Source organism: Cryptomeria japonica, chromosome 4, assembly GCF_030272615.1.
Source record: "Cryptomeria japonica chromosome 4, Sugi_1.0, whole genome shotgun sequence".
Taxonomy (NCBI): Eukaryota; Viridiplantae; Streptophyta; class Pinopsida; order Cupressales; family Cupressaceae; genus Cryptomeria; species Cryptomeria japonica.
In genome coordinates, this window is record NC_081408.1 from 458,171,066 (window position 1) to 458,243,154 (window position 72,089).

General features: G+C 37.4%; 1 protein-coding gene across 2 annotated transcripts; it reads left to right on the forward strand.

The window, feature by feature from the left end:
- The first annotated feature begins 5,312 nt into the window (after positions 1-5,312).
- On the forward strand, positions 5,313-56,131 carry LOC131077368 (iron-sulfur cluster co-chaperone protein HscB homolog). 2 transcript variants are annotated; one of them, XM_058014855.2, is made up of 6 exons: positions 5,332-5,985; positions 6,191-6,287; positions 9,699-9,788; positions 55,051-55,116; positions 55,227-55,295; positions 55,399-56,131. In XM_058014855.2, exons 1-6 carry the CDS (start codon positions 5,609-5,611, stop codon positions 55,534-55,536), a joined length of 837 nt encoding a protein of 278 aa, XP_057870838.1. In that variant the 5' UTR covers positions 5,332-5,608; the 3' UTR covers positions 55,537-56,131. The 2 variants fall into 2 exon arrangements, with proteins under 2 accessions (XP_057870839.1, XP_057870838.1); XM_058014856.2 differs by lacking the exons at positions 55,051-55,116; positions 55,227-55,295; positions 55,399-56,131 and adding an exon at positions 14,691-15,749 and having other exon boundaries at positions 5,313-5,985.
- The last annotated feature ends 15,958 nt before the right edge of the window (positions 56,132-72,089 follow it).

Consider the following 72,089-nt stretch of genomic DNA (forward strand, 5'->3'; position numbering starts at 1 on the left):
CTAGAGCCTCGGTACTCCAAGGTCTACGCCTACTTATTACGCGGAGTAGTAGAGTAGAGTGGGAGAAGGAAGCATTGATCCACCAATGGCTTGAGACTCTCCATCGGGGTTGATGCATTGTCATATGTCTCTTTCCATCCACTCCTCTGCCATCGTTATTCACATGCCTTCCCCTTTCCACTATAATTCTCTCGATCGATATTCACATACCTTGAAGAACCACCTTCCTCGACAGCCCAAACCATCTACTCGACTTTACCATCTGATCTGCCCGAACTATGGAATGACATCGATGGATCATATCTGCCCAATTCTTGTCCCCGAACTTACCATCTCCTCGACTTTTGGAAACCAGACTGATTAGCAAAAGCCTTAAAGCTGACCTTAAACAAACAACAAACTACAAATTAGGCCCGAAACTATTGCCTTAGAATAGTACGACAATTCCCGGGCTAGTTAGATTAATTGCAACGGAACTAACCCAGCCTCACCTATACTCCCTAGCCTAACAACAACCCACCTACGCACACATGCCTACCCATGTGCCCCTACACTTTCAACATTTTCCTTATAGAAGAAGAAGAATAAATTTTAACATCCACGAGACTAACAAAAGCCCATGGGACAAACCACCAGATCAAATCTGCTTTCGCAATTCCAATCTCTTCCTATGTAAGGTGATGATGAGCGCCCCCAACTTCTCCACTAACCCCTCATTAAATAAATTATACCAAGAGCTTGCTGTCAAGATATTCGCATAACTGTCCCTACTGTCCTTATATGCATCACATTCCAAAATGAAATGTTTTTCAGTTTCCACCTCTCCGGAGGTACAAAAAATACACACTCTTTCTTCCCACACTTCTTTTGGCCTTTTCCAACACCCAGTTTATGAACAAATTTGATGAGAGTTACTTCTAAGTTGAGCAATAAGAATTTTAGCTTTCCACGTAATATTAGCACCAATGTACACTTTTTGATGAAGGTCAAAAGTGGGATTGAACTCATTGATTTAATACTATTTCTTTCTCCCTAGTCCTTTACCCCAAATGCACTTACAAAACTTATCCATCACAAAAGTCTTAATCTCCTTGCTGGTCGTGGGACAAGCATTCAAGTATATATTCCATTTACTCATCCAAGTTTTGTTTTGCCGCATCCAAGTCTTCTTTCTTTTGCACAAAACATCGCTGAAAACAATATTAGGCCATCTGCTTTCTTTCATTTGTTGAATTCTTTTTAAGTACCTTACCAGATGAATCATAGCCATTGCTTCAATTAGGACAACCCCAGTTTCAACTAGCATGATATCATAAGGAACCATGCTTTTAATTTTGAACTTGCTTGTAATCAAACGTTTTTGAATTTGCTCAATTTGCCTCCATTGTAAATCTGAAGTACTATTGGCTCACAATTCACAACCATAAAGAACCATTGGAAGCACAAGAAGCCCAAAAAGAGTTTGGGTAGTGTTCCAATCCCACAACTCTGCTTCTCTGCATCTATTTTGAAGAGCATAGAATGCTTTCCAACCGCCCAAAGTCCTCTTCTTTCTACAACAATCCCAACTCAAGTATTTGCCAAAGTCAATTCCAAGATATTTGTAATCAGTGACTTCTTCAAAGTAAAACTTATATTGGTTTTGTTTTCTTCTATTAGAGAAAATCATGATTTTAGTTTTGTTGATATTGACTTGCATCCCAACCACTTTGTAGAATCTTTCAAGAACATAAAGGTGGTCTTGAAGGCCAACAACAAATTTAGCAATCAAAATGAGATCGTCCACATAGAGGAGAAGCCTAATCACATGCTCTCCCAAGTGAATACCATCACCATCTTGTGAATTCAGCCACTCTTCAAGCTTGTCAATGTATAAACCAAAGAGGGTAGGGGATAGGGGGCACCCTTGTTTGACCCCAATATCACTCCTAAAGCTCTCAGAGATGCCAACTGAGGTTCTAATTTTAACTTTGACCTCTTCATAAAGCTTATGAACAACTGCTCTAAGGTGGAAATGAATCCCAAGTTCCTCCATCCTGTGCCAAAGCTTATTTCTAAGGACTATGTCAAAAGACTTCTTGAAATCAACAAAGCAACAAAAGGCCTCTTCCTTTTTCTCCCAAACCTTCTGAATGATATGCCTCAAAGTAATTCAATGATCTACTGTGGAATGTTTAGGCCTAAAACCAACTTGTCCCCTTGCACGTTTATCTTCTACTTCTGCCCATTTGCTAATTATGTTTTCTATCATGCTACCAAAAAGTTTTGCAAATAGAGGATTAATCATAATGGTCCCGTAGTTGGATGGGTTGTTGACATCACCACTCCTGAAAAGAGGAATAGCAAGGCTAGTTATCTAATCTTTAGGGAAACCACACTGAATGATGCCATTGAATATTTTCATAACATGCGGAGCGAGAGTTTTCACAGCCCATTTTAGAAACTCAGCTTGAAGCTCAAACAAGTCTTTTGCTTTTCCAACACCCAATTTTTTAATTCATATCTCTATCTCTTGTATGGTGAACAAATTTGCCGCAGTATTGACCAAGGGGGGGAGGGGGTGTCAATCTTAGAAACATGCTCATAAAGTTGCCTTGCGTAGTCAAACCATTGAGTAGATGAGATATTATTTACCGTTTGCTTCTTTTGCGGTTGAAGCCCTTTCCAAAATAACTTGGGGTTATTTTTACCAAGGAAAATAAGCTCCTCTCTCCTTGTGATAATGTAATCAACTTTTTTTCTTTTTAAAATTTGCTTGTAACTTTTAATGCTTAATTTTGATTTTTTTTCTTTCAGAGATTCCCTTGCCATTTTACATTCTTCATCAAACCAAGCATTGACCGAAAAACAATTTGTATCTGATTTCTTATTTTTTGCTCTCTTGCACTCTGCTAGTGCACTATGAATTAAATTGGTTAACTCATGACTATGCAACCCATGACACGCAATTTTCTCCTTCTTAAAAAGCCTCTCGAGAGTTATCTTGAAGATATCACAGTTTTTTTGGGTCAAAAAAATTCTGCCCTTTGACTGAGATTGAGGAAGAAATTGAGAATTCATCCCCTGTTGCTGTTTTTCAGCCCTAGAAAAACTTAAGTAAATTGGTTTGTGGTCTGACTTTAAATCCCAGTGCTGCTCACTGATCAAAACTTCCTCCATTTTCTCACATAAACTGTGAGAGCCAATTGCATATTCCACAACACTTGCCCCATTGTAAGTATTACACGTGAAATTTCCAGACTTTTCCCATTTGCCGATACCATTGCAAATGATTAGATTGAAAGCGCTACACAAATTAAGCAATTCCTCTCCAAAGTGGTTGAAACCTTTGTTGTCTTCTGAAACTCTTGTCCATTGATGCTTTCTTAATTCAGTGAGCCAAATAGGATTGCAATCTTCTGAACAACAAAGAATGCTAGCTTGTTCACTTGTAGTCCTAGTGTTAAAATCACCTACCAAAAGGATTTCCCCTTGCTGGATAAAATCTGCAATGTCTTTCTTTAGGGCTGCAAAGGGGTCTTTGTGGTCTATTCCTTTTTTTTTGTAACTTTTTGAGACTTCCGGTGCAAAATAACATGCAACAATTCTAATGATGTTATCATTTTCACAAATTTTGAGCCAAAGGAACTGTTTATTTGAATCTTCTCTTTCAAGTTGAATGATACAACCTTCTTTTTCTCTTACTAAAACCATTATACCCCCGTGCCCCTTGCCATTTCCCACTGCCATTTTCGAATATCCCTCAAACATCGGAGTCTTGCAACCCTCATGCTCATGTGTCTCTATGACACAAATAATGTCTCTACCTTCTGCAATAGGTCCTAACCTAGGACCACACCTCCAAGGATAACCTCTACAATTCCAACAAACTACGCTTAAGAGACCATGGGTGGAGATTGATTGCTATTTGTTTTGGCCCACGAGACTCAATGCCGAGTCTTCATTCCTATTTGCCCATGTGGGTCTTGCTGCTCCGCTTCCTTCGGAAAGATTTTCTGCCATTTCTTTGCTCTGAATTTGTTGTGCTGAATTATAATAAGGACCAAAATGGGCAATAACGACTCTACCCTTGTATAACCATGCTCTTCTACCCTCATCTCTTGCTTCTCTAACCTTTGCCACTTCCGCTCTTCTTTCCTCTTGCTGCCTAATAGTTAAATCTTCATCTAAGAAGAAGCGAGAACCTCTCAAGTGTTGCTTCTTACTTAAAAGATTTTGCTTGTCACGAATGCTTGACATGATGACTTTAATCGGTCTAGTTCTCTCCTCACATATCTTTCCCACCCTCCACGCTTGGCAAATTTGTCCTTGCCAAACCCCCATGTCTCTAAGAAAATCACTTGCAAGAGCAAGGGTATGCTCATCTCTCCCAAATTCTTTCACACATTTAATAATAACATTTGCCGCTCTACCTTGCCTTTCTTTAAGCTCTTTGTCTTGTCCATTGCCAATTGACACATTTTCCTCTACCCCTTTATTGGCAGCCTTGTCACTGATTTGGGCCCATGTTTTGGAACCTTTTGGGAAACTGCTTTTTTCCACTTCTTTTCCTTTTACTTCATGTAAATCTGCTTGTGGGGACTTTTGTCCTATCACCTCGGGAGCAGTAGAAGTTAACACTTCTTTAACTTCACCTAATTGAACTTTCAAAGATTGCCAAGTCATCCTCATGTCTTCCCACTCCAATTTTCCTATTCTAAGTGCTTCATGTAATGCTGCCATCTGCTCCTTTAAAATTTTATTATCATCCACTAATGAATGATTTGCTGTTGTTAAAACAAAGAGCGAATGGTCTCTCTACTGCTCTTTGAATTCCAACGTCTCTAACCTCTGCCTGACATTTATCAATTCTTGCACATAAAGGTCAGAGCACCAGGTGAGAGGAGTTGTAGTGGGACTGTACATGACAGAATCCTTGAAGTCATTGTTGTCTTTGGACCTATAACAGTCACATTGTTGCATAAAAAACTTGCTTGAGTTAACCTTGTGCTTATTGTTACTTGCTTTTACATTAAGAGACTGTTTCCCTCTTGTTTGTTTCCATTTTAGACAAAGAAATCTGTGCTTTAAAATACCTCTATACTGTTTGGCATTGACCCATAACCACTTCCGCTTTTTGATTGAAGCAATTTTCCCTTGCCCTAGGTGGTTTGTTTCAATCGAGTTTGAGTTTTCTTGCCCATTTACCATGCATGTTGTTGGTATGTTATCCATTGAGGGAACCATGACAAAGGTGCAAGATTTTGCAGCAAAATAAAGAAAGCCTATTTTAAATATAAAACTCTTCAAACACACTGACGTGTGACTGTCCGACGTACAGCCAAACCCAATGTATAGAAGGTGATTATTTAGTTAAGCTGGATTGTTGTCATATTTCCTCAAAAACTTTTTGAGGGCAGCCTTGAAGATTTTCTGATTTTCTTAATCATGAGAAACGGAATGGAGGTAAAATTGGCTTAGTCCACTAAAACGTAAGCACGAGGCGGGACTTTAAGCGAGAGGTGTTCTACTGAGTTTTGAATTCTGTCCGGAATGGAATGAAAATATCTCACCTATTCGTATTCTTTACCAAAAGAGGATAAAAATCACCTGTACCGTGCAAACAACAATGGTGCGAAGAAGGCTCCTGAGCATTGCGAGTGCAACCTGTGTTCATGGCACCCAGGGTAGTCCATCTTCTTCCCAACATTCCTTCTCTGCCTCAACCAAATTTCCAATTGCGTTGCAACTCCAACCTCATTTAAGCCAATATATGTCTCCACACAAGCTTTCCAAAGAAAATTACATATCCAGCCATCAGACAGCCCCATATTTTCATTTAGTCAGCCGTGGTAACTTTTCTACCTTAGCAACTGCTGTAAATTCTGCAATAAAATGCTGGGCATGTGGTGCAGAAGCATCCGATAGCCCATTTCTAGCATGCTCCTCATGCAAGAGCGTTCAGCCTCTCGATTCTTCTGTTGATTTTTTTCATATATTCAATCTGTAATTTTCTGGCCTCTAAAACTCAAGATAACTGAGTAAAACAGTTTTATTTTCAATAACCAAATGCTATTTTCTTTTGCATTATGAAGCAAAATCTTCTATTAGGTCAAGTGTTGAAATCCTCTTGTTAGGATTTCTACCGAGAAACTGTTGTTTACAAGCAGGCACGCAAGTGATAACGTGGTTATGGGTGGGTAACTTGCAGAGAACCAGGATATGATGTGGATGCCAAGGATCTGGAAAAGAAGTACAAAGATTGGCAGAAGAGACTACATCCTGATTTATTTCAATGCAAGTCCGAGGTCAGACTTATTGCTGTTTATACAATTTATTTTCACAGTTTTTGGTTTTTCTAACCGATTCTTCATATTTTGTTTTCTGATTTTTGTATAATTCACAATAACCTCAGTATTGGCCTTTAATCTAAAATTTTATATGGAAAAAAAATTGGACTTTTCTTTTTAATTTTAATCGGTAATAGAATTTTTTATTTATAGTTATAAAGTTTCAGTACATCTGTAAAAGCCGAAAGTAACAAAGAATACTATCCCTTACAGCCAAAAAAACCACCACCATTCTCGGACTCCATACCCCATTACAAACCCTAAAAAAAGACATTCATAATTCTAAACCCTATTTCTTCCCCATCGATAATAAGCATACATTTTAACAAAATTTGCACCAAGCTGGTGCTTCAAACCCACCCATCCGCTATGGCGATCACAAATTTATCAGACCACCTTTTATACAAAATTACAAAAAATTTGAAACCATTGTCAAATAAAAATTATTTCTTCTTCACACCAGGTGAGAGGGGACTGTTAACCCAGTAGTCTGTCAAGTCGAAGACCCTTTTTGCCTTGCCCTTGCTGTCCTTTGTCTCCTTCACTCCGCTTCGTTCTGCCTCCTCTCGCAGAAATGCTTTCAGCTCATCCCACCCAATCAAGGCCATCATTTGACACTCATCCCGGTCAGTTGTGTCACTCCAATGAATAAAAGGTTGGAGCGGCAAAGGGGCGTCCTCCTCCTAGTTTGATTCATCACCTCCAACCAAGAAACCCGCCCCAGACTGTGCCCTCGCCAGTACAGATTGCATTCCATACAGCCAGCCTTTGTCCACACACCTCTGCATCACCCACAGCATCTCCTCCTTCTCGCCCAACTGAAGTCCCCAAGCCATCACCATTGACACTATGTTAATGTTTGTTCAATATCGATGCTTCAACTGCAAGAATTCCTCAGCAAGTAACATCTCAATGATCTGCAGAAATATCGGATCATTGAACTTAAACAAGCCCTTAAATCTTTTCTCTGTCACCAAGCCCAAGAAGGCTAGCTGTTGCCTCAGCGTAATGAGGGTAGAATTAGCCTCCATCTAGCGCACTGATTCCACCCGTCATGTGATGAACCCTTTCTGGTTCAACTCTTTAACCTGCTGTAATTTATAGATCTTCTTTGTAAATTTTAATTATTAAGATGGTCTTTCAGAAATAGACAGAAGTTGCAGAAGAGGGTTTCTTTAATTTGCAACACATATTGAATAATACATGAATTTAATCAACTGAAACAATGAATTGGAGAATTTAGAAGCATACCCGTAGGTCCTTAGCCAATTTATTGAAAAGAAAGAATAAATCAGCAACTTACAAAGTTCTGATTTTTAATCTGGAACAATTTAGATCTGCTCTTATTTAAATACTAGGACACCCAAACAGTGAAAGATGGTGCCAATAAATGAGCAAGCTGTGTGTTTGGGAAAATAAGCCTCCAAACCATAGAAGAATCAACAACAAACAGTAAATAGGAAAACCCTACAACAAATCTGCCTTGTAAGAAGCCAAATCTGCCCCAATTCAATTCAATTTGACTTCTGAATGAAGCCAACCAAGCTGCAACAATTCGATTGATCTTTCACAATCTCAAAGCTACTGAATTCTAAAGAATGCACGCTCTCCAAAACTGGTCCAAACCCTAGCCGCCATAGCCAAGTGCTCAGAGAAAATGTCAAATGCTCAATATCAAGAATGAGGTTTAATTTCCCTCTTGGCTGCCTAAATACCCAAAAGGTGCGATTTTTGGCAATTAGGGATTTAAAAATAATAACTTGCTTTTAGGGTTCCCAACTTAACCCTAAAAGCCACGCCTAGCTTAGGAGATAATAAATCTTCACTTAAATAAATTTAAGTGATGCACTTTATGATTTTATATTAATATTTCATTAAAATATTAATTGCCTGTGGAACCACTAAAAAATTCATATCTCTCTCATTATTGCTCGGAAACTGAATCTGTCAGAAGCTAGGGTCACAGTTCGCCATGCCAATGAAAATAAGACCATGTCTATTTTTAGCAAATTTTCTCTAAAAAATAGGAAATCCTCATTAAGTGTCAGAAACTGATGAAACGAAGACTAGAACTGAACTCAACACTAAACTAGAACAAATAGACAGACCACTCCTCAAGATACTGCATTACTGACCCCTTTATCCATACTCTGTTAGCCTACAGGGGTCCAAGAATAAGCTAACTCCTCAATCCCAAGTCCCTGACTAGGATGGGGACATTACACATCACAACTAAACAGATTGTCTTCTTGCCGATGCCAGCTGCCTAATAAATAGTGGCCTGTCCTTCCAAATCATCATTCCCACCTTACGTGCTACATTAAATACCCTTCCAAAATATTATGACTCTTTGCCGGTGCACGGTGCTGGTCATGGTTCCAATTCCAACTCACGGTAATCTTCCCACACTCCCTGCAATCCCTCCTCATGAAAGGATAGTGCCAACTTGGATAACGTGTCAGCTACCGAATTACCTTCCCTCACAATGTGAGATATTTGAAAACTGGTGAATGTTGCAAGCATATTCCTTAAAATTTGAATGTATTTGTTGAGCTGCCATGCTCCCATCTCACCTTTTATCAAAGCATTAATAATAATCTGAGAATCCCCTTCTAGGTGTAACTTAGAAATATTTAATTTTTTCGCCATTACAACCACCAGCAAGGCTGCCTGGGCCTTTGCCTCATTATCTGTTCCTTCCCCCAACCTTGTTGCACCAAATGCAATAATGCTCCCTGTGCAATCAATCTCTAGCCACATACCCTACACCCAAGGGGCTAGGACTTCCTGTAGATGCCCCATCAAAATTCACCTTAGTCCATCCATCTTCTGGATCACTCCACTAAACGCTTCTACATGCCTTGGAACCCGGATAAACCCTGAAAGGCCCATTAACAGGCCAAAAATTGGACTTTTAACTTGTAAAGACTTATGTTTCATTTTTTTCTTGAACATCTTGAATTTTAGATTTAAGGCTTCCATGTTACCTAATGAAAAGAACATTTTTTTTGAAAAGGACTTGGGCAAAAAACGGTATGCTTTATAAAGTCACCGTTTCAGATCACACAATGGAAAACATCACCTGGAAGAAATGATAATGGATAATGTGGTGCCATCTGAATTGACCTTACACAAATATAAAAAAGAATAAAATATTTTCTTATCTTGTGTTTCATCGTTTGCGAACATGGCTACTAGGGTATTGTCTACAGTGTTTTTGTTTTGTGCATTGAGCTTGAGTATGTGTTGCCCACTTACTTCATTAGGTATCTATATATGATGTGCTTGACATTCCTAGTGGTTACTCTTGATTATGTTTGGACATTAACATTATACCATGGTCTGTTTTCAAAATGTATCGGGGACCAGCAAGAGAAGGAGTATTCGACCCAGCAATCAGCTCAAGTAATCAAGGCTTACAATACACTTCTTAAGCCCCTGTCTCGAGCAGAATATATGGTACATTCTCTAAACTTCATCCCTTATCTCTATTTGTTTGAATTTTATCTTTAGTTTTCTTATTGTCTTGAACATCATGAATTTCAGATTTAAGCCTTCCATAGGACACAATAATAAGAACATTTTTTTGGGAAAAAATTGTATTGTTTTTAAAAACCATGGTCCATTCTCTTAACACAATCATTTTTATAAAATTTTTACTACAAAATACCCATGCAGAACAAAACTAGCGATACCCATGCATATGCTCATCTACCTTAGCTTTTCTTTATCCTAGTATCAGATTAAGGACTTGGTTATTTTTAATTATTTTTAATGTTTTTCATCTGGCATCACTAAAATTATGTACTTGCTTTACAGAAAATAAACAACTGCATCAAACTAAATATTTTACAAAATGCTGGGGTAACATGGTTTGTTGTTACTTGCTGTCCTTCTCATTGCCTATGCATTCTTACGATCTTCGTTTTAAAGTATGCAACTCTAGTTGCTAACAAGTAGCCATGGCCACTAACCATATAAACGACTGAAATGGAAAATACTGCCTGCAAACACAAACAGAACAGAGTTTGCAAATAATTAAACATCCCCCAAAAACATGGTTTTGACTGAAGGTGAGAGACATGTAGAAGGGATAACATTTACAATCTTAAAAATCGGATTATTAGGCAGCTACTGCTATTTGTGTTGTCAAAGCTTCAGGATTTTCTCATTTCTTCTTAATTCTAGTTTGTTTCTGCTCTCAATAGATAATAAATGCTTGTTTCACATATTCTTTACATCTGCCAAACTTCCTTGAATAGTTAAAGATCTTCCAAGGTTGCTAGTTGGCTTTGGATACCCATTAGCATCACAAAGGAATGGTCCTCATCCCTTGAGACTTTGTTTGCACTCTACTAGCTTCTGGAATTCTCACTTATTGCTATCTGATTTTTATCTCTGCATCTGCAATTCTATATATTGCTTTCATCCTTTGTGCACCTATACATTATTCATACCTGTTGTGACCTTTTCACACATTGCCCCATTGCAAATGGGGACCCCCTCTTTTTTGCTAGTAGTCTTCGGTCTCAGGCAGTCTAGCAGCAGTCAAGTCTCTCTTTAGGTCAGATTGGAGTCGTTATAACTCTCAATGCATAAATGGTAGATTGGAGTCAAGATGATCACTAGATGATGCTTCACAGTGCAATCTCTAGGTCAGGTCAAGGTGAGTCATAGGTGTGATGGACAGTCAAGCGAGCAAGTGGGCACCCTTGGGTTAGAACGTAGGAGCGAGGATCAATCAACTGAGATGAAGTGTTTGATGAAGATGATTCAAGGTCTAAGTGATGATGAAGAGAAAGAAAATACCAAGTCAACCTTGTAACAATACTATCTTTCACTTGGTGAAATCAATGAGTGATGAGGTCGAAGTGAGTTTGTCCATGACTCACCAAAATCTATGACCTTGAAGACCTTGGTGATGATGCTAAATGAAAGTGGCGATGAGGGAGTTTACCCTTTGAATCCTCCAAGTTTGCAAGCAAGGGCATTGAAATGATCAACTTAGACAAATGATGAAGCAATCAACTTGAAGTGGAGGTCATTGAGTTTGTCCATGACTCACCAAAATCCACGACTCATGCAAATCCATGACCTAGTGATGATGGCTCCAACTGGTCTTTGAGTGCAAGAAATTCACAGCTGGGAGTCATTGAAGGTGTTGATCGAGTGAGTTGCATCATCCTCGAGTGTTGATGAACAATTTTTAACGAGGTGAAATGAAATGAAGATCAAGTCAAGGTGGAGGTCACGCTTGCAAAGTTTATCCTTGAGTTGCTCAAATACACAACCTAAGAAGGTGAGTGATGGCTTTTGTCCTTGAGTTGCCAAAATCCTCGACTTGTGGAGGTCTAAGGCTTGAAGAACTTTGAAGGCAATGATGAATGAGAGTGATGCTATCCTTAAACCTTGATGAGCGATAATGAATATGCCTTGGAGTGAATTGGATGACAAAATCTTGATGTTGAAGGTGAATGATGATGATCAATCCATGACTTGAGGACATCCTTTGTAATGTCCCCTAATTAGTTATACATTAGATTAACCTAAATTTGCCCAAATCTAAAAGATAGGTAATTAAATTTTATTGGCATAACTTTGTATACTGGTTTCCTGCAACAAAGATTAGAGAACACATGAAATAATACTTGTGATACTGAAACATATACCAATGAAATTATATTAATGATATCAATTTTGCTATATTATTTACTGTTTAGAATTACAATTTGTTGGGTATAATCAGTTTATTATATAAAGTCAGATTGAAAGTCAGTTACCAGTCAATTTCCTTAGCCCATTAGGGTAGGCTAGTTGGATAGGGTGTCCAAGAAACCAATCCTCCTAGGCCCAAGGGCAGATACCATATGCCCCTTGGCTCCATATGGCAGGTGTTAGGCATCCATCATGGAGTGGTGTACCCAGCCAGGTGTTCTATCGCCGTTCCCCCTCATCACAACCACCTTCTCTCTTAAGCCCAAGAGCAGATGCTTCATCCCTCTTGGCTTCAAGTGGTAGGTGTTAGGCATCCACTATGGAGTGGCGTACTTAAAAGAGAGTCCCTCTTTACAATGAACCATTTATTATATTTATTCAATCCATCACATTATGATAATCAATTACATCTGACATAATTATCATTTTATATTACATTTCAACAGTGCTGTGTATTGGATTGTCATCAAAGTTTCCTGTTAGTGTTACTTTGTATCAGCATTAACCACTTATTGTCATTTCATTATAATCAGTTTGTTATTCCTTATAAGAATTTGCAGTATTACCATAATTTGCATAACCTGAATCTGATTGTATTATGTATTCCTGAGATTATATGCAGATATATATATTTATATGTTATGTCTGGCAGTAACGTTCTGTTATTTTAATGCTGTTTGAATAAATAGATAAAATTTACCTTCTTAACTTAATATGATATTAACTGTCATTGACTTGATTAAGAACATCTTAATTTATATTCAATGATGCACAAATCTGAATTTAAATATGTATATCATACTGGCTGATATATACTCTAATGCTAACTCAGGAAATTCATGCTTATACTTACCTGACACTGAACTTACCCGTCTTTATCCCTGCTGGCAGACTTTACCATTCCTTGCTTGCATATCCCTCCAAATTGGCATGGGGGGAAGGTATTTATCCTAATCCTCCATCGTGGTGGAAAGCCATGATGCTTCCTATTTGGTAGCACCCCTTTTTGAAGGGTCACTACCCTCACACCTGACGGGATCCTCCATTTAATCAAGCCATTGTTTTAGAGGAATGGCTATCGGGGACCAGTCAACAAATATAATATATATTTTGATAAAATGGCGCCATTCCATATTGTTAATGTATATAATGTATATTATTAATATATATATTGTTATACCATTCTAATACAATGTATATTATTAATATAATAACATTATTCAATATATAAATGTAAGTTAATGTACATTATTAACATAATAACATCATTCAATGTAAATTGATAATATGATATCTTTTTTTATATCAATGTGATATAGTATACTATAATTTTAACATGATTTAACATATTATATGGCAAAATTTCTATTAATTATTTCTGCTATAAATGGGGGACATGACAGTCCCCCCTTCCCGAGGTTGCTTGTCCTCATTTTAATTAAATCTTCTCAATGTGAGGATCCCTAACTATCCCTTGAAGATTTGTAGTCTTAAGACAAGTTTTCTCTCATCAATTGTATTCGTAAGAGCCGTCTTGGTTAGTCTTATGGGTATCTTTTGAGACAAGCAAGGGTGAACTTCCCATCTATTGAGAAGAGTATTAGAAGCGTGACACACATCTATGACCTCAATTGTGTAATGACCATGTTGGCTATGCCATATAAATTGGAGACCTCTAGGAATTAGTTCACTGAATCTCACCGTTTATATGATAGTTGTACCCTAACACAATTCCTATCATATAAACGGTGAGATTGTACCCTAAAAAGTACAGAGCCGATCTTAAAAGCAGACCTAAAACAGCAGAATGAATCAATTTTTAAGGTTGGAATTGTGTTTGGAGTGGTGGAATTTTCCCCATAGTTATACCTTTTCAAGGCGTTGCAAAGAAGAATTTTACCCAGCTGACCTTGTTCAACAACAATAAATAAAATCCTTTCTCAAAACAATTAATTATGTAGTGTGAGTGCTTAAGTTTGGTAAGGCAGGTCGGCCAGGATGGGAGAGGTGCTATTTCAGATGTGAATGAATATTTAAAGAGGATGAAATGTGATCATTTGCACCATTATTTCAATTCAAATTCAAATTAAATCAACAAGCAGGTCTGAGCAAATTATTCCAGCAGAAGTGGATCAGTGGTGAAGCGATTTTTATCAACAAATCTTGCATTGTTAGGGCAAAATTCAAAATCAGAACTGGGGCGAATTTTATAGGAGGGTAATTTGGAGTAAGTTTCAAGCTATCTTCATTGATTTCCAGCCCTAACTTGTGCGAATTTCTTCAGGTGTAAAGTGAATTTGATGCAGACCTGAGTTAGGTCATTGCAATCAGACCTAATGTGAATTGATCAGGCCTGACCAGGCATGATTCTAGGGCCTCTTTCCTGAGCGAACTGCTGCTTATGTGGCACAAATCTGTCTTCACCTGATGTCGATCTTCAAATCAGTCAATAACATCAATTCAATTCATACCTGAGCAGTTTTGAGGAGCAGAAGATTCAGATCAGACCCGATTGCAAACAAATTTTATCAGCAGATTGTCATTTCCAAATTTGAATTAATTTTGAAAGCATGATTAGTGATGCATTAGGGGTGTGAGAGGTTTGCTTTATTATCATGATTTTTGATTCATTGTGTCTCGTTTCAGGTTTTGATGCAAGGATGGAAGGCTAGGAAAGATGAATGTTCAAGGAGGAATGAAGAATTCTGCTATGACAGGGATTTTTCGACATCATCAAGGGGGAAGATCAACACATTGAAAGGAATGAAGAGACAAATGCAAAGGACTTAAAGATGAAACTCATCAAGATGTAGAGCTTCACAATCAAGGCATAAATGATGAGTAAGGCTAGAAGGCGTGAAGGAGAGATTCTACATGAAAATATGCTGCATACATATGGAGATACTTCCCCACATCAAGGCGAGCTATCTAAGCACATCATGAACAAAGGAAGGATCCAGCATAGATATCACAGAGCCTACATCAAAATCTTGAAGGAAGACTTCATCACATGAGAGAAGATCAAGGAACACTTCAGCAAGGTCAAGAAGATTAATCACCAATTCAAGGAGAAGGTCAAGAACATCAAGCATAAACATCACAACCCCTACATCAATGCAAGGATCAAGGTGAAATGCTATACAAAGGTGGAATTCCCAAGTATGAAAAAGGATAGGTGAAAGCGATCGAATCAGATAGGATGATACAATTTGGGAATATCTCCCACTATCATCACATTTGTCATGAAGCTTGGATAATGTTTAGTATCAAGAGATATTGCTCAAACACATACACTTTGTGATGACAAGATTAATTGGCTGAGGTGGCTCCTAGCTGTCATCAAACCAATCACATCATTCCAAGTCAAAGCGTCCAACTTTAATGTACTGGACTCATCCATCAAGGAGGATAACTACCACATGTGGAGGCACAAAGTTCAATGTATCTAACCTCATCACTCATTGTTCGACATTCAAAGAAGGACATGTGTCCTATTCATTGTAATTTTCTTATTGGTCAAGGCGTTTGTTGTAACAAACCCTAATTAGGGTTTTATTGTAAAATCTTGGCCATTGATTTGAGAATCAATCTGAGCCTTTGAATTGTAATGAGCTCTCTATATAAGGCTTAGTCTCCTCATTTGTAAAGGTTAATAGTAGCAGCAAAAATTAATAGAAGTAAGATAGCAAGTATAGTAGAGTAGGAGGAGAAGGCAAAAATTGTTGCCAAGGCATGTAAATAAACATACTTGTCATTGGATTTATGGTGGATAGTAGTGGTGTTTCTTCTACATATTGCATAGTTTCTTGTTATATCCTCAAATTTAGATGAAGTTCATTGATTATGATGGAGTGATGTGTGAATGTTGATAATTCCCCGGTTCATACTATTTGTGGTTAGATGATTTCTAATAGCAGTGCATAGTTAGCTTGAACCTCAAATTGTGCTAAGTTTGATTGTGGAGATAAGTTCGAGTTGCGCCATATTGGGTATTTGAATGAATGCTCATGATATGAAAAACTTTATCATCCTTAGAAGATTGCACTAGTTTTGTGGAGCTGTCCTGAGCATGGCAAATAAAAACTAGGTTTAAGGATTGTGTTCATCCAAACATCATCCATTGTTGTCATTGACCTTAGCAATTAGTTTAGTCTTCCTAAACCCTTCCTCTTTTTTATCTTTTTTCAATTCAAGTCAGTTTGGGAGAAAGCATCACAAGATTGTAATATCAGATGATCAAGTTTAGTCACATTGAAGGAATTCTAATTGTAGTTCAAGTTTAAACGTAAGTCCCCTTGTGATTCCATAAAAATCACATCACACACTGAGTTTATCCATGTATAAAGTCAAGACCTGACTATCGGAACCTTGGAGTCACCTCGCTTGATCATGAAGAGATGTTGTTCAAGAGAGGATATAGTACTTAGTATTTTATTTTGTGTTGCATGAGGTCATAAAAACACATCAACAAATTGTAGTCTAGGATCATTGTCATGAATTGCTTGCGTCATTTGATCAATTATGCTATCAAAAGCCTCATAGGTCTTTCCAATGCTAGGATAGTTTGTATTTGTACACTTTATTCCCCCCACAATAGGTGATATCCTAAAGCAAATATATCTGCAAGGAACACTTAAAACTTTAAAAAACTTTAAAAAACATTAAGAATATTAATTTTTAAATGAAAACTAAAATTAAAAATAAAAACAAAGTACAAACACATTAAAGAAACATTCTTCCTTTATAGTGGACCACCAAGAATCATCAAGCACCCTTTGTCTCACCTTCTTCCCTTCTTCTTTCTTTGATTCAACCCACTTCTTCTACTCTCTGCAAACCACCATGGATTGTAGAGCATCTTGCACCTCCAACATCCTCTCCATAAGTAATAAATTTAAAGTCAGTAATAAAATAATAATAATTTACTAATATGTTTCATTATTTAATAAAATTAAACACAAAAAAAAAAATAATAAAATATATTCAAAAGTTTAAAATGTTATTAGTATATAATAATATAAATTATAAATATATTATAATATATTACTTTAATTTAAATATTTAAAAATATCAAATTTAACATATTGAATAAAAAAATATCAAATTGAATGATATTTAAAACATAAAGTATAAATAAATTAAATTTTATTTGAAAAAGAAAACTATGAAAATTAAAGAAAATAACATAGTTGAAGCATTAATAAAACATAATACAGGTGCATCGGTCACATGTGGAGGAAGAGGGTTGCCATGCCATGAACGAAGGATAGATGAAGGCAAATTTTTTTAAAGCTTAAACGCCATTGAATCCATAGCCTGGCGCACCTGGAACGAATTCGGCTTTGATTCCGGGCCTTAGACGAAGAACCCAGTAACTTAGTATTTTTCCAATGTTTTTCAAGGCATTGTTCAAAGTATTTACATAATATGGAGTCCAAAAAATGTGTTTGCAAGCACTCTCAACCATCAAACCAATAAAATTACAAACATGAGCTTGATTTGTCACAACTTGCACAACATTGAAGAGCCAACCTCCTCCAAAAGGCTAAATTGGTAATCAACCTACATATGTTTCCTAGAGTAATCAATAATCTTATGTTTCCTAGAGAAAGCAACTATAAGAAAGTATGAACTAGTAGGACATATAACAATATTATTAATGAGTGGCCGAATTCAACTATCAATCCATCCATTCATTATAATGGAACAAACAAGTCCTAATCCAGGTTTGTTTCGTCTCCTCCATCATTATGTTCACCTTTGAATATTGTTTGTTGAGGGAGGTATGCAATTTGTTTTCTTTAGAGGCTGCATAAATAGGGTCCAACTATAGTTGTATTTATCGACATGTCTTTGAGATAAGGAGACCTTACCAATGGAATGAGATAGTATGGACACACAAAAATTTAGCCTTCTAAATCATCAACATGCTCATGTTGCAAATTCAACAACTTTGCGATTGTATTTTTCTCGTCTCGAATAGAAGTGGCCTTCCTCTTCCCTCAATTATAAGCCTCTCTAGTTGATATATTGGAATACTTGTCAATAAATGGCAATGTTGTGGATGCATGTTTGTTACTACTAGTTTTTACCTCAATATCATTTATTGACATCTCTTTGAGATGACGAGACCTTACCAATGGAATGAGATAGTATGGACACACAAAAATTTAGCCTTCTAAATCATCAACATGCTCATGTTGCAAATTCAACAACTTTGCCATTGTATTTTTCTCACTTCCAATAGATGTGGCCTTCCTCTTCCCTCAATTATAAGCCTCTCTAGTTGATATATTGGAATACTTGTCAATAAATGGCAATGTTGTGGATGCATGTTTGTTACTACTAGTTTTTACCTCAATATCATGAACCAACCTTGGAATTTCAACTCATTGTTCCAATGTTATATCCTCACAAATTCTAGCCCCATTTCCATTCTTACGTAATAAATGGTGTCCAATCCTACTATAGCTCCCATAGAAATCAGTTTTGCAATCGACACAACCAATACTTCTTGTCCCTTGTATTTTTACTCTCATTGTTGCATGAAATTGTGGCAAATTGTAGCAAGGTTTTTTTGTAGTTGAATTGGCTTTTCACAAACTTGTGAAGAGAGGATGAAGGGTATGCAAAATGGTTTTTTGGTGTTGCCATCACTTGTGTTAAAATTTTCACAAGAATGGGAACCCCCAACTCTTGCTTCAACTTCCATTGGATTTACTTCTTCACTATGAATCTTATTGTTATCACTACTATGCATTTTTATTGTCAAAATGGAAGATAAAAGAAATATTTCATTGTCATAGACTCCCTGTAATGCCCTAGCAGTAGGAATAATGAAAAAACCCAAGCAATCAATTTTTTTTTTAAAAACTTACATTCACATAAAATCGCATAGAAGATAAGAGAGTAATAATCTTAAGTGCAAGGAAGTATCACACAAGAGATTAACACCAAGATAAAGTACCAAAATGATTAGGCTCACTAGCCAACGTCACCATTGCATATGCAAGGTGGCATCGGCGTGTTGTGACCATTTCACACATCGCCCCATGCAAATGGGGGCCCCCTTCTTTTTGCTCGTTTTGCCTGTTCTTTTTCTCTGCTTTTTAGGGTTTTGGTAGTTTGTCAGTTGTCTGGATTTGGGGTCAAGCCTTAGGGTTTCTGTTTTGTCATTTTTAGGCCAAAGTCCAGTCAATCTTGAGAGTTTTTCAAGCTTCCTTTCGTAGGATGCAATTTTGAATAAAGTGAATTTGCTAGAGGCTAAGTGAGTTGGTTTATTTTCAATTGGAATTTTGAATAAAGAGTCTAAATTTGTCTAAGTGTGAATGATGAAATTGCGAATTTTGTCCAATTGAATGATTTTGACCAAATTTTGAAAATTTTGATATTTGATCCCGGGTATTGGAAAGGTCTTGTTTTTGCCTTGTGAAGTGATTGTAATCCCGAAATCATGATATTTTGGCCTGTAGGAGCAAAATCGCTCCTGTCCCTCAGTGAAGAACTGGAGCTCGTTTTCAAAAATCTTACCGTCTTTGCAGGATCCAAACGAATTTCAAAGTGGAAGTGATAAAGGGAGGCATAATCTTTCCGTTGAATATAATTTGAAGAATTTCACAAGCGTGGAAATGTGCCAGGAGTAAAAATCGCTCCTGTCCCTCAGTGAAGGACCGAAGCTCAAAATCAAACATTGCCTTGTCCTTGCAGGATTTGAACAACTTGACAATTTGAAGAGATCAAAGGAGATATGTTTTATTAATTGAATATAACTTGAAGTGCCTTCGTGAAGGACCAAAAATGTAAAGTTCGCTCCTGTCCCTCAGTCAGGGACCAGGGCGAAATTCAGTGTAGCTCCCGTCCCTCTCCCAGGGACCAGAGCGAAATTCCTCATAGGACAAAATTTGGGTGAAGATCAAGCAAGTTTTGAGTTTGAAGCAAGAAAGGAGGATGAAATGAACCCGTTGAATACAAATTGAAGATTACAAGACATCAATAGGAGACTCAAATTGGCCTAGGCGCTCCTGTCCCTCAGTCAGGGACCAGAGCGATTTTTGCCTTAGGTCAATTTCTTGCTAAGTTAGAATGAATTCCAAGCCATGGATGAATGAAGGGATGCACAACAAGATCGTTGAAGATGAATTTTGGGGTTGGCAAAGTGTAATTGAGCTTGCACATGAAAATTCGCTCCTGTCCCTCAGCTAGGGACCAGGGCGAGATGTTTGTTATTATGTCTTTCACTCAAGTTCAAACCACTCCAAGTCAAGGTGAAAGGTGGCAAGGACGTTTTGAAGCGTCTTGACGAAGAACGAAGTATCAAAGGTCGCCAATGTTGAGAGAATTGCACCAAATGTCCAAGATCGCTCTTGTCCCTCAGTCAGGGACTAGAGCGAAATTTCTATGAAGGCTTGGGTTTTGAAGGTTTATCAAATTTCGAGTGTCCAAGAGGGATCAAAGGACCCCATTCTACATGGTGAAAGTGATTGCAAGATGATACAAACAAGGTTGAGCCCAGGATGCCCAAATTCGCTCCTGTCCCTCAGTCAGGGACCAGGGCGATATTTATCATACTAGCCAAATCCTTCAAAAATCACGCCAAGTCAAGGTTGTACAAGGTTGCACAGGGTCAAAGTGATCTTGAGAAGATGATATGCCAAGAAATCAAACGTCAAAAGGTGATCAATTGGGCCAAGGAGACAACATCGCTCCTGTCCCTCAGTCAGGGACCAGGGCGATAATCCATTTAAACATCAAAATGTCTTGTTAAAGACAAGTGAAACAAGTATGGAACGAAAGACTAACATTGTTTCTCCCTCATGATGAAGATTGAGGATCGAAGATGCAGAGGTCAAGGAGAAAACATAAAGTTCGCTCCTGTCCCTCACCAAGGGACCAGGGCGATAATGGTCATAAAAGGCACTCATCCACAAAACCAAGTTAATCAAGTTCAAAATTCCTTACAAATATGCCAGTTTCAACGTGAAGATGATGGTTTTGAACGTCGAAAGCACAAGAATCAAGGCCAAAATGAAGTTCGCTCCTGTCCCTCTCCCAGGGACCAGAGCGATGGGGTTTGTATCTTTCCCTTCTCCTAATTTTTGGCGCTAAAACAATTTTTTTTAAATTTTATTAAATGCTAGAAAAAAATCGATAAATCAAATTGATAGCATTTAAAAATTGCGCTTGGATATTTAATTAATTAATTTTGCCTATTTTAAAAATCGAATTAATTAATTGCAAAGGCATTAAATGAATTAATTATTATTTTAAATAAAAATCAAATTGGAGTGCTTGGATTTAAATATTTTATAAAAGTCGGCCCTTGTTATTTATTTAAAAATCATTTTAATTTCTTTTTTTTTGGCAAAGTCGGCCTAGAGGTAAATGAGAGGTGAGCGCTTATAAAAGGAGGGTGAAAATTTTCATTTTCACATTATCATTTCACCTTCATTCATATGCGATTTGGAGAAGACAAAGAGGTGTGCGATTTGTATTTACAAGAAGCGAATTTCATAAAGGAGAAGTGCGAATTTCATTGAAAGGAAGTGCGAACTTGAAGTTTCAAGTGAGGCGAACTTGCCAAGACTACGTCAAAGACCCCCAAAGGTGGCGAAGTTGCTAGCTTGAGAGAGATCACGTTGAAGTCACCAAATATCGAATTTTGCCTAGGCGATTTTCTTCATTTTTGCATTTTAGAGTTAAACTCTCAAGTGAGGTATGGCGAGGATCCCTTGAATTTTGAATTTGGATCGTCATAGCTTCAAATTTTGAATTTTGAAATTTTGAATTCCAGTAGCTCAATCGTTTTTAGGAAATGATAACTCAAAGACTTATCATGAAGTTTCCTAATCTTTAATCTAATCTATGTTATGCATTGCAATATCTAGTTACTTATTATGAAATGTTGTGTAGGTATGGCGACCCCGAAGGCGGGAGCATCCACCAGTCGTCCAGCTTTCATGAAGGAAGATCAAAAGACCGAAGAAGTGGAGACCAAGATCGTGTCTAAATGGAGCAACATTGGAGATACCAACTTGGGCAACTTCAGCACGAAGAAGTTTCGAGAGGTCCCCTACATTGGCAAGCCCTCACCTGTCGCCAGAAGAATAATCGAAAGTGGCATCATTAAGGCGGCCGGCTTCCCTCCAGCAGTTCAGTGCCATGAGTTGATGATCGAGTGTGCTCGTCATTATGATCCTCAGTCCAGAACGATCGTGTCCAAGGAAGGAAACACTTTAGCATATCTTTCAGAGGAGGCTATAAGTGAGGCTTTCCATCTTCCAGAGCACAGGGATATGATATACAAGAGCATCGAAGGAGCCAGGTCCATGTACGAAGATGATCCAGATGCTTGCCTTAGCATCATCAACAAGAACTGGTTACTCAAGAGTCGTCCTCGCCTGAGCAAGATCCCGAACACACCACATAGGATCGATTTCCAGGAGGAGTACAGAGATTTGATTACAATGCTCAACCGAGTTACAGGAGCCCCTCAAGCCTTTTACTTTGAAAGGTGGATGTTCTACTTTATCCAGGTGATAGTTCAGGGAAAAGGAACAATTCATTGGGCTAGGATGATTAGCCATTGCTTGGACGTACAGTTGAGGAGACTAAAAGCTACCAAGTCCTCCCACATGAGTTCATACGTCATATATGCTTTGATTAGGAGCTTTGAGTATGCAGGACTACCTCACAGAGGAGTGATTGGAAGAGGACCCGGCGAGGTCAGAGTTTGTGATTCCTATGTCCACTTGCATCATCCGCTAGGAAGCAACTACAAGTTAGTTAATGATACCTTCACGATGAACATCACGAGGACGTTGCAAGGTGGGATTCACAACAGATTATCACAGGATGCACAGGAACTAGTAAAGAGGTACGGTGCTTGGTTTATCCAATTTCCGAAGTTTACTTATATCAGAGTTCATGGATGCCCTTCACCTCCATACATGTTGCCGAGATATCCGACAGACAGAATAGTGTTACTTGAGGTAACAAGACAGTTGGCAGCTTATGCGAAGGCATTCAGACACAGACATGGAAATGGAGTTCCTGTACCTATCATCTTAGGCAATTCAGTTGAGGTATGTCCTAATGCTTTAGTCATGGATGACGCAGAGAAGGAGTTAACTTTGTTTTCTTTTTCATCCTTTGCCTTGAGAGAAAGCTTTGATCCACATGGATATATAGAGGAGACAGTTGGTAGGAAGTTTAAGCATGAATTTCAGATAGAAGATTTTATGATGAATCTCTTAGACGATCTTGAAGTGAAAAGAAAGATGCATTTTAAATTGCCTTTGGATTTCATCAGGAAATGCAAGATTTACAGAGTGGCCGACCAAGCTCAGGACAGTGGCAGACATCTCCAGTCATCCTATGACCGAGAAAGCAAATCAGTAAGGTTAGATTGGAATGAGCCCGAGGTCGTGGATCTAGATGCTTTGATGGCTCCAGTCTTGTCTTGTACTCGCAGATGGGTTGATGTGCAGCATCAGAAGTTGAGAGAGCAAGGCATAGCTATGACTTTCACTTTGGAAGAGAAACCAGCCGAAGGTGGAGCTAGTGTAAGCGAAGGTAATCCTAATCCCAGAAATACAAATGAAGGCAACCTTCGAAGTGCAAGTGAAGGCGATCTCCATCCAAGAGGCTCGAAGAGAAAAGAGAGACCTGAAAAGAGAGAATCTTCCAAGAAGAAGCAAGGGGCCAACCGAGATCGTTCATCCGGCACATCTTCTCGACAAGAGAAAAGGACACTTGAAGTGGAAGATTCTATGGAGTCAATGGTACAGAATGATAAAGAAGGACAGGCAACAGGTGGATCTCTTCAAGACAATGAGTTGCATGAAGATGGGGAAGATAATTAAGTAACATCTCCTCCCAGAGAAGAAGAATTGCGCAAGGAAATACAGGTTAAAGAGACAAGATCTGCCATCCCAGATTGGTTGAAGGAAAGATTAACTAAGGTGATTGTGATTGAGGACGAAGACAATGTAATTGACTTGGAGAGCCTTGTCGGACATTCCCAAGAAGTGACAGAAAAGAGGAAGGCTACCAAGATGTCCAAGATGATTAGAGATGAAACTGGATCCAGAAAATTGCAGATAGCTACACCGGCAGTGGACAAGTATGAAGGTGAGATCTTAGCAGAGGAATATGATATAGAGACATTTGAGCTAGGTCCATCCACAGCCGAGCAGACACTTGATGATGCCACCGATTCATTTGAGGCCTTGAAAGACAAACTTAGGGAAGAAATGGAGAAGAATAGGAAGCTTGAGAGAGAGGTTGGTGCATGGAGAACATATTTCAGCCATCTCAATCAACCTTTAGGACGTCAGGATCCAGCAAGATCACCCATACAGGCACTTCCCCTTCAATCAATTGGTGAGGCAGAGAAATTCAGGAGTATGGTCCAGCGTATGAGTACTTGGATGGACAAATCTCATACAGTTGCAGTAGAATTTACAACAAGGATGATGAAGACTATTCATAGGGCTATCCAGATTCTTGAGATTATACACAACTTGATGATAACAGTAGCTGCTTTTGCTCATACCAAAGAGGTTATCATTCCTGTCTTGAAAGTAATCAGACAAACATCGAGGAAGGTCTTAGCGCAGGAAAAGATCATGGATGGAGGACCTCATAGTTTGCTTCAGTGGTCAACCTTACTCCAGATGAAGGAAGTTCTCTTTGAGGACATCAGTACTAGATGTAGCCATGTTGAGGAGGTGATCAATCCGATCCAGGACAGAGTATTTGAGGTACTACGTACCATTCTTGGCAGGAGGATCGAAGTTGAGATAGATGTGGATTTGCAGGAATTGGAAGATAGAATCAAAGTCATCTTTTGCAAGGACGCCAATATCACAGATGAGCAACAGGACCAGATGTTTGCTACCATGCTCCTGATTGAAAAGACTAAAGAACTTGAACTTACATGGGACGCAGCTCTTCTAGATGCATTCGATCAGGTCATCCACTTGGAAGAAAGAATGAAGAATCTTCCCGAGATTCCAATTGCTGAGATCGAAGGAATCGTGTCAAGATTCATTGCATATGCTAAAAAAGAGAATTGGAAAGGGAATAAGATTCTAGATGAGAGGTTGTTATAGATGACATGGCACCTTAGTTGTCATTGGTTTATGTCTCCTAGATTTTCATGCCAAATTTAATAATTGGCTATGCATTTAATGTTGTGCAATAAAAGGGGAACTTTTGTAACAAACCCTAATTAGGGTTTAGGTGTCATGATCTTGACCGTTGATCTGCTTTTTGATCTGGACCGTTCATTGTAATTGAGGATGCTATTTATACCCTCATTTCATTTCATTTTGATAATAATAATTAGATGTGAGAAGAAGATTAGATTATTGATGTATTAGAGAGATTAGAGTTTAGAAGCAATTTACTTTTGCAGCAAGATTGAGCTTTGAGGAAAGAATTCAAACAATTGTTGTACATGATGACTTTGAAATCAATGAAATATTGAAGTTATGGTGTTTTGTTGCAATTTTCTTGGTTATCTTCATGGTTGTTCAATTTTCTCGAATCATTCTCAATCAAAGTAGTGTGTTAATTCGAAGGACAAAGTGTTGGACTTGATCTTTGGTAGGATTCGCTTTCCAAACCACTAGCTTCTTGCTGATTGTAGGAACGCCTTGCGTGGTCAACTGGAGAATACTTGAATCACTTAACCTTCAATCATTGTTGTATCTTAGATATGTACCTTCGTGGTAGTGTCTTTGATCTTTGATGTATTGAAAAATCATTTGTTACCTTAGAAGATCGCATCAATTTCAATTGAGTTGTTATTTTATGGCAAAATTGAAGTTGGTAGAATCTTGCCAAGTCTTGTCCACATTGAGTCGTTCTTAGGGTTAGACTAGATTAGATCTCTTGCAAACCCTATCCTTTTGATATTTTTTGAAAAGCTTCTTTAGTTTAGTAAAATCTTCGGTAACGTAAGGCCCCTTGAGGACACAGCAAATCACAACGACCACTGGTGCTTATCCACACGTAGAGACCCTACCAAAAAGAACATTGGAGTCATCCTAACTGATCCTTTTTGCGAAATCTTCAGCAGTTAGCGACTTTATTCAAGAGAGGATAAGATGCCTTTGGGTATTTTATTCTGTGTATGATTGTGTACAAAATACACGTCAACACGGCGGAAGACTATCACCTTACCAGAGCAAGCTCAACCTCAAGGGAGCATGAGAGGGCAGATATGAACACCTTATAACTCCTGGGGTCACCCCAAGAAGAGTTCCTCAACAATGAGTTGTAGAATGGTAGGGTATAATATTCTAAGGAACCATACTCATACTCATACTAAGTACGATAGGTAGGGTAAGTGAAATTTTGGCCCATGTGACATCTCTTGTTTACCACTATCTGGGAGGGTACACTCAGACCTGTGGAGTTAGGTGGAGTTTGTTGTGACATTTTCACACATTGCCCCATTGCAAACGGGGACCGCCACTTTTTTTTGCTTGATAGCATAGTTGTTTTAGCTTCGTTGTCTAGTTTGGAAATAATTTTGGGGTCTTTAACCTTTTGCTTGTGAGAAGATGCAGTCCCTTGATTGTCAGAAGGTGGTCAAGTCATGGAGTCATGTTTCATGTTTGGAGACCATGGTGGAGCGATAGGACCGAGTTTTAGAGTTGAGATAGTGAAAAGTGTAGAATGTTTTTGTCAAGTTAGGAAAGTTGTCAATAGTGTCAATGTTGCAAGGTTGTCAAGTAATGAATTCAAAGTTGTCATGATCATATAGAGCTCAAGTGGAGCAATCAATCAAGGAATGTGAAGTATTCCAAAAGGTGGATTTCAAGAGATTATAAGTGAGAATGAGAGATAGATGGAAAGAAATATAAGTGGAGTACTAGTTGTTTTCCTTGGATTTCCGGAAGGAAATTCAAGGGTAAAACCCTCACCAAAGGCAAAATCGACATCATGATAAGACAAAGTGTGGATGCAATTGAAAATTCCATGAGATTGAGAAATTCACAACTTGCCGAAATCCATGACCTCATCAAATCCATGATTGGGTGAAATCCATGACCTTGAGGCAAGGTGAAGAAATTTGTCCATAGCTTGCTTGAATCCATGACTTGAAAGGCTAAATGCTCAAGACAAGTGAGAGGTGGAATGATCAATCTATCCCTAACCTTCACAAATCCACAAATTTAGTCACTTGATGCCTAACAGGAGGTGATCGATCCTTCAAAAGGTTGGGTGAAATGCATGATTTTGATGACTTAATACTTAGAATGGCTATGACAAGGAGAGTTAACATCAAGTTAGCCTTGCAACAATTGTATCCTTCACTTAGCGAAATTGATGAATTGAGGAGGTGAGATCGAATTTTTCCATGAGTCCACAAAATCCATGACCTCCTATTATCCACACCCAAGCAAAATCCATGCCTAGGCTAAGTCCACAACTTGGAGGTCTTGAGGGTGATGTTGAGTGCAAGTTGCACTAATCAAATGTATCCCCGAATCTTCAAAATTTGTAAAGAAAGTGCTTTTAATGATCAAGACAAGGAAGAATTGAAATGATCAACTTAATCCATGACTTGAGGTGAAGATCAACATTCTCCACGAACTTGAAGAATCCACGACTTGAAAGAAGGGATCTATCCATGAGATGCTGAAATCCACGCCTAGGCTAAAAGGGTTAAGTTGAGTAAGAGTTGTACTAACATATTCATCCTTGAACCTTCAAAATCCACAATCAAGTTGTTTTTAATGATCAAGATGGGTGACAGCTGAAGCGATCAATTTTATCCATGACTCTCTCAAAACCACAAAAAGTGATGCAATAGCATAATTTTCCTTGAGTGCAAAAATTCCATGACTTTTGAAGAGGTATCCAATTTTGTCCTTCACCTCACAAAATCCACGACTTTTGGTGGAAGGCACAAATTTTCCATGAGTTGAAAGAATCCACGACCTAAGCAAATCCATGCCATTTAAGACTTGATTGGGATGCAAGGTGGAAGGTGATGGGGCGTGTTGATTCATGCTCCAAGAAGACAAAATGTTCACATTCAAATTCGAGAAGGGAAGTGAAATGTCGGCTCACTTAAGAATTAAAACACCGAGGGTTGTGTCTCAAGCTTCAACGCCTATATAAGATGGATGAGCATTTCATTACCTCATCTATTCGATTCAATCCTAATCAAGGCAGATCAACCCAGCAAACAAAATCATATCAATAGGAGGCAGATATGAGTTTGATTGTCAACAAAAAGTGAATTGCAAACAACATCAAAGGTGAACTCCAAACAGAACAAGTGAATTTTGTCAAGCATTAAGGCAACATAGACCAGGTGCCATTGAAAGCAACTTCTTCAGCAGTGAGGGTGGCGGATTTCTGTCAGCAGAGAATCATCTTCATCACACCTGAAAGTGCAGATCAAACCCAAAACCATACGTTCCCAGATCTGAAATAAAAAATTTTGAGTTTGAAATATCATTTCCAGACCTGTATCGGCTTTTCCAGAATTAAAATGTGCATTTCCAGATTGGGGAAGGTTTTAAGAGGCATAGTTTGTAAAGTATTAATGTTATTCATTCCTTAGTGTTTTTTGATTTAAAATCTGTTTCTTTTCCAGGTTTGATGCAAGGAATGCAAAGATGATGGAGCATGAAATGGAAGAACTCAAACAATGCAATAAGGAGGAATCAAGGTTCCAGTTCGAGAAAGGATGAAGATACAATTTAGAAGGCAACATTCTACAAGGATATCAAGATGCTACAACATGAAGGAATCATAGAGAAGGAATTCCAAAGGAATGAAGCAGCAGCTGTGACATCAAGGGTTCATTCCAATACAAATCAAGAGGAATATTACTTCATCAGCAAACACAAGAATGCAGGGGAGGCTAGCATCAAAATCATCAACATGAGAGATGGAGCAAAAGTAACATGAGGATGATGAAAGATCAACACATTTGAAGGTAGATTTGGAGAGGGGTTCAAGGACGTCACACCATGAGAAGAACAATAAACATGAGGAAACTTTGCAATTATCTTGAATTTCCTCCGGAAATCCAAGATTCAAGGCTAGTACACCATGGAGATATCCCTACATCAATACAAGGATCAAGGTGAGACACATCATAAGGTGAATTTCCAATTATGAAGAAGGATAGGTGAAAGTGATCAAATTAGAAAAGATAATGCAATTCAGGAATATCTCCCACTATCATCACATCTGTCATGAAGCAATTGGAAATGTTGAGTATCAAGAGATATTGCTCAATCACAAACACTTTGCGATGATCTACAAAGTAGGCTAAGGTGGCATCTAGTCATCGTCAATCCAATCAAGTTGTTTTCAAGTCAACCTGCCCAAGTTCGATATACTTGACTCATCAACAATCACACATGTGGAGGCACATAGTTTCATGTACCTAACCTCAATTCCTGTTGGTTAGAAGTCAATGTTGGACACGTGTCCATTATAATGCAATTTGCTCATTGCCTGAGAGGAAGTTAGCTGTAAGTTGTAACTAACCCTAATTAGGATTTTATCTTGTAATAACGGCCATTGATCTCAAATTGATCTTGGTCATTCATTTGTAAAGAGACTTGTATATAAGGCTTAGACCTCTCATTTGTAAAGGTTAATGGTGAATAGTTAATAGTAGAATCTCAATAGGTTAAAAGTTAGAAGCTAGAAGTAGGAGGAGAAGGCAGAAATTGTTGCCAAGGCATGTAAACAAACATACTTTTCATTGAATTTAAGGTGAATAGTGGTGTTTCTTCTACATATTGCATGGTTTCTTGTTATACCCTCAAATTAGATAGATTTCATTGATTATGATGGAGTAATGTATGGATGTCGATAATTCCTTGGTTCATACTATTTGTGGTTAGATGATTTCCAATTGCAGTGCATTGTTAGCCTGAACGTAAACATTGTGCTAAGTTTGATTGTGGATACTTGTTAAAGTTGCGCCAACATTTGGTATTTGAGTGATATTTTTACAATGTGAAAATCTTCCATTTCCTTAGAAGATTTCATCAAGTTTGTGTAGTTGTCATCATAGTGTAGCAAACCTTGGTTTGAGTGAATTTGTGTATATGAATACCATCCATTGTCATCATTGATCTTAGGAGTAGCGTAGTCTTTCTCAACCTTTTGCCTTTTTCTTCCAAGTAAGTTTAAGATTCCACGTTGCAGGTGTTCATACAACGTAGGTCACCTTATGATTCCAGCAACATCACATCATATCAACGAGTCTATCCACAATGTAAAGTCAAGACCTGACAGTATAAACCTTGGAGTCACCTCGTATGATCACAAAGTTTAGCATTTGAGGAGATTTTGTTCAAGAGAGGGTACGATACCTTGGTATTTTATTTTGTGTTTGAGATGCATAAAAAACACATCAATAGAGTCGATACCTGGTAATTGTATCATTCAACAAACACCACAATATACCTATACATGCATGATATAGCTGAAGCACATATATAATCATTCGCTAATCGGGGTCACATAATAACATGGTTAGTAACATAATACCTCATCAAATCTTCGTATAAAATCAATACATCATAATGTGAACACAACATCATGAATGTAAATGAAATACCATCAGATGAACATCATGTCATAACATTATATATATATATATATATATATATATATATCACTGAATCGTCATGAAATATACATGTGTAAGCCCTTGCAATGATAAGCATGTAATATCCACATGATCAAAATAATATAATTGTACCAAGGACGCACCACATGGATGCCAATTCAAAAGAATAATATTACGCACAATCCAATAACACCATATACAACAGATAATAACATCACAACATAGATACATTCTTGGGGTTCTACTCGCTACTCCAAGACTAGATGCTTTAGAGCTAGGTAGGGAGTGTCATCACAGAGCACAATCTTAGCTACCACGTGGAACCAAAGACCTTCTCATACAGACGAGGAAGTTCGATAATAGAAGTATCACATCTCCTAGAGCAGACTTGTCTTCCCAATCACATCCATAGCCTTTACTAGCATTCAAGGCATGTGCGAGGCAGCCATTATCTTGATTAGTTAATTACCCATGCGTTTTATTAGTTATCACTTGATTAAGCAACCTCCACACGTGATAACCATGCACAACCACTTTGGGTCGGGGTCATGTTGGAAGCCACTCACATAACCCTCTCTAGTACTTAAGTCTGAGGCTCATCATGTTCCCATATGGATGTGGAATAAAATGCACACAATGCTGATTTCACTTTTTTCATACTTACAATTCCTCAATTTGGCCCACATCATGGCACATGATTTAAACGGATTTACTTACACTTTTTACAAGGTATATACATACCTCCACATAATAAAAGAACATAAAATGCAACAATTATGCAATTCTCTAACATTTCATAATTCTCATAAAAATCTATTAGCTTTGCCATTAAAATGGCTCCAAAATTTATCAAATTTTGGAAGTCAAGAAAACAAAATTCTAAGAATACCCTTTTGATCTAAATGCACCCAACATCCCTCTTTTATCATAAAATATGCAATTCTCAAACCCTAGGGTGGATTGGGCAGCATGAGGCCGTTTTTTGGCAAAAATCATCAAATTTATTCAACTAAATAAATAATTATTTAGTGTAGGGTTTGATTCATGTAATATGTTTGCCCTAACCTCTTTAACATTCTTCAAAAGTGCAACAACAACAAACACAAATTTGAAAGAGTATGGGACATTTTTACCTATAGCTCGCCAAAATTTCATATGTCAAGCTCTTCAAACACACACAATGCAAGCATGAATAGTTGTAGCAGTCAAGGCTCCTTCAAATTCCTAAATTAATGTAACAAATCTCATTCAAATCTCTTTACCCTAGCTCCCAAAATCAACCAAACAATATTGCAATTGTAGGGTTTTTCTTCTCTATTTTGTTCTCCCAAATTAACATAATACAAAACTAAACTCTTTTGTCCTATTTACCCAAACCCATTTTCACTTTTTGAAAATAAAACAATTAAAGTAATTTCTTCTAATTTCTAATGCATATATATCACTTTTGAATTTTGTAAACATTTAATGATAATACCTACAAAATCACAATTTTAATTTAAAACATTCATTCATATTATAAAATCATGAAATCAATTTCACATATAATATTATGACAATATAATATTTAATCATGAACATCCAAACACTCTTTATTGGTCTTTCACATAAGAAATGGGTTTCTGACATGCTACTGATTGAGGTATCCGAGGTTTATTGCTAAAACATTCTAGGTCACTAATGCACTTAACCAATTTACGTTGATAGTTGATACAGGCTTGATGAACCTTTAACCAATCCATACCCAAGACAACTCCATAGGATCCTAAGGGTAGGATACGTTGGTCAAGGGTGGTGGTGAAGGTGCCCAAATCGAACACACAACCATGAACTAAGAAATCTACGACCACCTTGGCACCAGTAGCTAACTCAACCTGCCAATGATCGCATTGCCTTGCTGCCACAAGCCCACATTGTTCTACTAGTAATGGGGAAACAAAAGAATCTGAAGCACCATAATCAAATAAAATGAAAATATGAATCCCAGTTAACACACCCGATGTCTCTACCACGATGCCTCGATGCTCAACTCGACGGTTACCCACCACCACAAATACCTTGTGAGAACTTCCAAAATCCCCCACCGTAGGCTCAAAAGACGTTTGTCTTTGACTACTACTTGTTGCTGACCTATGAGGGCAATATATGGCTATGTATCCTTGCTGACCACAAGAATAACATGGACCCCTACCTTGTCTATGTCCAGGTGAAGGTGCATGAGATTGGTGGAAACCCCCTTTGCTAGGGTTAGACTATTCACTTTGAGATGGGTGAGAAAATTGTGAATCTCTATATCATTGCCTCCTGTTTTGTCTACATTGACGACCACCTGAACCTTTCCCACTTTGAGAGGCTTGAGGGGTTCTTTGCCCCTATTTCTGTTGGTGTTTTTGTCTTGGCTTTGAGGGTGTTGATACTGCCTTAGGAGGTCTTGAAGGTTGATATTGAGAGCCTTGCGCGCTTGATCTTGATGGGGTTGGATTTCCAATTTATACCCCAGTTCGACCTCCATCTCCTTGAGCCACATTCTCTTCTATTAATCTTGCCTTCTCTTTGACAGCCCCTAAAGTCTTAGGTTCAAACACTTAGACACCTCCACTAACACAAGTATTAAGGCCTCTTAAAAAGTGCTGTATCAACATACCCTCATCTTTGGTGACACTCGCATATTGCTTAAGTTCGAAAAAGCGGTTCTCATACTAATCAACTTTCATACAACAAAGTTCATGGAACTCATCTGCACATCTTTGTCTATGGTGATCTGAGAGATAGTGTGCACAAAACCTCTATAAGAAAATTTCCCATGATATCGAAACAATGTCAAGATGGAGCTTTTGTTCCTCCATATGCCATGAAGTAGAAGCAAAGCCTTTAAGATGCATGATAGCACAACGAGCCCTAGTATTACTACCACATGGGTGCATAGAGAAGCACCGATCCAAGTTTATCAACCAGGTCTCTGCCCTAGTACTTCCATCAAAGCCATCAAAAGTGGGTGGATGGGCTCTAAGAAGGTCTCTCATGTGCCTTGCAAGAATACTATCCCCATCCATCACTGTTCGGTCTCTCCTACAAGGGGGTTCTTGACCTTTCTTGTTGTCAACTCTTGAATGACTTGGGCTATATGAGAGCGAGCTCTTTCCCCTCTACAATTGTGATTACCTAGATTGGAAGGGCTGGACTCCTTCTCATTGGATGCCTCTTGACGAGGTCCTAATCGGGTGATTGTCTCTTGAAGAGGATTAATAACCCGAGGTCCCTGAAGCCCTCCATCTTGACCTCCACTTGGATCCGCTATGTTTTGTTCCCCTTGATGATTATCCAGTTGATTAGGATTGAGCCGGGCACTTTGTCGGGTACCATGAGCTCAACCTCTACCCTTGGGAGGCATCCTCTCTAATACACAAATGCTACCAAGATTAGATTAAACATGATTTATCTAAAAGCCATACTAAGGCATAATGTTACAAAGTTATGCATCATTAAAAGTATTCCATCATAACAAGCACATGCCACACAAGATGTAATGCCCCGATCAAGTCATGGGTCACATCGATAATATATTATGATATTGCTATCAGGATTCAATTGTGTAGTTTTTGAGTCAAACTCATTGACCCATGTTTCATGAGTAGTGGTTCACAAGAACCCATCTCTCATGAGAATGAATGGTCCACTCAACACTCATTGCATCTAGGTGATGCTCACAGAGGTGAAGCATTGGGCCTTCTTGAGAGGTCACCCATCCTAGTACTACTCCAAATCAAGCGCGCTTAACCACAAAGTTTCCTCCAAGGTTAAGCCCACTTAGCTTGCAACCCCATTTGCAAAACCTTCAACAAGTGTCGTGCCTTATGAACCATTCATTATAGAGCCCCTTTAGCTCATCAATTGATAACTAGGAGATATTTTCCTTTTGAGTCAAACTCATTGACCCATGTTTCATGAGTAGTGGTTCATAAGAACTCATCTCTTATTGTTTGAGAACTGAAACATGAAACACATTGTGGATGTGCGATACGTTGGGTGGCAAGGCAAGGCGGTAGGACATGACCTATCCTCTCAAGGATCTCAAAGGATCCAACAAAGCGTGGTGCAAGTTAAGAACCTTAAAGCGTTGGGTGGTAAGGCAAGGCGGTAGGCGATAGGACCTATCCTCTCAAGGATCTCAAAGGGTCCAACAAAGTGTGGTGCAAGTTAAAAGCCTCAAAGCGCATCCACCATGTGTTTCATGTTTCAGTTCTTAGACAATATATCACCGATGTGACCTATGTACTTGATTGGGGCATTACACTCCCTATGCTTTATCAAAAAGGAAAAAAAGAAGTAAAACTCATAGTTCTTAGACTCCATAGTTCCATGCTGTTTCTTAATGAGGTCATGGGGGATGAGTTTTAGGAATGGAGGGACCAAGGGTGGGGGGATGATGGAGTGATGGTGATGCAAGGGTGGTGGGGTGGTGGTGCAAATACATATAATACTTGAAAAATTAGTTATAAAAAGACGTGTAAGGAATAAGTATAAGAACTACAAATGAAACTTCGGCATGCTAAGTAAAGTTTTAACTACATGTTACAAATATGCCAATGAATACATTGAACATTAACAATGGTGGGTGGAGGTTTGGAAGTGAGTCCTTGTAATGTTCCCTATGAGCACCTTACTCAATTTTTCTTAAATTTCCATAATTAGGGTTTGATATGATGTTTGGAACTGAGATTGTTGTGTTAGTCCCTTAATCTTGAGCCACCAACCAGATTAGTGACACAAAATAAACACAATATTCAACAATGTACACATAAAATTTCTATGTTCATGATATTCAATAAATGCCTCTGGAGCTCCATCCAATCAACCCATTGGTATTGTGAAGTATTGTGGGAGATCATACAAGGTGCCTTCGAGCCTATCCAACAGGTTCAGGGGTACGGAAATACCACCGTTATGTTATCTCCTGCTTAATTCTTTAGAGTTCAGGGGTACGGAAGCACATACATGAATCAACCCCTGCTTAACCTAGAATGGGCCTTTTGGCTGCTTGCCATCTTTATATGTACCGTATGATCCCCTCCACAATAGAATGTTTGATTGGTTGTAGTTCTACAGATTCTGTTCATTCTATCTTATTCAGATTTTAGAAATGTATAATAGATTTAATACTGATTTAGAAATTTATATATGCAGACTTAATACCGGTTAGAAATATGTATGCAGACTTAATACTAATGAGAAATATATATGCAGACTTAACACAACGGAGTTGTCATTCTAAGTTCATATAAGTATTATTTACATATAAAAGCATATTGATTCTTAGTATAAATCATGCCACCAAAAATAATTAAAATACTCAGATTGCTGAGCGGTTGATGTGTATGTCTCAGTCTGAAGGCACATGAATGCTTTCTTTCTTTCACAATTCAGATACTTCGATGATGACCCCTTGGTTTGTTGGTGTGTTCTTTTATATCCTTCATTGGATAGTGACCTTTGGATGACAACATGTCTATTGGCTACAATCACACCTTTTTAATATCTAATTGCCTCTTCTAACTCTTGATTGTTAATTCTAATTAATCTCCTCATTGATTAAGGGAAGGATCAGTGCTAGGAGATGTGGAATGATAATCCCGGTTGCTGAGGTGATAATCCCAATTGTTGCTAGGAGAGGTGACCATTACACAGTATGAATGCTGATCTGTTTGTAGGGATACCCATGACCTGTTTTCCTTAATAATCATGATCTACAATCTGCTGCTATTGTCGTGGGTTAGTGTTAGAATTAAGAAATTGTGAAGTCTTACTAATGTAAGACAATTTCTTAAAATGATGTGTTGATAATGGGTGTCAAATCGGGGGGCATGACAGTCCTTTGGTATGGTTGAAGGGTAGTGCCCCTCATAGGGGTTTGGGGTAGAGCCCTGTTGTGACGTTTTCACACATCGCCCCATTGCAAATGGGGACCCATGTTTTTTGCTTTTTAGGGTTTGTTTTTTAGGTCTTTTAGGGTTTTGCCTGTTACCCTTTGCATTTTTGAGTGCTGTCGGGGAGATCAATAGGATAGCAGGTCCTGCTGGAGTGAAGTCCTGATTCTGAAATTTGACTAAGTCTGGAAATTGAAAAACCTCAAAAAACTAGATTTTGCAATATAACTCCTGGAGGTTTGAAACCACTCTCAAACATCCTGAAAGTATATATGGAATATAACTTAAATGTTATATTCCATAAAAATTATCCTGATAGAGAGTTCAAAAAGTCAAATTTCGCTCCTGTCCTTCACTGGAGGCCCAGGGCGAATTTCATTCTAAGTGCAATTTCTTATTTTGTGAGAGCTTGCTAACTGATTCCTAGCCTTGAAGATGACCTAACTCTGCCTTGTGAAATGATTGGAGACCTAAATTTTGAATATTTTAGCCAGAAAGGACAAAAGCGCTCCTGTCCCTCACCAAGGGACCAAAGCACAAATGTTATTTTATGCATATTTGTCACTGACTTTTCTATTTTGTTTTGTGCAGGGTCTTCCGGAATGATAATTGGACATGACTTGATACTTTTGAAGATTTTGAAGGCACAAAAATGGTGAATTTTGAAGGTTAAAGGAAAAAGTGCTCCTGTCCCTCACCAAGGGACCAAGGCGAAGTGCTCCCGTCCCTCACTGAAGGACCAGGGCGAAAAGACTTATTTGAGCCATTCCTGGCCTTGTTTGGTCAAATTGAAACATCAAAGGCATGGTGAAGGACGAAATGAACATGATAAAGCATCCAGACTTGATTGAAAACAATGAAATGATGAAGTTTTTGCCTAGAAGGTAAAAAGTGCTCTCGTCCCTCACTAAAGGACCAGAGCACTTTTTCTTTATATGCACAATTTTAGACCTTTTTTGGACATTACCTTTTATTCATAGCGTCAAATAAGATGAAATCTTCCCTAGCAAAGGAATTTCGAGGTGAAAAGTGAGACAATTTGGCTTAGAGGGCAAAAAGTGCTCCCGTCCCTCACTGAAGGACCGGAGCTTGAATTTCAAATTTGCATTGCCTTTGCAAGATTAAAGTGATTTTATGGTTTGAAGAAGTTAAGGGAAGCATGTTTTGTCCATTGAATATAATTTAAGCGGTTCACAAAGGAGTAAATCAACCCAAATGACAAAAAAGTGCTCCCATCCCTCACTGAAGGACCATGCCACTTTTTCAAGTTTCTCCTCCGTGTTTGATATTTTATGGCAAAACTTGACTTGGATGGGAAGGACGAAGGATGTTTTATGCCTTGGATGCGATTGAAGGTTTAAAAGAACAAAGAAATACACCAAGATGCAAAAAGTGCTCCCGTCCCTCACCAAGGGACCAGAGCGATTTTCCAAAAAGTGCAAATTTCTTGCAAAGCCAAGGCAAGTTTGTGATTGAAATGAATGGAATAAGGCATGATTAGCCCATTGAAGATAATTTGGGAAGCTAGCAAAGGCCGGATAAGCTTGAAATTGAAAAAGTGCTCCCATCCCTCACCAAGGGACCAGAGCGCTTAACATGTTATCTAGCCTTTCTCGCCAATTTTGGACAAATTGAGTCCAATGCGCAAGTTTGAAAAGGTGTTTAAAATGCCTTGAAGTGGAATTGAGATGCGAGAGTTGCAAATTTTGACGACAATTGGCAAAAGTGCTCTCGTCCCTCACCAAGGGACCAGGGCGCAATTTCCAAGTATGACCATTTACCTTGCATTTTGAAATGATATTTTTATTACCAAGGCTCAAGATGGAGTGAAATGTGATATTCTACGCCTGGAGGATAATTTAAAGTTGATATGATCAAGAATTCATGCAATGGACTCAAAAGTGCTCCCGTCCCTCACTGAAGGACCAGGGCGCTTTTTATGAAACAACAAATTCCCTCCGAGATTATGCTAAGGCAAAGTTGTGTGAGATGGGAAAGATCTTCTAAAGCATGGTGAACAAAGGTTTGACTTCAAAAAATTGAGAATCCTAGCCTAAAAATGAAAAAGTGCTCCTGTCCCTCTCCAAGGGACCAGAGCGAAGTTAATGGCATTCATTATTTTTTACCATATTTGGGCGTTAATATCCTCCAAATCGCATTAGATGCCAAATTGCTAACTTTGGAATATTTGAAAAAATTAATTAAATTGGCATTTAATAAATTAATTTTGGGCCTCAAAAAATTGAATTTCTATTATAAAGGCATTTAAAATTAATTTTTGTGAAATAAAAAATTAAAAGTTGAGCGCACAAGGCATTATTTTGTCTTTATTTATGAAGTCGGCCTTCTTCTTAGTGTTTTTTATATTTTATTTTAAGGCTTATTTGCTAGGTCGGCCTCTTGGAGGAAAGAAGGTGAGTGTTCTATATAATAGGGGGGGCATTGTTTCAAGTTCAAATCATTCATTCATCCCTTCTAAAGTGCGAAAGTGTGGAGACTAAGGAGGGCGAAATTCATCTTGAAGGCTATTGGAGAGGCGAATTTCTTGCTAGATTGGAGGATAATTTCCAGATGTTTTGAAGACATTTGAAGGCGAATTTCCAGATTTTTGAAGAGGCTAGTGGAGTTTATTCTTTTTCAAACTAGAGGAGGCGTACTTCATCCAAGGAAGGACTATAAATCTTGCCCAACAAAATCCAGTCCTCTTCCTTCATTTTTCAAGGTTTTGTACTTAAATACTCAAAGGGAAGGTATGAAGAATCATTTTTTGAAGTTCTTATTCAAGACTTATTATGATCCCATTGCAATTTTGTAAAGTCTAAGTCTTGAAGATCCAAATTCCATTCATTATTAATTTGAAAATGTGTAGTTCTTGATTTATCATGACTTTTTTCAAATTAATATCTTAAGTTTTACGTTGAAAGGTCTTAAATTTCATGCTTTGAGGTTTGATGCTCAAAAGACTAACTTTAATATTTTGTGTAGGCATCAAATGGAGATCCTGGAGTTGTAAAATCAAGCCAGATCAAGGACGGTCTCCTCCAAGAAGATCAAGCAAGGACAAGGGCGACCTCCTCCAGTCTAGCATCGACAAGGATGGCTTTCTTCGATCAAACATCAACAAGGGCGACCTCTTCCAATCCAGCATTCCAAGGCGAGGTACATCAATCATCCTGCACATCAAGGACACAAGAAGTCAGAGCAAGGGTTCGTTGAAGAAGCAGATAGTTCCAGATGAGTTAATTAAAGCTAGCTTCTCAACAACATCAAATTGAATATCTACCAAGCTACAAGTGTCAGACGAGTTGGCATCCTAGTCATCACTCCTCCAGTCGGATTGGTCCACCTCAACAATGTCCAGATTCAATGTACCTAACTCATAGAAGGTAGCACAAACTTCAATGTACCTACCCCAGCTATCCATTGGTCAAATTTTCCAGAGAGGACATGTGTCCAAGCAATACAATTATTTCATTGGTGAAGCATTAAATGTTATGTAATGGTTGTAACAAACCCTAATTAGGGTTTTCATTATTGAATCTTGGCCATTGATCTCAAATTGATCTTAGCCATCGAATTGTATTATGGGCACTATATAAGCCCCGACTCTTCATTTTGTAAAAAAAATAGTTGGAAGCAGTTAGAAGACAGATAGAGAGTAGTTAGAAGGTGATTAGCTAGTTGATAGAATAGCAATTAGAGTAGAGTAGAGAGAGAAGGCAAAGATTGTTGCCAAGATGTTGTTGTAAAAGACTTGTAACTTCATTGAAGAAATGGTGAAATTTATGGGTCGATTCGACAATTTGCATGGTCTCTATACTTCTCGTATTTGATTTCATGTTATTAGATGAGTGGAAGAAATGTGCTTGATTGATGGTGGAATTCGTATATCCATACTACTAGCAGTTTGTTGATTGCAGACTTGCCTTGTGTAGTCAACTGGAATCATTCAGCTTAAGCTTAACTTCAATTGTCGCTTCTTCATTGATATGCATCAGGTTGATGCTGTCTATGCTTGCAGTGATGATTTGAACATCATAAAGCTTTCCTTCGAAGATCGCACTAACCTTGTGGAGATGGTCCTGGGATGTCAAAACAAGACTTAGTTAGAATTTCATCAAAGATTATTCATTGCTCTTACATTCTTAGTATTAGGATTAGATCCTTTCCTCGCCCTCGTCTTTTTTCTTTTTTTCAAATCTAAGGCAGTAAGAGCCTGTATTCCAGCAATATTCAAAGCAGATCAGACGTTCAATCATCAAATGTAAGTCCCCTTGTGATTCCAACAAATCACATCATACCATAGAGAGCTTATCCACACGTAGAGATCCTACAACGAAGAACCTTGGAGTCATCCTGATTGATCCTTTTTTGCGATATCTTCAGCAATCAGAGGCTTTATTCAAGAGAGGATAAGGTACCCTTAGGTATTTTATTCTGTGTTTGATAGTGTACAAAATACACGTCAACAAGCCCCTAGCGGGGTCAAGGGGGAATGGCCCTTGGAAGGGTTTTGGGATATTTCCCATTGCGGGGTTTGTGGGCAACACCCTTAGCATGTTCCTTCTTGTGATATAAGGTGGGGTCAAGAGGCAACACCCTCGCCACCAAGCACAGACTAAGGCCTTTAGAGCCACACAAATCCTCATGGTGAATGTGATTTTCAAAATTCCATCGCTTTTTTTTGCAACACCAAGTCCTTAATATTTGGAAACTTGGGAGTGTTTTGAAATGAGGTTAAAAGGCAAATTTATAGTGTTTGGGGTTTGGGTGGGGCCCATAGGCCATTAGGGTTTGGGCCTAGGTGCAAGTTTCATTTTTCTTTTACATGCACATTTTTCAATGCCTAGTCATGAGAGACACCTAGGTGTCCCTAAGACGTTGAGTCCCTTGGACGTCTAATGGATGTTTTGATGTGCCCAAAAAGGGGGTCTCTCAAAAATGTCCTCTCTGAGAAGAAGACAACTTGCAAATGTCTCTAAGACGACAAAGAAGATGTTGGGACAATGGGGGAATGTACCCTCCAAGTCCCCACGTTTTGGAGATGTCCTCGTCTTGGAAATGTAGGGAGTTTTTTTGGGGGGCTGGGGGGGATGCGTCCTTGTGGTTCATTGGTAGACTTGAACTTGGACTTGAAGAGTACTTAGCAAGCCAAAAATTTTCAACTTGGTGAAAGCTTGGCAACTTAAAAAACTCTTAAATCTTTGAAAAAAATATAACTTTCATTCTAAAATATATCAAATGGATTTTGTGGAGGTTTTGAGGCAACCCTCCTAGTGGGGTTGAGGGACAACGCCTCTTGCGAGGGTTTGGGGGCAACACACCATTTTCATATTTTTTTTTAAAGGAAAAAAATGCTTATAAAGCAAAAAATACATCTTTGGATTATTCAACACAATTGGATAGGGCTTTTAAAGGCAAAAAATTGCATCTTTACAACCTTTTTTGCATGTTTTTGACATGGTGAGACAATTCGTTGGACTTGCTGAGTTTTTGGTGAGTACACATCCAAAAATTTGTGATTTTTTTTTAAGAAAAATCTAGATAGAGGCTTGGTGAGTTTATGTGGTGCAAAAAATGGCATCTTTATAACCTTTTTTTGCATGTTTTTGACATGGTGAGACAATTCGTTGGACTTGCTGAGTACACACCCAATTTTTTTTTTTTATAGAAAAATCTAGATAGAGGCTTGGTGAGTTAATGTGGTGAAAACTCATGCACAAAAAAGAACTTGCTAGTACTTGCCGAGGTGGTGAACTATAGTAAAACTAGCTATTACAGGTAGGATGAGTATGATTGTAGCAATGTAGCACTGAAGCTACGTTAATGGCCATAAATGTAGTAGTGGAGAGCGAATTGTAGTCCCTTCCTAGCTTCTCTTTTTAAGGACAATTGTTTAAGCCTAAAAAACATGACATATGTGTGTGATTGTAAATATCTACAAGTTGTTGACTTGAGGTTTAGAATTTATAATGACAAAACTAGATGGTAGAAATTGAGGCCTCTTCAATCTTAATGGGTTATATGCAACAAGGAAAAGATATTAAGAATGTTTCTATTTTACTATATAGGCATTAAAGGTTTGGATAAGGGGCATAGGAGGATTGTGGAAACCCCACACCCGTTTGAAAACATTTTTTTCATAAATTTACATATTTAAAAAAAAAATGAAATAGACCTTGCTATATTCAAGATGTTTGGGTGTCCCCAGGATAGTGTTGACGTGTATTTTGTACACCATCATACACAGAATAAAATACCTAAAGGCATCTTATCCTCTCTTGAATAAAGTCTCTAATTGCTGAAGATTCGCATGAAGGATCAGTTAGGATGACTCCAATGTTCTGGTTAGTAGGGTCTCTACGTGTGGATAAGCTCCAGCGGTATGATGTGATTTGCTGTGTTCTTAAGGGGCCTTACACTCCGAAAGTCTTACTAAACTAAAGAAGCTTTTCAAAAAATAACAAAAGGATAGGGTTTGCAAGAGGTCTAATCTAATCTAACCCTAAGAATGACTTCATGTGGACAAGATTTGGCAAGATTCTACCAACTTCAATTTCGCCATAAAATAACAACTCAATTGAAATTGATGCGATCTTCTAAGGTAACAAATGATTTTCAACGCATCAAAGATCAAAGACACTACCACGAAGGTACATATCCAAGATACAATAATGATTGAAGGTTAAGTGATTCAAATATCTCCAGTTGACCACGCAAGGCATTCCTACAATCAGCAAGAAGCTAGTGGTTTGGATTACGAATCCTACCAAAGATCAAGTCTCACACTATGTCCTTCAAATTAACACACTACTTTGATTGAGCATGATTCAAATGAATTGAACAACCATGAAGATAACCAAGAAAGTTGCAACAAAACACCATAACTTCAATATTTCATTGATTTCAAAGTCATCATGTACAACAATTGCTTGAATTCCTTTCCTCAAACTCAATCTTGCTACACAAATAAATTGCTTCTAAACTCTAATCTCTCTAATACATCAAACTCTCTCTCTAATCTCTTAACTATCTCTATTCTATTACAAATGAAATGAAAATGAGGGTATAAATAGCATCCTCAATTACAATGAATGGTCCAGATTGAAAGCAGATCAATGGTCAAAATCATGACACCTAAACCCTAATTAGGGGTTGTTACAAATGGCCTCCTTTTTACTGAACAATATTAAATGCATAGCCAAATATTAAATTTGGCACAAAAACCTAGGAGACATAAACCAATGACAATTAAGGTGCCTTGTCATCTATAACAACCTCTCATCTAGAATCTTATTCCCTTTCCAATGTTCCTTTTTAGCATATGCAATGAATCTTGATACGATTCCTTCAATCTCAGCAATTGGAATCTCGGGAAGATTCTTCATACTCTCTTCCAAGTGGATGACCTGATCGAATGCATCTAGAAGAGCTGCGTCCCAAGTAGATTCAAGTTCCTTTGTTCTTTCAATCAGGAGCATGGTGGCAAACATTTGATCATATTGCTCGTCTGTGATATTAGTGTCCTTGCAAAAGATGACCTTGATTCTATCCTCTAATTCCTGCATATCCACATCTGTCTCAACTTCGATCCTCCTGCCAAGAATGGTACGTAGTACCTCAAATACTCTGTCCTGGATCGGGTTGATCACCTCCTCAACATGACTGCATCTAGTACTGATGTCCTCGAAGAGAACTTCCTTCATCTGAAGTAAGGTGGACCACTGAAGCAAACTGTGAGATCCTCCATCCATGATCTTTTCTTGCGCTAAGACCCTCCTTGATGTGTGTCTAATTACTTTCAAGACAGGAATGATAACATCTTTGGTATGAGCAAATGCGGCTACTGTTATCATCAAATTGTGGATTATCTCAAGAACCTGGATAGCTTGATGAATAATCTTCATCATCCATGTTACAAATTCTACGGCAACTGTATGAGATTTATCCATCCAAGTACTCGTACGCTGGACCATATTCCTGAATCTTTCTGCCTCATTAATTGATTGAAGGGGAAGTGCCTGCACTGGTGATCTAGCTGGATCCTGACGTCCCAAAGGTTCATTGAGATGACTGAAATATGTCCTCCATGCACCTCTCTCTCTCTCAAGCTTTCTACTCTTCTCCATTTCTTCTCTAAGCTTGTCCTTCAATGCCTCAAAGGAATCTGTGGCATCATCTAGTGTCTGCTCAGCTGTGGATGGACCTAGCTCAAATGTCTCTACATCATATTCCTCTGCTAGGATCTCACCTTCGTACTTGTCTACTGCCGGTGTAGCTATCTGTAATTTTCTGGATCCAGTCTCATCTCTAATCATCTTGGACATCTTGGTAGCCTTCCTCTTTTCTGTCACTTCCTGGGAATGTCCAACAAGGCTCTCTAAATCAATCACATTGTCTTCGTCCTCGATCACAATCACCTTCGTTAATCTTTCCTTCAACCAATCTGGGATGGCTGATCTTGTCTCTTTGACCTGTATTTCCTTATGCACTATTTCTTCTTCTCTGTGAGGAGATGTTACTTCGTCATTATTCTTGTCTTCATGTAATTCATAATCTTGGAGAGATCCACTTGGTGACCCTTGAGGTACCTGTCCTTCTTTATCATTCTGAACCATCGACTCCATAGAATCTTCCACTTCAAGTGTCCTCTTCTCAGGTCGAGAAGATGTGCCGGATGAACGATCTCGGTTGGCCCCTTGCTTCTTCTTGGAAGATTCTCTCTTTTCAGGTCTCTCTTTCCTCTTCGAGCCTCTTGGATGGAGATCGCCTTCACTTGCACTTCGAAGGTTACCTTCATTTGTATTTCTGGGATTAGGATTACCTTCGCTCACACTAGCTCCACCTTCGGCTGGTTTCTCTTCCAAAGTGAAAGTCATAGCTATGCCTTGCTCTCTCAACTTCTGATGCTGTACGTCAACCCATCTGCGAGTACAAGACAAGACTGGAGCCATCAAAGCATCTAGATCCACGACCTCGGGCTCATTCCAATCTAACTTTACTGATTTGCTTTCTCGGTCATAGGATGACTGGAGATGTCTGCCACTGTCCTGAGCTTGGTCGGCCACTCTGTAAATCCTGCATTTCCTGATGAAATCCAAAGGCAATCTAGAATGCATTTTTCGTTTCACTTCAAGATCATCTAAGAGATTCATCATAAAATCTTCAATTTGGTACTCATGCTTAAACTTCCTACCGACTGTCTCCTCTAAATGTCCATGTGGATCAAAGCTTTCTCTCAAAGCAAAGGATGAAAAAGAATACAAGGCTAACTCCTTCTCTGCGTCATCCATGGCTAAAGCATTAGGACATACCTCAACTGAATTGCCCAATATGATAGGTACCGGAACTCCATTTCCATGTCTGTGTCTGAATGCCTTCGCATAAGCTGCCAACTGTCTTGTTACTTCAAGTAACACAATTCTGTCTGTCGGATATCTCGGCAACATGTATGGAGGTAAAGGACATCCATGTACTCTGATATAAGTAAACTTCGGAAATTGGATAAACCAAGCACCGTACCTCTTTACTAATTTCTGTGCATCCTGAGATAATCTGTTGTGAATCCCACCTTGCAACGTCCTTGTGATGTTCATCGTGAAGGTATCATTAACTAGCTTGTAGTTGCTTCCTGGCGGATGATGCAAGTGGACATAGGAATCACAAACCCTGACCTCGCCGGGTCCTCTTCCAATCACTCCTCTGTGAGGTAGTCCCGCATACTCAAAGCTCCTAATCAAAGCATAGATGACGTATGAACTCATGTGGAAGGACTTGGTAGCCTTTAGTCTCCTCAACTGTACGTCCAAGCAATGGCTAATCATTCTAGCCCAATGAATTGTTCCTTTACCCTGAACTATCACCTGGATGAAGTAGAACATCCACTTCTCAAAATAGAAGGCGTGAGGGGCTCCTGTAACTCGGTTGAGCATTGTAATCAAATCTCTGTACTCCTCCTGGAAATCAATCCTGTGTGGTGTGTTCGGTACCTTACTCAGGCGAGGACGGCTCTTGAGTAACCAGCTCTTGTTAATTATGCTTAGACAAGCATCTGGATCATCCTCGTACATTGACCTGGCTCCCTCTATGCTCTTGTAGACCATATCTCTGTGCTCTGGAAGATGGAAAGCCTCACTTATAGCTTCCTCTGAAAGATACGCCAAAGTGTTTCCTTCCTTGGACACGATCGTTCTGGACTGAGGATCATAATGACGAGCGCACTCGATCATCAACTCATGACACTGTACTGCTGGAGGGAAGCCGGCCGCCTTAATGATGCCACTTTCAATTATCCTCCAGGCGACAGGTGATGGCTTGCCAATGTAAGGGACATCTCGAAACTTCTTCGTGCTGAAGTTGCCCAAGTTAGTATCTCCAATGTTGCTCCATTTAGACACGATCTTCGTCTCCACTTCTTCGGTCTTTTGATCTTCCTTCATGAGAGCTGGACGACTGGTGGATGCTCCCGCCTTCGGGGTCGCCATACCTACACAACATTTCATAATGAGAAACTAGATTTTGCAATGCATAACTAGATTAGATTAAAGATTAATTTTTTAGGAAACTTCATGATAAGTCCTTGAGTTATCATTTCCTAAAAACAATTGAGCAACTGGGATTCAAAACTTCAAAATTCAAAATCTAGGCTATGACTATAAACGCTCAAAATTAAAACGATAAAACCATATCGCCATACCTCACTAGAGAGCTAACTCTAGAATGCAAAACAAATGGAATTCGCCTAGGCAAAATTAACGTTAGAAGCCTTCAACGTGATCTTCAAACAAACGTCCTTCTTATCAACTTCGCCACCCTTGGAGATGTCTTTGATGTGGTCTTTGGCAAGTTCGCCTTAATTCAAATTCAAGTTCGCACCTCCTTGGATAATACTTCGCACCTCCTTGCTTGAAATGAAATTCGCACCACCTTGAATACAATTCGCACCTCTCCCTTGTCTTCCTCCAATCGCATGTAAAGATGATTAAATGATGATGTAAAAATGCAATCTTTCACCTCCCGTTATAGGCGCTCATACCACAATTACCTTGAGGCCGACTTAGGCAATTTAAGATGATTTTAAATAAATAACAAAGGCCGACCTTATAATCCAAGCGCTCCATTTGATTTTTTATTAATTAATAATCAATTAATTGCCATCGTTTTTTTAATTAAACAAATTCGATTTTTTACAAGGCAAAAATAATTAATTAACATCTTGCGCAAATTTTAAATGCTATTTTAATTGAATTTTTTAATTTATCGAATTTAGCATTTAAAATAAATTAAAAAATGTTTGTTAGCGCCAAAATTTGAAGATGAAAAATACAAACCTCATCGCCCTGGTCCCTGACTGAGGGACAGGAGCGATCTATCAACTTGGTCTTGATTCTTGCTTTTTGACGTTCAAAGTCTCCATCCTTACGTTGAAATTGGCGTTTTTGCTATGAATTTCGAACTTGGGTGACTTGACTTTGCAAATGAGTGCCTCTTGAGGTGATATCGCTCTGGTCCCTTGGAGAGGGACAGGAGCGATCCCTATGTTCTTACTTGAAATTCTTCGTTCTTGATTTTAACTCCTCGTTCGTTGCCTTTCAAACGACGTTTTAAACCCTTTGCAACTTTGTTTTGACATGATCTTCGAAGGATAACAAGTGTTTTAGCAAATATCGCCCTGGTCCCTTGGTGAGGGACAGGAGCGATCCTGGTGTTTCTCTCCTTGATCTCGCTTCTTTAATCACCAATCCTCTTTATATGGCAAGCAATGACATAGTTTCTCCATTCCACGCTTGTTTCACTTGACTTCCACAAGGCATATAGATGTTTGGAGGATTATCGCCCTGGTCCCTTGGTGAGGGAAAGGAGCGATCTCCATGTTCTAGTCAAAATTCTTCGTACTTAACCTTTAACTTCTTGTTCATTGCCTTCCAAACGACGATCTTGATCTTGTGCGACCTTGTTCTGACTTGATTTTGAAGGAAAATGAAGGATCCTGTGAAAATCGCCCTGGTCCCTGACTGAGGGACAGGAGCGATATAGCTTCCTTGGCTCAATTGATAGTCATTTGACGTTTGAAACCTTTGTATATCATTTTCTTAAGACACCTTAGACCTTTTATCATCTCACATAACCTTGACTTAACGTGATCTTTGAAGGATTTGGTCAATATGGTAAATATCGCTCTGGTCCCTGACTGAGGGACAGGAGCGAACTTCAATGTCCTGGGCTCATGCTTGCTTTTAACAACTTGCCATTACTTTCATCGTGTAAAATAAAGTCCTTTGATCCCTCTTGGCCACTTGATACTTGATAAACCTTCAAAATTTAGGCCTTCATGAAAATTTCGCTTTGGTCCCTGACTGAGGGACAGGAGCGAACTTGGGTATATAATGAAAATTTTCCATCATCTTAACTCGTAATTGTCTTCAAAGTGCAAAACGATGTCCTTTACTCCCTTTCAAACATTCAACATGTGAATAGCAATCCAAACTTGGCCTCATTTGAACACTTTCGCTCTGGTCCCTGCCTGAGGGACAGGAGCGAACTAGAATATTTGGTGCAATTCTTTCAATATTGGCGACCTTTGATACCTCGTTCTTCATTGAGATGCCTTAAAACGTCCTCACCACCTTGTACTTCGTCTTGGAGTGTCTTGAACTTGGAGGAAAGGCAATATAACCATCATATCGTCCTGGTCCCTGACTGAGGGACAGGAGCGATCTTGCTCTTGTAGGCTTCATCTCACTTTGCTAACTTCAAAAATTATCTTCAATGGTCTTGTAGTGCTCCGTTTCACTCATCCATGCCTTGGAATTTGCTCTTACTTGGCAAGAAATTTGTCTAAGGTAAAAATCGCTCTGGTCCCTGACTGAGGGACAGGAGCGAACTTAGGCATTTGGGTCCCTTGTAGATGTTTGGTAATCTTCAATTTGTCTTCAACGGGTTCAATTCACCTCCTTTCTTGCCTTCAAACATAAAACTTGCTTGATCTTTGCCTAAGACATGCCTTATGAAGAATTTCGCTCTGGTCCCTGGGAGAGGGACGGGAGCTACAATGGATTTCGCCCTGGTCCCTGACTGAGGGACAGGAGCGATTTTTGCAATTTGGTCCACTTTCTTCATGTTTGTGCCTTCAAATTATATTCAATTGATAAAATGCATCTCCTTTAATCTCTTCAAATTGTCAAGTCGTTCAAATCTTGCAAGGACAAAGCAATATCTGATTTTAAGCTCCGGTCCTTCACTGAGGGACAGGAGCGATTTTGCTTCCTGAGGCATTTCTGTGTTCGTGAAATTCTTCAATTTATATTCAACGGAAAGATCACGCCTTTCTTTACTACTTCCATTCGAAAAATCATCTTGATCTTGCAGAGATAGTAAGATTTTTGAAAACGAGCTCCGGTCCTTCACTGAGGGACAGGAGCGATTTTGCTCCTACAGGCCAAAATATCATGATTTCACAAGTTTAATCACTTCACAAGGCAAAAACAAATCATTCCCCATGCCCAGGATCAAATATCAAAAAACTCAAAATTTAGGTCAAAATTACTCAATTGAATAAAATCCACATTTTCATCATCAACACTTAGACAAATTAAGATTCTGCATTCAAAATTCCAATTGAAAATAGACCATTCTGGCGAATTCACTCCATATCAAAATTGCATCCTACAAAAGGAAGCTTAAAAAGCTCTCAAGACTGACTGGACTCTGGCCTGAAAAGACAGTAACGGAAACCCTAAGGCTTGACCCTAAATCCAGACAACTGACGAACTACCAAAACCCTAAAAAGCAAAGCGAAAGGCGAGCAAAAACGAGCAAAAAGAGGGGGTCCCCATTTTAAATGGGGCGATGTGTGAAATGGTCACAACAGATAGTCAAGGGATGTCTCAAACATCATTGTTTATCCCAAAGACGTCTAGATGTCTTGAAGTTGTTTCATTACTTTCTCTATCATTCTAGGGATATCTCAAAGATTTGATAAAATTTTGGGCTAGCAAGGGAAAGTCCTCTACTATTCCACCGTTTCAATTTTTTTGTAGGGGACAAAGATTTGTCCTTGTGGAACATAGCTTGAGGGTCTAATTCTTTTGACCTTTTTGCTTCCTCCTTGGGGAATTTTGAACTTCCCTTGGCACACATTAGCTTCAAATTTATGGCCTACTCATCCATGGGTGCTCAATTCATTCGGTTGTCAATGACTATTGCAAGGCTTTGCCAATCCCTTTCCTATCTACAATTGTACCCATTCCTTGAGCTCTCAGTTGACTAATAATTTTAGTAGCCTTTGTCTTTGGTGAAGCCCTTTGACTTTTCTCTTTTCCTTTATAGTTGTGCTTGGAATTTTGAAATCCCCTTTTTCATCCATTTGACACCTAATGTCTTTGATCGTTATGTCTGCTTTGTTGTGGTAGTTGATCTTGTCTTGGATGTTGTCCATTTCTCTATTAGTGGATATTGTTGGTGTGAATGGGGGCCTCTTTGTAGTGTGAACAAGACACATTATGAAACTTGTTCCTAGTTAGGTCCTTTCGACACATGTTCACATGTTAAGTGTACTTAGGTAGTTAAGAATCTTTGTAGAAACATCCTGGTGTGATGTGATCTTATCATATCTTATCAATAGTTAGCTCATTGCATAGGATTAAGACACTCGTCACAATCGTAGTCTATTTTATCTCTCAACCTTTCGTTTGTAAGAAAAGTATCACATGTACATTTTACATCCATGTAAACTTATGGCACCATAATTAAGCAATGTTTTGCACTTGTTGCCTTCTTGTGGGAGGCATCTTTTGGTTTTGCAGGTTATCTTGGAGGCTTGAGTCAATTGGTGAATCTAGCATACTATTAGAACTTCAGATTTGCAAGACCCTTTCCAAATTTGGGAGATATTCAGGCAGGAGCTATTGTTGGGTGCACTTTGAGACAACACAAACCTCACCATTGAGTCTAGAAGGCCCAAAACTCCCTTTTTTCGTGTATGACACTATATTTTGGCGATAGAAAATTTTTGGGCATTTTTGGCTAGGGCTTGAGGAATCACGACATATTCCATCCATATAACTGTATGGAATCCCTATAATCAGTATGGATCAATATGTTGTTGTACTTAGATTGGTGTTAACATTTGTAATCTCTTGGCAAGCCCCATCTTCAACGAATATTCCCTCTGCGTACTCAATGCCCAATCTTGCGTTAGCAACTATTAAATCATCTTGGTGTCACCTTTTGTTCATCAATATGGATCATAGATTTTTTACTAATTAAAAATTATTTTAATTTTCATTGGTTTGTTTAAATCCCAGGTCAGAGGGTTACCACTTAGGATAGAGTGGATGATTCTACCCAGCCAATAGGGGCTTATCCCCTGGGTGATGTGGCCACCGCTGCCCCAAGCAGTAGTGGCACAAATATTTGTTTTTTTTGAAACTTAGCAAGATGATGGTTGTATGGGCGCCTAGGTGCTTTGGGGTCAACTTTTTGTCCCAAAAATCCTAATACGTCAACATTTTTCAGAACACCGTATCTTTTTATCACGGTGTTGAAATTTTGCAAATGAAATATTATTGGAAAGTTGGTTTCAAGCACTTTGTAGTGGTGTAGGCCATTTTGCGAGATTTTGTTGCAGGTATAGTTAACTGCTAATTGAAGTCATATCTTCATTTTTGGCTTCTGAGCTAATACTTTTTGCCTAGATCTTTGATTTTTGTGATTCTTACAACATTGAAAGGTATTGAGGGGCTTTATGAAGTCATCCATTCACTTTTTCCAGATTTAGCCCTAGGTATATTTTATTATTTTTTGCAATATTTGCATTCTAGAAAATTACTTGGACATGTTGGCACTTGGGAAAGTTTTGTTTTGATCAAATCACATCATTTCAGACACAATATATATTGACCTTTGATTTTATCATTTGAGTGTATCATTGTTATAATCATGGGTTATGCAAATCATCCTTTCGTAATCAATCTAACAAAGGACAATTATGAGTCTAGGCAAAAAGGCATCCTGACACATTGCAGATGGATTAATATTATGGACTCATCCTTGAGCCGGATACACCTTTGAAGAAATCAGTTTGGGGTAATAAGAATGATCATATCATAGGATTGATTGGTACAACCATTAGTGCATCTTTGGGGAGGCCTACTATCAAATCTCGAGAATTGGGTGCTCACACATAGTTTGGACGAAGATATGGGAGATCTATGGAGACCCACATAATCCTTCATTCATAGATGATCTTGTATCAGATTGCCTCATTCTACTTGATGCTGTCGACAATCTACCCTTTGATGATGATACATCAAAGCAGTTTGAATATGATGCAACACTTGAGTGTCTTGATAATCAAGAGATCTCTTCTGTTGCTCCCTCTTCTTCAATTGAGACCACAAATCCATCTCTTGTTGCTTCATCAGAGTTCAGAGATGCTTCTTAGAGAGCGCCAATGATTCTTTGCAGCAGGTAAATCATAGTCTTTCAGATTCAATCTTGTAGGATCATTACTGGATGGGTATTTCAAACTTGTTTGTGGAGTCTTAACATTGTAGATTTGGAGGACAAAATTAAGGGGTTATCTCTCTTGTTTGATGACAACCCCATCATAGTTGTTGTCACATCATCTTTGTCTTTGGATTTAGTCCAAAATTAGTTACCACTTGATCTTTGTTTATCACCTTCTACGTTGATTGGGCATGTACCTGATTTGATTGTGGCATCGCCATCTTCCATGGACATGGCAACACATGAGCATATTACAAAGAAATCATCAACATACATTTGGATTCTTCTTCCTATCAATCCCTATCTAGAACAGGAAGCATTCCTGCATTTGTAGTTGGTATAGTTTCTTCCAAAAGGTTGACAAGTTGTTTGTACGTATTGGATCATGTTTTGTCTTAAAGCATTTACCATTTTTGCAGGAGATTACACATTGTGGGAGGGCTACATAGTCTCTCTTTCCCTTTTATGAGTTAATTGATTGTATATTTGTGATGGATCTTATCCTTGGGGAGTCTTGAATTCTTTATCCATCACTTCTTCATGTTTGTTTGCATCTTTTCTCTTTTGGAGAGGAGTTTTGTCCCACAAAGTTTTCTCCTTTTCTCCATTTGTGAGAGATTGCATTTGTAAATGGGTACCTAACATGACCTAGTAGTCGGGTCCCTTTGTCATAATCTGCATCATCATGTTTGTGTCATTTGCATTTATTTATCATTCTCCCTATGTTGCAATTAGGTGGGGTTTTGGTGTGAATGGGAACTTTTTTTAATTTGGTTTACCCCTTTGTAGTGTGAACAAGACATATCATCTAACTTGTTTCTAGTTAGGTCCTTAAATACATGTTCACATGTTACGTTTACTTAGGACTTGTGAATCTTTCTAGAAACATCTAGGTGTCATGTGATCTTATGTCATGTGATCTTATCCTATCTTTTCACTAGCATCTGCATAAGATTAAGACACTTGTCACAATCCTAGTCTATCCTATCTCTCAACCTTGTCTTTATAAGCAAGATATCATATGTATATTTTATATCCATGTAATCTTATGGCACCATAATCAAACAATGTTTTGCTCCTGTTGCTCTCTTGTGGAAGACATCTTTTGGTTTGCAGGTGATCTTGGAGGCTTGGGTCCATTTGTGAACAGATACCAACAATGATTGGATCTTTGACATTTTCTAAGTCACATATTAGCTTTGAGCTTGAGGTCCTTAATTGTTGTGCATTTCCACATTTTCTACATTATGGGGCCTACCTTCATCATGAACCTCTTCCTCTTTCTTATTTTGTTGAATACTCCATCCAGCGCTCTACACTATGCCACCTAACAGTCTCCCTTCATGGCCTTCTCTTCCTTCTTGCACACTCTTCCTATTGTGCACTTGTTTTAAACATATTGCACTACTATAGTGCACACTTCTTTTCTGTGTCCTCTTTGGCACATCCTTTCCTTAGCTTACTTTGCCTCTACTATCTACTTTGTTGCATTCCTTTACTCTTGGCCTCCGTTGGTTCCTTAGAGTAGTTAGTCTCGACTCTGCACTCTACCATTTCTATGTTCTTAATGCAAGTTTCATGCTCCTTGCCTTTGGTTTTGACAATTTACCTAACTGCTTCTGGTTCAATGCTTTTGTTTGATTGCCTTTGGTTCAGTGATCTATCAAGGAGTTTAGGGTTAGTGCTCCTTTCCTCTTGTCCTTCTGTTGGGAGTCTTGGGACCATCTTTCTTTGTTGTGCAGTTGAATGCATTTTTACATCTGTCTAAATCAACTTCGTGACAATACCATTATTATGTATATGACACAATCAATGCCTGAAAATATATGTATTTTACTACTTTTTTGATATCAAAGGTTGACCTTTTCTTTGGCATTGTTTTGACTTTTCCTACAGTCACTGAGAGGAACAAGTTCAGAAGAATAATCTTCTTATGTAACTTGTTATTTGGCAGTTGCGACTCCAGGGCATACATGTTGATGAGGAAAGAACTGTTACTGATTCAGAATTACTCATGGAGGTAAAGGATTTCATGGAAAATAATTTATGGTTTAGAAATATGGGAAGGCTAGGTTAGATTTCTGGGTTCTATCCTTTGAAAGTAGTAATCTTTTAATGTCTCACTGACAGATCATGGAAGTCCGAGAATCTGTAGAGGACACAGACAATGATGATGCTCTGAAATCAATCCAGAATAAAGTAAGCTTGCCTATTAATATTTAATCCTGTATATTTGTCTATTAACCTTCAATCTATATTTTAAATCTTCAAGGGCATGAGCAAGATCTCTTGTTTTCTGTAGATGAGATCCAAACTTGAAGAATGCCAAATGTCTTTTGCAACTGCCTATGCGAAGCATGATTTTGAATCTGCAGTATCGGCTCTTCAGAAGATGTCTTATTATGAACGTGTAAATGCAGAGATTATTAAGAAGCTCTGAACGAGTACAAAGTATCTGGTACAGGGTGGAAGTTGAGATCACTGTAATTTGTCTCATGTTTCTATTCAATCTTGATTGCAAAATTTGATTACTAATGGATAAAATTTGGTAATCCCAAAACTATACAAAAAAGTGAGAGCAGAGGGTTGCAGGTTATCAAACACACTTTTTGCACCTCATTTATGTTCAGAAGCAATATCTGGTAAGGTGGCAATGGCTAGTTTCTTGCCGATATAATAATAAAAGAAAGGAGAAAATAAAAGTCCTCTCAAATTTGTAAGTTAAAAGTTCCTCAAGGATCCGCGAGTTTGGAAAAGATCATAAATACTTTTTTAACAATGCATCTTAATATGCTTATATAAATTGTCCCATGGTTTGAGTTGACCATTCGACATAAGAGAATGGAGAATGTTTATAGTCAATGTATATTGCATCTGCTTTGTAGTAGGGATTCCTGGTGGTTTGTTTTTCCCGCTCCATGATTTGTTGGTTTTCCACAATTTTTTTTTTTGTGAAAAGAGTTGTGCATCTGGAGTATATTTGAATATTAAGAACTTTTTAATGTCTAATTACCAATTTTGCATTACATTGTTTCTATGGAGGCAAATTGATGCTGTTGCACATGCCCAGGTGCATCTGTGGTTTGAATTAACTTTTCCTCTTTGTTTGATTACTCTTCAAATTTATTTACAGTAAGAAAGAGATCGGGATCACAATGAACAACTTCTCTCCATTTACATTAGCAAATTACTAGTACAACACACATCAGTTCATTATGTAACAATTTTAACTTCCCATTGCCACGCTAACAAATTGTGCTTTCAATGAACATGTGAACTGAATAATTAAAGTCTCGTGTTGTGCTGGAGATAGGGCTAAAATTTAGCAAACATTCTGAACATTTTTACTATCACGGATATAATATTTTGCCATGGTTGACTTATATCACTTTAGACAATGTAAAATTGACGTCCATAAACTATTGGCATTTGTCATTTCTACAAACATGGGTTAAGAGGGAAGCTACTTTTTTTTTATCAATAAAAGAGGGAAGCTACTTGATTACATGTTTTTTGTTTTTTTAAGTTTTATTTACTTTCTAATCTTGAGTTTAAGGTAAATAAGGGGAAATGGTTTCCAATAAGTTCAAGGTATTTTGGAGGATATAGACATTGATGATGCTCTGAAATCAATACAAAATAAGTCCGACATTTCCACTTTAATCTTGTGAATGTGGCTTTTAACCTCCATTTGTATTTTGAATTTTAGTCCATAAACAAATTTGTTTTTTCTTTACATATGCAGTTCAAAATTGAAGAATGCCATTGTGAGATTGAAATTTATTTTGGGCTCTTTTTCAAGGTGGTCAGTTGGCCCATCGTTTTTATGATCATTGTTTCGTCATACAATGCCTGTAGATAAATGCACATGGTTTAGGTTATGATGGGTGGAAAACATCTTAGTGTACGGTGAATTTAGAACAAGGTTAAAACTCCAAAAGGCAGAGTTCTAGATCACTTGTATATGTTTTTGAGAGTATTAGAATTCTGTCGAATTGTAATCCTGTTGTTGAGATTAACACATTGAGTGTGTTTTGGAGATGGGTTTTTTCCCAAAAGGATCTTTTTAGATATATTTTGTGTTTTAACTATTATTCTATTGAAACTTGTATAGATGTATTCATGCTTGTGTTATCTCTCATAAGATTAGTGTGGATTTAATCTAGTTTTCTTTGAAAAATATGATCATACAAATGCAATATCAGTTATTTATAGTACGTCCCATTATAAATATGTAAATGGAGAGATTATTAAGTTGTGTTATCTCTCATAAGATTAGTGTGGATCTAATCTAGTTTTCTTTGAAAAATATGATCATACAAATGCAATATCAATTATTTATAGTACGTCCCATTATAAATATGTAAATGGAGAGATTATTAAGAAGCTTTGAGTACATAGATTCTCATGTAAGGGTAGGGTAGGTTGGAATCACTGCAATTTGTTACTGTTCCTATTTAATCCTTTTCACCAAGTTCGGATTACTAATAGAAAATTTCGGGTTTTTGGATCTAATCTAGTTTTCTTTGAAAAATATGATCATACAAATGCAATATCAATTATTTATAGTACATCCCATTATAAATATGTAAATGGAGAGATTATTAAGAAGCTTTGAGTACATAGATTCTCATGTAAGGGTAGGGTAGGTTGGAATCACTGCAATTTGTTACTGTTCCTATTTAATCCTTTTCACCAAGTTCGGATTACTAATAGAAAATTTCGGGTTTTTGGATCTAATCTAGTTTTCTTTGAAAAATATGATCATACAAATGCAATATCAATTATTTATAGTACATCCCATTATAAATATGTAAATGGAGAGATTATTAAGAAGCTTTGAGTACATAGATTCTCATGTAAGGGTAGGGTAGGTTGGAATCACTGCAATTTGTTACTGTTCCTATTTAATCCTTTTCACCAAGTTCGGATTACTAATAGAAAATTTCGGGTTTTTGGATCTAATCTAGTTTTCTTTGAAAAATATGATCATACAAATGCAATATCAATTATTTATAGTACATCCCATTATAAATATGTAAATGGAGAGATTATTAAGAAGCTTTGAGTACATAGATTCTCATGTAAGGGTAGGGTAGGTTGGAATCACTGCAATTTGTTACTGTTCCTATTTAATCCTTTTCACCAAGTTCGGATTACTAATAGAAAATTTCGGGTTTTTGGATCTTATACAACATCTGGTAATGTGGTGATATCTGTGTTCTTGTTGAAAGCTTTTTTCTCTAGGTATGGTCATACATTAATTGAAAATGTTCCATTGCTTGAGATATTTTGAATGAATGAATGAATGTTTTTAATTACGTCTAGGAGGCCAAGCAACATATGGGACCCACAGATAGTCAATGAAGAAACCTGTACATCTAAAACACAACACCTATATTTCCATTTCTTTCTGAATCTTGGATCTTCTACTATGTAACTTGACCAAAAAATTTGCAACCCTTATTATCTTCTTTTCTTCGAACAAGTCACCCAAGCTGTTCCCTTTTAATGTCTCAATATAATTGATCTGGATGTCCTTGTAAGTTGAACACTTCATGATGTAATGCCATTTTGTTTCAATTGCTTCTTGAGTGCAATATCTACATCTTCTGTCTGCCCACTCCTCTTTAGGTATCATCCATCTTCCCGTCTCACATCTAAGTTGGTGCGAACTTGTTCTTATCTAAGCGATTAACATTTTTGCTTTCCATTTTATTTCCATTCCTATGTAGGTCTTTTGTGTGTGGTCATATGTAGGGTTAAAATGTTTGACATAGTATTTCTTTTTCCTCCCAAGTGGCCCTTTCCACATGCTTTCTTTGAACTTTCTTTGCACATACTTTTTTATTTCCTCGTTGTTATTTGAACATTCACTTATGCTAATACCCCACTTGCTCATCCACTTGACATTTTGTTTCATCCACGGGCTCGTTCTTCTATCTAATTTTTCACTAGCTACCATTTTTGGCCAGCAATGAGTCTCTATGTTATCTAATTTTCTTAGATAGCTTAATAGCTGAAACATAGCTGACGCCTCAATAGGAAAAGCCTCGACCTCAGCTAGAACAATCTCATATGGAACCGTAGATTTAATCTTGAGGCTATGTGTGATTAAATGTTTTTGCAATCTCTCTATCTCTCCATTTTTTTGTTGAGGTGTTGCTACCCCAAACTTTTGGGACAACTAAAAGCTCAAAAAGAGTTTTCTTTGTCTTCCAATCCCATAGCTCGGCTCTTCTGCATCTATTTTGCAATGAGTATAGAGCTTTCCACCCCCCTTGTATCCTTTTTGGCAATGGAAAATAATTTTAAGAGGGATATCTCGTAGTTCATTTTTCTTGGCTTATTAGTTCTTGGGATAGCATAGAATTATTGGCAAGGGTTGTTGTTAACTATTAATAAAAAAATTAACAAATCAAAATTGAGGTTTAAATTATTATTATTTTTTAATCTTTATTGAAGTATAGATGTAAACTTTTTTAATTAAAAATATTAAGAAAGTTAATTATGTTTAATTTAATTGATTCTTAAACTTTATGTCATATTAGAGAACTTCCTATTTTGAATCTTCTTTTAAAACTTGCAAATCGTTTTATACATTCTTCTCTTAAAGTATTTATAGATGCAATTTTTTTTTAGGTGTATAAACGGTTTTATAATATAACAATTCAATTTTTTAAAACTATTGTGTAGAAAATGATGTTTTGGATTCATTTTATTTTTTAGATTAATGAATGATAATATTTTGTATTTTTTTAATATCAATTGAGTAATAATATATTGATTGAGTTATTATTTATAAAAAATGTTATTGATTATTTATTTCTGAGAGCTATTAAATAATAATCTAGTTTTAAGAGATTTTATGTATTAATTTTTATTTATTTTTAATTAGCGGTGTAAACTGGTCTAGAGATTTTGATATAAATGCATTTTTAAATAGTTCAAGTCACATATTTTAATATATGTTAAATATCAAAAACTTATAAATTTTGGAATTAATTTGAGTTTTGTTAGTATGAGTAATTCAGAAGTATTTTAAAGTAAGCAGCGGGATCGATTGAAACTAGATCAACGATAGCCCACCGCCAATAAATTATGCGTATCTATATCACATGGCACTGGCTACGAAGATGCCCGCCCAGTCTCAGACTCCGACTGCTCTCTCCTTGTGGTCGAATTTGTGCATAAATCCTCCTATGGCTCATATCCCTAGTCTGAATAAACGAGGTAAGCTGCCTATGCTTATCACCCTACTTCCATAATGGCAGTGTTCATGGGGAATTAATAGTGTCCAGGGTGTTCATGGGGCCCTACTATTCTAAGGGCATTTGTCTATCCATCTAGCTAGAAGCAAACGCGGCCCTACTTTTTCTAGTCCGAATTGGGGTGGGGAGGCGCCTCCCAAATTAGTATACGTAACATGCCCAGGGGAACTATGATTCCCACCCACCCTGCTGAGGGTGGGTGGGAGGATCTAGATTAGGCACTCCCACCCAACCCCTAAAGAAAGAATGGCAGGATGACCCACTCCCAAGAGAGAACAGTAAAGAGAGAATGTCAGGGGGGTGGGGAGCTCCCTCAGCCCCGGGACCTGGGGCCCTAAAGGAGGGGCGGAAATTTTGGAATTAATTTGAATTTTGTTAGTATGAGTAATTCAAAAGTACTTTTATTACGCTGAAGGCGTATTACACTCACATAATGGATAAAAAAAGATAAAATAAGGTGCAAATAAATTCAATGATAGATGTTTTTAATTTAATTTTGGTTAAATTTGAATTATTGACAATCAAAATGAGATAAAGGCAATATCATACCTTTTAGAGCTATGATAACAACATTTGTAAACTATTATGCAAATTAAAAATTCAGAATCATTTATCAAAATGATATTTTAAAAAGGGGGAAAAAATCACTTGGTTAATCATTCACACTGTAGTAATAATTGTTAAACAACATCTATACTATATTATAAACATTGAATTTAGTCATGGATACAATGTGTTAATAATTTTTTCAAAATTTGTAAGTAATTTTTACTTTGTTAACCATTTATGCACTAGTAATATCTCTTTATTTTCAATATCATGAAGAAGAGCCCGAACTTTGATTGTTATATTGGACTTCACAACATATAATGTAGGTATCCCATAGTGTGTATGTAATAGCTTGAATGGTGGCATGACCTAGCAAGGTAAAGGTCTTGAAGCTCATGGTACTGAGAAATTGACCAATCACATAAATCTATAATCGCAATTTGTAGATTATAAAATTTTACATGTAAATTCATTTTCACTTTGAACCATAGAGGAAGTTAAAGTATATATAAAACATAGTTATCGAATGTTCTTTGACTATTCTTTGGTCCATTTTTGTCAATTATATTGACCATTTTTTCTCCCAAGCAGATATGTAACTATTTTAATTATAATGAGCTAAAAGTGACACTTTCTAAAGTATTCAATTATGATAATGTAATTTGTCTTATGGTCTTCATAAAAAAAGTTTCATGGATAATAGAAAAAATGTATATAGATTTAGTGTTCTAATTTTATTGCGTACTCAACTTGAATTTAAAGAATTTCTTGTTTTGTCATTCGGGAAAAATTGTTGTTCTATGCATCAGATTTAGGATTCTGTCAATCTCTATTTTTAATTGTTGGTGGAAATCAAATTCAAACCATTTAAAACTGATAGTAGAAATGAGGATAAGGGCTTCATGCTAGTTACTATTGCTTTCTTTCAAAAGCTTCAAAATATAAACATAAGTTTTTAGCTTCAGACTCTAAACAGGGCCGTTGTAATGTCCACAAAAATGCATCAACCCACAATAGAGCAACCAACATTACAATTTTTTACTATGCTTACTTGAAAATTAAACCTAACCAAAGGGACATCCAACTAGCTTATATAAATGCCTATTCCTATCCCAACCAACTGAATGAGGAAGTTGATGCCTCTAAATTCATTCCAATTAACTCAATATTCATGGCCAGATTATAGAACAGGTTGTACTTTATAATGGAAGGATGTTTTAATTCAACTACAAGAATTGAACTTTAAGTTTGTAGTTTGGAACCCTTAAAATATTAAAGTATACAATTTTGACAAATCTGAGAGGTGACTTGCATATTACTATTAAATTTCAGCCACCACCTATAGGTTGTCAGTTGGGAGAACATTGAAACCCTTATTAAGGATTCAAAGTAATCATTCAGTTTGGAAAACACAATATGCGTTGACATTAGATTTGGTTCAATTTTATGTTTAGAAGTAAGAAAGTTGAAAATATACGACTTTAGAATTTTGTGGGCTATAAATAATATACATGTCAGTAAACCAAACCTTTCTAAGAAAGCAAACAATACAATCCAACATTGGTGCAGTCTGATCAGTTTGTCAATAACTAGCAATGCCAATTGGTGCTCAATCTAGCATCGGTGTACTCTAACATGATACAATGCCATTTTGATGTGCCTTTATTGTGTCTCTGGTGTCACTACAAGACTATCGGTGACGTTTCCTAGGTCCTTGCTATATTAATAAAAAAAATTTATACCTAGTATTAAAAAATTTCAAATATTTGATTAAAATTTTAATAATATATATTTTTTATATTTCTGTAATTTTAAATATCTTTTCTTTCTTAATTTTTCAATTATTTATATTTTGCAAGATATTATTAACTCTCATATGAGAATTTTGTCAGATCTAGAAGATAAATAATATGCTATATTTTTATTTCTCACAAATTTTTAAGGGAGGGAGCATAATTTGCAATGCTAAACATTTAATTTAAACCCCTAAAATGTAAAAGATATTTGATGTACTAAAAATCAACATGAAAATATGATAATGAAATTACATGCAATAATGATGACTACCCAACAAAAATACAAACCCAACATAGCATAATATGATAAAAATATTGAATTCAAAGATGATATCAATCTCATGTAACACCCCGCTATGAGGCCTAGAGGACCAGAATAAACAACAATAAAATACGAATAATTTTTTTTTTTAAATATGAACACATATAATCTAACAAGAGTCCTCAAGGCTCCACAACAATGTTACTCAACAACATCCATACAACTAACACCAATGGAACTTCTATAACAAGATAACACTGTCTGATTCATGGATCATGATACAAAATACATTGCCATGAGAATATACATAAGATCATCTGTTACATCACAAGGTATCTATAATGATATAATCTCCAAGAGTACAAATAATGGAGTGAATACATAAATCTGGTACATAATGAAGGTCTTCAATCTCCTTACTAGCCATCATGATCAAGTTGCAGGACAAACCAAAACCCAATGGGTGCAAATAACACTCCACCCAACTATTTGGTACCATAAGGTCCACCCCCCGTGCTAGGAGGTATTAGTCAGACCCACAAGAAAGAGACAAGCAAACAAGGGTACCATCATGACTCACAAGGGAACCAACAAGTTTGTACTCACAAGAGGATCACAAGACTGCTGACACATGAAAGAATCACAAGGCTATAACCACAAGAGACTCATAAATAAATCACCACATTCTGGAGGCCCAACAACCCACAAGAGGATAAACGACATAAGTTACCACTAGGTATGCAATAGGGAAGTGTGTCATCACTAAGTTGTCATGAGTTACCCTGGTAGGTCTTCACTAGGTCTCGACCCCCATCCTGGGTTACCTTGGTGACTTCTCCTGACCCCCGCCCTCATACAAACACTAGTGAACCACACCAACCTTTTGAAGGGACAATATTGGTGGACGCCATTCCAAGCCTTCTCTACTTACCCCAAACCTAAATAAGTTTTTGCGAGTAAAAGAGGCAACAATTAATCTTTATTAATGTGAACTAACTACCCACCCAAGATTCATTAATTAGGTTTTCACTTGATTACAAAACTCTCATTGAGTTACCCTGGCGACCACTTTGGTTCCCGATCCTCAATGAGAGCCACTCCCCCTTGACTTTCACCTAGGAATTCAAAATACATCATAAGGTCTGAGATACCTAGAAAACACCAAGAGTCTAGACCCCTCTACCATAGCAAGGTTGGCTGGCTTGATAGAACAAGATAACATACATGAAGTATCCAAAGTAGCCTAGGAAAAACACCATCCAACATCATATACAAGACTTGAACAATTGTCATTAAAAGAGAAGCATGACTATGCAATAAAGAAACCATAAACTCCCTTCCTAAGCCTCTGAAAATCAAATACATAAAACCACACATCTAAGTATCCTCACAATGAAAGACAAGATCCAAAAGCAAAATAAATGTCTCATTATGCCAAATACAAAAGAGTTCATTCAATCTACCAAAGAGACCATAATAACACTTATACATCAAATAGTTCCAAATCAACATTGATTCCATTAATCCATTAGCTCAATTTACTGACATTATATTATTTCATAAACATTGTAATCCATTCCTACAAATTTGCTTTCATTATATTTGTTCAACGACAAACTAAAAGAAGATTACCCAGGTTCATATGAAAACATATACATATAACTAATCTTGAACAAAACTTAACCACATGATTAATTGACTATAGGAAATAACATTTATATAAATCTAAATACGTCCACTTTTTAAATAAATATATCGAATTTCCAAATAAGTCTATATTTAACTAAATGCATGCATATATATATATATATATATATATATATATATATATATCTTGCAAACCATAACTCTATACTCAAATCTAATAACATTAATCTAAATATACCTAATTTAATCCTTATAACTATCTTTATCAACACCTAGCTATATTTATCCAAAATATAACTATTTTAATCCATTGTACTATCTTATCAAATAAACTACATTTTCCAAAAAATGAATATAAACATAATTATCTAATTAATTGACCTACATCATTATACATATACAAATGCATTTACATGTACATAATAATGAATTGATCTGAATATATATAATTGAATTCCACATGAAATATTAAAAACTACCAATTTTTTTTAATTAAATAACAATCCGTTTTATCATATACTAAGAACAATGCCACGAGGGGGAAAACTACCATCGTGGACCCCCACAATGGTGGTGGAGATCCCACCATCGTGGTTAAGCCCACGGTGGGTGGACTCCCCACCACCATGGGTAAGCCCATGACGGGAGGGGTTTCCCCACCATAGTGGGTGCCACGTTGGGTGGGGGTTCCCACTATTGTGGGGGTCCATGGTGGATGGGGAAATACCCCACCTCCATGGGTGCCCACAACACCCCAAAACAAGGCTCCAAAATTAAATACTCAGATGTTAATAATTCACATAAAATCGTATATATATATATATATATATATATATATATATATATATATATATATATAACAAACAAACAAGAAAACACAGAAAATTACCTCAGAAAGAAAATTTTAACTTTTCAAATTCACAAATCCAAATGCACAGATTCGCCAAAATATAATCTTAGCCCCAAATTTAAATGAAATTTTCTTTAAAACGAAGATCATTCAAGAATTACAAAACAAGATCACAAATTGAATCTTTCCAAGAAATCAAACTAAACCCAGAGTTATGATTTGGAAATCCATAAACCCCCAATGATTTTAAATAAAATAAATTTCAGATTGCTTTCAAAAAACTTTCAATGAAATGCTCAAGGGAAAAAAAAAGATCGAATTTCCTACCTCCAAACGCTATTCCGAAAACAACACAGTGATGGAACAAAATCCCCAAAATGAAATCTACAGCTTCGCCAAATCCAGCCAGAAAGATCTAGAAAGCTCCAAGAAAGAAAACTTCCAACTCTTTTCCCTGATTTTTTTTCCCAATTTCTTTCTATCAAACCCAATTTTCCCCAAATCCTTTCAAAACTCCATTTTTAGAATATTCATGCACACACAGTAAACTTCACAACAAGAGCCTCCCCATAAACCCCCAAAAAGCAGAATATAATTATTTCCCCAAAAGTAACTCCCAAATGCATGGGAGAACTCCCAAAAGTAATTATGCTCATTAATTTCTTTTTTAACATCCCTCATGCAAAAATAATTAAATAAACAATACTTTTTAAAAATTAATTTCCCTTTAGCACCATTAAAATACCAAATTAAATGTCCTATTTCCAAATATAATTAATCAAGGATAAAATGAATTTAATCATTTACCCAATAACCTTAATTTAATTTAATCTAGCACAAATTCAATTTTATTAATTAAATAATTAATCAAAAATATTCAAGTACCAATTGTTTATAAAATTAATCTTTTTGCAATAATATTTAATTTAAACATTGACCAACCTTAAAGATGATGAACTCCAAACCAACATAGCATGAAGTCAAAAAGGACATGATTGGTAATTACAAGGCTAACAATGACCACAAGGATACCTAGTAGGATACTCGTTCCATAGGAATGATGGTTATGTCTAGGGTCTAGTTGATACTCCAAATTTTCCACATTTCCATTGGGTTATAGAGCACACTCAGACCTGAAAGTTCAGGTGGAGTCGATGCTCGGTACCTGCAACTGCATAAGCAAACTGTAGAACATATACATATAAATCATATGATATACCGTGAAAAGGGAATGGAAGAGACATAGCTTGCCCATAGAGAGCAGTGTGGCACTTTTTCCTTGCACCCAAGCACATCAGGGATAAAGCATAGTGTATATCAGAACAATTAAACATCGATAAATATAATGACTAAATCCTAACATCACACATATAATCCTTCACATTAATCTTCTAACTATCATAGCATAAATAACAACATATAATCACATCAACATGTAAATCATCGATCCATAAAGTATATACCAAAGATAGCCACATAAACTGCAACAAAGGTCATCCAGAGTCAAACTACGTTAATTCAAGTCTGATCAAGGGAGGGGCATTACATCTCAAATAGTCAAAAAACAAAACTGGAAAGACACAAATATTATTATGTGTACGTGGATGATTGTTGCACTGAAAACTCAAGGTGTCAAATGATATTGCCAATCTTCATTCAGATGTTTTCTCCCTTTAAACTACACATTGAAATTTATGCTAATTAGAAATTATATATCACAAATTTAGATACAAATCAGATTTAAAATTTTGAGAAAGAATTGTAAAGAAAATGCACAAAAGTAAAAGTTACCTTTGCATTCACCCAAAATTTTAAGACATCTTAAATACACTCCAACAATATTAAAATAAAGGATTTCTATTTTGAAAGAAAAAAACATTACCTTGGATAGGTTTTTTCTTTCAAAACAAAGAAACTTGCCAATTTTAAATTTTATAAATCTAAAAATAATAAAGAAAGTAAATACTTTTTTTCTCTACATTGAAATTTTTTTTTGCATTTTAATTTATAGAATTTGATAATAATAAAAAAATTCTTTTTTTTTTTCTTTTGAAAACAAAAAAAATACATTTTAAAATTATATACTCTAATAATAATAAAGAGAATTAATTGTTTTTTCAGTGAAAACTAAATAAATTGCATTTAAAATTATAAATCTAATTTAATAGTTTTTTTTTCTAATTATTATTTTTTATTTTTTATTATATTTTGACTAATAATTTTTTTTGCTTTTAAAACATAAAATTTGATAATAATAATAAAAGAAATGCATTTTTTTTCTTTCAACACATAAAAAATATTGCATTTAAAAATTATATATTCTGATAATAATAAAGAAAATTAAATGCTTTTAGTTTTTCCTAATTATTATTATTATTATTTTATATTATATTTTAATTATATAAAATTTGATAATAATAAAGGAAATGCATTTGCTTTTAATTTTTTTTTTTTTAATAGATTAATAACTGCAGGGAGGCAACACCCTTGTATTAATCAAAACTTGAAAAATACATAACTGGTTCAAAAAGAGTCCTAGGGGGAAAGAACCAGTAAGAAAACCCCCTACCATTGCCCCAACAGTAAATACAAAAAATCCATCCACGCTGGTCGAGATGTTGAAAAGATAGGAGAAAACAACCAGAGGAGAAAAATGCCAGTTGAACCAAAGGCCTAAACAACGTATGAAATTGAACAAGGAAATCAGGATTCTTCTATATTTGAGTCTGGGTCCTCGGTACCGGGAGCAGGAGCAGCAGCTACATCCAAAATTACCGGGCAATCATTCCTGCAAGCTGCATGGGCCAATGATTCCACTTTCTCCCAGGGGTGACGGTCATCATCTGGAATCCACTCTTCTCCACTGCCAAGCCCCCAAGAGTTGCCTTCAACTATGTCACCGTTGGTTGTAATACCAAGGTCTTCTCTACCCGAAAGCCTTTCCTCCTGGATATAGGTGCTTCTCTAGGCAGCTATGAAGTCGAGAAGTATACCGGCAATCTTGCAGAGGAACTCAATATTTCTGGTAATAATAGGCTAGGAGGCTTCCAAGGCATTGAAGTCAAGAGAGCTTATGATCACCATTTTCCGCACCTCCGCACCATTTCCCAAACTCATATAATAATTTTGGGGAAAGGGCAATCTGAGATTGCCATCAACATTATCCAATATTGCATCAATTTCCCCAAGAAAGCGATGCTCAAACACCATTTGGGTGAGAAGCTTCGCCCTTTGCTTGCTAGTCCCCATATAGAGCAGCATGGCTAGGAAGAAAGCCGAGATGTCTGCATTAGCTCTGTATCTATGGTATGCATTAAGGAATTCCTCCCCCCAAATTCTTTTAACACAGTGCAAAATCAAAGGGTGACTCGAGGAGAGAACCGATTGCAGGTGCTTATCAGATATTTTGCCTAGGAATGCCATCTGATGGCAGGTTGCCTCCAACAAAATTGGTGTTTCCATTGTAAGCAGCAAAGCAAGAAATGGGAAGAGTTTGATATGTTAAAAATAAGCAGGTCATCCTTTATTTATCTCACCAACTCATAAAGGTTGAGGAGCTTGAGGGTTTAGCTAAGTGAGCCAAATTACTTCGCACAAATAAGGTACATCTTAAGCATGCCACCTTTATCACAATTGATTGCCTCTTTGATGTCAGCTGCCGTTCGGATTTACCGTATCTAAAAGTAATGATGCAAATTAGATATCTTCTGACAACATCTAAACCAGAGCTTGAGTTAATGACCCTGGTGGGATCATACTACTGAAACCATAAAGAATACCGGTTGGGGATAGTTAAGAGGTTGGTAAGAATACATCTCTTAGTAAGAACTACCAACCGGTAGGGGCCAATGCCATCAGGGGTATATACATCCCTTCCTAGAACAAGATCGGATGTAACACTTCAGCCATAATAATCACCATAATCAAAATGTAGATGTGCCTCCATCCGAATAGGGTGTCTGGAGAGATAACCGAATGCAGCCGCTTATCAAAAATTTGCTAGACAATCATTCTGGTAGCATCAACAAAGGCATTGGAGTAACTCTAAAGAGATCCTAAACCGGAGCGTACAAATTACCGATTGGGGGAAAGGTGCAAGAGGCCTATGTAAACAACGGCAATGGAAACCAGTAAAGACCGAGTAGCCGGGACTGATACCTCTACTGGTAGGAGCTAGAAAAACCACCATCAAAGGGAGACTCGTACCTGGTAAGGGTACATCCCTCGGTTTGTACTCTCGACCGGTAGAGACCAAACTTTAGGGAACCAAAGTGGTTCATTGCTCTACCAAAATAAATGCAGCATTAAACCATAATAATTTCTATTATCAAGATTTACTTATGCTTGAGCCGAATGCCCAGATCAAGACCACCATCTGCAATTGCCATCTTAGATAGTCTGTCTGCATCCACATTGCCTTCTCTATAGATATGGCTGATCCAAAAATCTTCAAAGGTCTCAAGAAAACCCACCATAGGTCAAAGCCATAGGTTGAGACGCCAACTGGGGGTATGGTTATTACGAACAACATTGATAACATTTAATGAATCACCCTCCAAATGGATTCTTTTTATCCCCAACTTAGCCCTCAATTGCAAACCTCTTAATGCCTCTCGGAATTCAGCCTCATGGTTAGTGGCCAGACTGATGCCTTCAGAAATTTCCATAATGCAGATGCCTTCAGAATCTCTAATACAACATCCAATACCACTACACCCCAGATTCCCTGCAGAGGCACCATCGAAGTTAATCTTATGCCACCCTGGTTCTGGGGCTTCCCACTTAACATTCAATCTTGGATTAACCAGTATGTCAAGATTACCATTATCGAAAAGTGAGGGGATGGTTAAATTTGGGAACGCAAGCTTTAACTTCCAATCCCAATCAGTGTATAGATTCTTTTTCAGTGATTTGGATTTGGCCACTTCATTCAGGAGCTCAACCAGGTGGTTCTCAATTTTCCCATAGAGGGCTAACTGGCCCATCTCTTTATCCTAGAAAATTCTTCGATTCCTTTCTTTCCAAATTTCTTAAATCATCAATGAGGGAAGGATAATAAATAAGTCCCCAAATAACGCCTTGCATTTTGATTTAGGCCATAGTAGAAACCAATAATCCAAACCTTTCGGAAAAGGGCATACCAGATTTAACTTACCCATAAAATGCCACCAACAATTGCTGGAGAAATTGCAGTGTAGCAAAAGGTGATCAATTGTTTCCTCTTGATTCTGACATAATACACATCTACTAGGCCCATTAAAACCTAGTTTAAGGAGTCTTTCATTGGTTACAATTTTCCTCTAAAAAGCCATCCAAGCAAATGAACCTACTTTAGGAAGAAGATGTTTGTGCCAGAACACCCTAACTGACCAATCCTTCTTATTTACTGCAGCTTCTTTCAATTTATAGCTAAAACATACCTTATACTTACCATTAGAAGAGCCACACCATCTAATGATCTCCTCGTCCGGGGATGGATGGATAATTTGATTCTTTAGAATATTAGTAAGAAGGTCTTTCTGATTTTGGGCTAAAACCAATGGGTCCAGAGAGTTCCACACCCATTTGTCCAAACCATTCTCCTTAATTGAATGACCATAATCACAGACCTTGTGACCCCAAAGCCAACAAGTTTCTCTCATTATAGGTTGAAGAACAGGGTTATGACACAAGGCTTCATTGCCACTCCAAGAATCCAGCCAGAAGGATGCATTCCTCCCATTTCTGACATCCCAAGTAACCTGATCGCTAACAATCTCTCTGCACTCCAGAATAAAATTCTAAATGGATGAGCCCCTAAGAGGGTTGGTAACTATGATAATCGTTTTAGGCTCAAGTGAGTCCAGATATTTGTGTTTAAGGATTCTTGTCCATCTCTGATTACCGCCTCTACAAATTTCCCACAACATTTTTGCACCAATAGCCAAATTCATAATAGAAATCTGTCGAATGCCAGCACCTCCAACATTTTTGGTTGGCTTATTTTTCCCCAGGCAATAAGTGGAAACTTCCCTTTATCATTCGATCCATTCCAAAAGAAATTTCTCATTATGGTGATTAACTCATCTTCTATGGCAACTGATAGCTTCATACAAGCCATGGAGAAAACCGGTAAGGCAGAGAGGATTGATTTTATCATAGTATGCTTGTCGGCAGATGATAACCACTTCTCTTTCCAATTTTCAAGCCTAGCTTTACATTTCTCAATAAGATGTGTCCAAAAGCAAGTCTTATTTTGACCACTAAAAAGAGGAGTCCCAAGGAATTTACCTAGAAAGTTTGCCACTCTTAAATCAAGGATTCTTGATAGGACAACTTGCATATTCGACATCGTGTTGATAAAGAAAACTTTTGACTTGTTCCAATTAAATTTATGCCCCGAAGCCTTGCAGTAGTCATTCAGACATGTATTTATTATCCTTGCCTCTCTTCTGCTAGAGGCTCCAAAAATAATAGTATCATCAACAAATTGCAAGTGGGTTGAATGTTCAACTCCTGTAGCCAAATTGACACCCATTTAGTGACCATCATGGTGAAGAGATTTAATCATCCGACCTAAAGCTTCAGCCATAATTATAAACAAAAATGGTGACATAGGGTCCCCTTGGTGAATGCCTT

Bases quoted from the DNA above. Each gene is read 5' to 3' on its own strand.
- LOC131077368 (XM_058014855.2), top strand. From the start codon at position 5,609: ATGGTGCGAAGAAGGCTCCTGAGCATTGCGAGTGCAACCTGTGTTCAT. The intron at 9,789-55,050 runs GTACATTCTCTA...GTTATTTGGCAG, and splicing joins TGTCTCGAGCAGAATATATG to TTGCGACTCCAGGGCATACA. The intron at 55,117-55,226 runs GTAAAGGATTTC...TCTCACTGACAG, and splicing joins ATTCAGAATTACTCATGGAG to ATCATGGAAGTCCGAGAATC.